At 45.5% G+C, this 72089-nt stretch overlaps 2 protein-coding genes across 2 annotated transcripts in view; one reads left to right on the top strand and one right to left on the bottom strand.

Annotated features, from left to right (window-relative positions):
• LOC109885306 (superoxide dismutase [Cu-Zn]-like) overlaps nucleotides 1-2310 on the bottom strand; it is an 8100-nt gene extending 5790 nt beyond the window's left edge. Inside the window, exon 1 of the mRNA XM_020477154.2 lies at nucleotides 2179-2310. Coding sequence (XP_020332743.1) covers nucleotides 2179-2250 — 72 coding nt within the window. The 5' untranslated portion in view covers nucleotides 2251-2310. The remainder of the gene's footprint in view (nucleotides 1-2178) is intronic.
• Nucleotides 2311-12290: 9980 nt separating this feature from the next.
• hunk (hormonally up-regulated Neu-associated kinase) lies at nucleotides 12291-61292 on the top strand. The gene is made up of 10 exons (XM_031807416.1): nucleotides 12291-13150; nucleotides 40307-40449; nucleotides 41831-41980; nucleotides 43282-43337; nucleotides 51732-51867; nucleotides 52614-52741; nucleotides 53257-53383; nucleotides 53538-53706; nucleotides 57950-58109; nucleotides 60102-61292. The coding sequence occupies exons 1-10, from the start codon at nucleotides 12833-12835 to the stop codon at nucleotides 60707-60709; spliced, it is 1995 nt and encodes a 664-aa protein (XP_031663276.1). The 5' UTR covers nucleotides 12291-12832; the 3' UTR covers nucleotides 60710-61292.
• Nucleotides 61293-72089: the final 10797 nt, after the last annotated feature.

Here is a 72089-nt window from a genome sequence, read left to right as displayed (position 1 = left end):
CTGGCATCAAAAGGCAACCAAATGCTTATATGGCTAGTTGTAGCTAGCAAGCGTTAGGTACTTCTAGCACGTAAAGCAAGCAGCAAGATACATTTTGCTTGACTGGCTACCCAAACTCCTTGCAGTGGCCAAACGCTATGCCACGCACAAGGATGTACATTTCTCCTCTACACTGAGTCTGTATAGGAGTAGCTACCTACCAACGATTTCTAGAATGGAAATCCATTCTAGATCATCTGATTGGTCCCAGAAACAGATGGGCCAGAGGCAGAACATGTGGATAAAGCAGCATTGGATACTTTGCACTCCTAAATCTAGCAATAAAAATAAAAAACGGTAAACGGTAAACGGTAAAGTCTACAAAAAAAGAGAGATTACTGTTCATAACGGATCCAAGTTTGAGGACCAGGACTGTCTTGAGATAAAACGTTACATCGTTGAGGCCATGTGCAGAATGTAATAACATATTGACACAGGTAATAAAGCATCCACTGACTGTTGTCTGTCTGTGGCCTTAACCATGTAATTATAGCTTGCACTAATAAATGCTCTGTTTCATAACCTCCCCTTGCCCTGTTCCCAGCAGATACTAACTGCACTGGCATCCCCCCCCCCCCCCCCCCCACACAGGTGGCTGGCTACGATAACACACACTGAAACTCTAACCACACACCAGCACAGAGAACAAAGAACTCTCAAAAACCAACGGGATACTGACACTAGGCTGGAGAGGACTGTCTATCACCTACAAGCAACCTACCAGAAGCCAGGACTGCCAGAATCTACCTACATCATTCTATGTATTAATTCTGATGCACGCTTTGTCTTCGGCGCGCGTTCCAGCTGTCTCTCTCTGAGTCAAGTGTGAACGAGCCCGTGCACGCCTGAGCAATACTTTTTCACTGAATAAACAGCCTACATATATTTTATTCCACCGTGTCCTGGTTCATGACCGAGTCCAGTTCCTCCAATCTTATCATCAACAAGAATATCGGCCAAAATCCATGTCCCCACTGGGCATCTGCCCACTACCACATTTGGTAGAGAGTGTAAACGCCAAGGTGATGCTTCACATTCATACACCCGGTGAAATATCCGTCTCATTGTTAACCCCTACACTATTTTAAAATTATACTTCAATGGAGGGAGCGCCCCAATGATCCCGGATTGCACGGACCTTTTTGACGTCTCACATACGTCAATGATGACAGTCTTATCATGTCCTATTCAAAACACATTTGCTAACGTACGCCAAAAATCGTGTAGTGTGCCAGATTAATTTCTGGGATGAAATCCTACGGGCTAGGATCAGTAAAAATAGGGACTCGTGTTGTTTGAGCGGGTCAAGGCCGCACTAAATGTTCCGTACCACAGACCCCTGTCGGATCTCGCGATAACTGTCTAACGTCACAAATGTTTGGTCTTGAATGTTGTGGGAGCAGAAGTACAACGCGATTGGACAAGGACTGCGCCAATGAATAATAGCCAATGAGCATTCAGCCTGTGAGACCAAAACAAGGATGGCTTAGAGACCAAGGCCACATGCACCGTGTGGACAAACGCCACTGCCTTGTCAATGGACGAGGCCGTTTTACATAGCCCGGTAGCCCAGTTAGGCAGAGTTTCATATTTTAGCCCACTTATTTCATTTAATTAAATAAGTCAGTTAGGAACCAATTCTTATTTACAATGACGGCCTAGGAACAGTGCTGTACAGAAACCCAGCCTAAAACCACAAACAGCAAGCAACGCAGATGTAGAAGCACGGTCTAGCAACATGGCAACCTTTCTGCACATAAGCAGCTCTCTGTTTGCGTGTCGGCATGTTTTCCCTTTGACAGAGAACCGCAGAACAGGATCAACTAGGGAAGCGTCCTGGGGTTGAGGATGACCAGCATTAAAGCTTTACGTCAAGGGAAAATGTGAACACGGCCAAGTTGTAACGGGAGTTAGGTCTTAACGCTAGCTAAAACAACGATACATAAATTCACTGGAAGGGTTTTGATATAAAAACAAGTTAGCCTTGCTAAGTGTTGTCATGTTAAACGGATTTGTAAATGAACGCTATCTAATTGATAAGGTCAGCCGCAGACAGTCAGAATTATGTGCCAAATGAATATGTTCTGCAAAAGTCGAAATACAGGCTTCTATTTTTCCCGGATTAAATACATACTTTACCTCCTGCTCAAAGAATACGGTCCCGGTAACATCACCGGTTCCTGTCAGCACGCAAACAGCCTTCAGCACCATCTCTGCAAGTTCACAAAGTCCGTGTGTCACAGAAAGACTTCAAGTGCGAATGTAGAGCTTTATTAATGAAAGAGAGTTCATTTGTTCCAATCAGCGGCCAGGGGATGGGTGAGCAGAGATCTGATTGGCAGGCAAGGACGACACTACCGGAACTGCGCAGTACGCAGATTCAACAGAGACAAACTTCTAATAATCAAACCGCACATAGAAATCAAAGAATGGTCTAGTGGCGTTTTTCAATATGAATGAATCAAGTCTATAAAAATGTGTTATTATGTGTCTCTCCATAGGTTAGAAATCACGTGGTTCAAAAATATTTATTATTATTTATTTTACATCCAATCTACAACTGACCTCCAGGTAAAATTGTTGCAGCTCAAAAAGTTGTCACTGGTCAAATGTATAATTTCAGAGGCTTTTAATCCCAAGGCTCTGCTATAGACTTAGCATCCTGTCCAGAGGAGCGTCCTGTCCAGAGAGCGTCCTGTCCAGAGGAGCATCCTGTCCAGGGGGTGTACTTGTACGTCAAGCTGCCTCACACTACAGAAACAGGAGATAGGCTCCTGCCCTTGCTCCTTTCCACCCCAGTATTTCTATATTGCACATTCATCTACTGCACATCTACCATTCCAGTGTTTAATTGCTATATTGTAATTACTTTGCCACTATGGCCCTATTTATTGCCTTACCTCCCTTATTTGCACACACTGTATATAGACGTGTTTTTCTACAGTATTATTGACTGTGTTTGTTTACTCCATGTGTAACTCTGTGTTGTTGTATGTGTCGAACTTCTTTGCTTTATCTTGGCCAGGTCGCAGTTGTAAATGAGAACATGTTCTCAACTTGCCTACCTGGTTAAATAAAGGTGAAATATTTTTTTCTTTTTAAATGAGCTGGTCTGGATCAGATGACGCTACTTAGTTGTATACAGTATGAACAGAGCGTACAGGTATCAAACCCACAACTCCAGTGTTGTAACACAGGATCAGGAATAAGCTATTTATAGGGTGTGGATTAGGAAATTCTTTGTCAATATATTCTGTCTGTATTGTTTGTCTATATTCTATTTTCTGTCTGTATTCTGTTGTTTATATTCTGTCTGTATTGTTTGTCTATATTCTATATTCTGTATGTATTCTGTTGTCTATTCTGTCTATTGTTTGTCTATATTCTGTTGTCTATATTTGTTACGGTTTTCTAGTGGTGATGAAGGAGAGTCGGACCAAACTGCAGCGTGTCGATTGCGATCCATATTTATTAAACAAACGTAAACACGACTAAACAATAAACACTACAAAACAAATAAACGTAATGAAAACCGAAAACAGCCTATCTAGTGCAAACTAACAGAGAGTATAAGTACACTAAGGACAATCACCCACGACAAACTCAAAGAATATGGCTGCCTAAATATGGTTCCCAATCAGAGACAACGATAAACACCTGCCTCTAATTGAGAACCACTCCAGACAGCCATAGACCTTGCTAGATAACCCTACTAGCAACAATCCCAATACCACCACCAAAACCCCAAGACAAACACACCACAATTACGAAAACCCCATGCCACACCCTGGCCTGACCAAATACATAAAGATAAACACAAAATACTTTGACCAGGGCGTGACAATATTCTATATTCTGTCTGTATTGTTTGTCTGTATTCTATTTTCTGTCTGTATTCTGTTGTTTATATTCTGTCTGTATTGTTTGTCTATATTCTGTCTGTATTGTTTGTCTATATTCTGTCTGTATTTGATGGATCTGCAACTGGATCCTGGACTTCCTGACGGGCCGCCCCCCCAGGTGGTAAGGGTAGGTAACGACACATCCACCACACTGATCCTCAACACAGGGGCCCCTCAGGGGTGCATGCTCAGTCCCCTCCCGTACTCCCTGTTCACTCATGAATGCACGGCCAGGCACGACTCCAACACCATCATTAAGTTTGCCCGACGACACAACAGTGGTAGACCTGATCACCAACAACGATGAGAGAGCCTATAAGGAGGAGGTCAGAGACCTGACCGTGTGGTGCCAGGACAACAACCTCTCCCTAAACATAATCAAGACAAAGGAGATGATTGTGGACTACAGGAAACGGAGGACCGAGCACGCCCCCATTCTCATTGACAGGGCTGTAGTGGAGCAGGTTGAGAGCTTCAAGTTCCTTGGCGTCCACATCAACAACAAACTAACATGGTCCAAACACACCAAGACAGTCGTGAAGAGGGACACTTCCCTGGCGTCCACATCACTGTAACAAAGTGAAAATGTAGAGTTTCCATCAACCTTGGGCGCAGAATGTCGATATCAAAGAACGCAGCAGTTCGCGGGTGAAGCCATTCAATCCAGGAAAAGGGGTGTTTTTAAATAAAGTTTCCTTTCATTATGCGCTGAATTAATAAAAATATATATTTGCTGCCATTGCAGGTAGTAAGGTAAGTAATATGAGAGGTCTTCCGACATTACTTGTATTATTTTCTTTGAAAGAACAACTAGTGGGTTTTGAGTTTTTCTCCCCTATTTGGGAAGTTGGTCTGCTCCTCAGTCTGAGAGAGATATTCTGAGAGCAGGTTCATGTGTATTTATTTATTTATTTTACCTTTATTTAACCAGGTAGGCAAGTTGAGAACAAGTTCTCATTTACAATTGCGACCTGGCCAAGATAAAGCAAAGCAGTTCGTCAGATAAAACGACACAGAGTTACACATGGAGTAAAAACAAACATACAGTCAATAATGCAGTATAAACAAGTCTATATACAATGTGAGCAAATGAGGTGAGAAGGGAGGTAAAGGCAAAAAAGGCCATGATGGCAAAGTAAATACAATATAGCAAGTAAAATACTGGAATGGTAGTTTTGCAATGGAAGAATGTGCAAAGTAGAAATAAAAAATAATGGGGTGCAAAGGAGCAAAATAAATAAATAAATAAAAATTAAATACAGTTGGGAAAGAGGTAGTTGTTTGGGCTAAATTATAGGTGGGCTATGTACAGGTGCAGTAATCTGTGAGCTGCTCTGACAGTTGGTGCTTAAAGCTAGTGAGGGAGATAAGTGTTTCCATTTTCAGAGATTTTTGTAGTTCGTTCCAGTCATTGGCAGCAGAGAACTGGAAGGAGAGGCGGCCAAAGAAAGAATTGGTTTTGGGGGTGACTAGAGAGATATACCTGCTGGAGCGTGTGCTACAGGTGGGAGATGCTATGGTGACCAGCGAGCTGAGATAAGGGGGGACTTTACCTAGCAGGGTCTTGTAGATGACATGGAGCCAGTGGGTTTGGCGACGAGTATGAAGCGAGGGCCAGCCAACGAGAGCGTACAGGTCGCAATGGTGGGTAGTATATGGGGCTTTGGTGATAAAACGGATTGCACTGTGATAGACTGCATCCAATTTGTTGAGTAGGGTATTGGAGGCTATTTTGTAAATGACATCGCCAAAGTCGAGGATTGGTAGGATGGTCAGTTTTACAAGGGTATGTTTGGCAGCATGAGTGAAGGATGCTTTGTTGCGAAATAGGAAGCCAATTCTAGATTTAACTTTGGATTGGAGATGTTTGATATGGGTCTGGAAGGAGAGTTTACAGTCTAACCAGACACCTAAGTATTTGTAGTTGTCCACGTATTCTAAGTCAGAGCCGTCCAGAGTAGTGATGTTGGACAGGCGGGTAGGTGCAGGTAGCGATCGGTTGAAGAGCATGCATTTAGTTTTACTTGTATTTAAGAGCAATTGGAGGCCACGGAAGGAGAGTTGTATGGCATTGAAGCTTGCCTGGAGGGTTGTTAACACAGTGTCCAAAGAAGGGCCGGAAGTATACAGAATGGTGTCGTCTGCGTAGAGGTGGATCAGGGACTCACCAGCAGCAAGAGCGACCTCATTGATGTATACAGAGAAGAGAGTCGGTCCAAGAATTGAACCCTGTGGCACCCCCATAGAGACTGCCAGAGGTCCGGACAGCAGACCCTCCGATTTGACACACTGAACTCTATCAGAGAAGTAGTTGGTGAACCAGGCGAGGCAATCATTTGAGAAACCAAGGCTGTCGAGTCTGCCGATGAGGATATGGTGATTGACAGAGTCGAAAGCCTTGGCCAGATCAATGAATACGGCTGCACAGTAATGTTTCTTATCGATGGCGGTTAAGATATCGTTTAGGACCTTGAGCGTGACTGAGGTGCACCCATGACCAGCTCTGAAACCGGATTGCATAGCAGAGAAGGTATGGTGAGATTCGAAATGGTCGGTAATCTGTTTGTTGACTTGGCTTTCGAAGACCTTAGAAAGGCACGGTAGGATAGATATAGGTCTGTAGCAGTTTGGGTCAAGAGTGTCCCCCCCTTTGAAGAGGGGGATGACCGCAGCTGCTTTCCAATCTTTGGGAATCTCAGACGACACGAAAGAGAGGTTGAACAGGCTAGTAATAGGGGTGGCAACAATTTCGGCAGATAATTTTAGAAAGAAAGGGTCCAGATTGTCTAGCCCGGCTGATTTGTAGGGGTCCAGATTTTGCAGCTCTTTCAGAACATCAGCTGAATGGATTTGGGAGAAGGAGAAATGGGGAAGGCTTGGGCGAGTTGCTGTTGGGGGTGCAGTGCTGTTGTCCGGGGTAGGAGTAGCCAGGTGGAAAGCATGGCCAGCCGTAGAAAAATGCTTATTGAAATTCTCAATTATGGTGGATTTATCAGTGGTGACAGTGTTTCCTATCTTCAGTGCAGTGGGCAGCTGGGAGGAGGTGTTCTTATTCTCCATGGACTTTACAGTGTCCCAGAACTTTTTTGAGTTAGTGTTGCAGGAAGCAAATTTCTGCTTGAAAAAGCTAGCTATGTCTCCTTCCTCTGTATATAAAAACGGGTTAAAACAGTATTACACAATAATGTTTTTGGAAAACTGGGTCATATATCCTAAAGTCAATAGCAAATGTAACTATGTATATATTTATTTTGCCGTTAATGTATCGAAGACATATTTCAGCAAGTGAACCACGTTTTTGCTGTCTTAGCTAGCCATGTTAATGACGAGCTAACTAGCACCGTTGGTCACTGCACGACAATGTCTCGCTAGCTATTGTCAGCAGGTGATTTATTGAAATATTAAGTGAATGTTTATTTTCTTACTACCTTAGAAGGTTTATATAAAAAGGGTTGTACTTGTGCTCTGTATTTATGGATGAATATCACTTCACATTGAGGGCATGTATCATTACTGTTGCTCCTATCTAAAAGATATCTTGTGTTCTACCTAACCAGTGAACGTGTGGCTGTGACCGTCCTGCCAATTCCTATCATCACTGTTTTATATATTCTACTGCAGATAAAAACAGAGTTAACCTGAAGTGTGGGTGTCAGTGTGCCTTTCTTCTGGGGGGGGGGGGCTATGTGAAGTTGGTCACATCACCAACAAACTAACATGGTCCAAGCACTCCCAAGACAGTCGTGAAGAGGGCATGACAAAGCCTATTCACCCTCAGGAGATGAAAAGATTTGGCATGGCTCATCAGATCCTAAAAATGTTCTACAGCTGCACCATCGAGAGCATCCCATTCTGACTGGTTGCATCACTGCCTGGTATGGCAACTGCTCGGCCTCCGACCGCAAGGCTCTACATAGGGTAGTGCGTACGGCCCAGTACATCACAGGGCTCTACATAGGGTACTGCGTACGGCCCAGTACATCACAGGGCTCTACATAGGGTACTGCGTACGGCCCAGTACATCACAGGGCTCTACATAGGGTAGTGCGTACGGCCCAGTATATCACAGGGCTCTACATAGGGTACTGCGTACGGCCCAGTACATCACAGGGCTCTACATAGGGTACTGCGTACGGCCCAGTACATCACAGGGCTCTACATAGGGTAGTGCGTACGGCCCAGTACATCACAGGGCTCTACATAGGGTAGTGCGTACGGCCCAGTACATCACAGGGCTCTACGCTAACTTTTTTCCCAAAGAGTACATGTGCTCCTAAATTAAAAAAATGTAGGAGCACACAAAGAAATTTAGGAGTGAAAAATGTAACACAGTTTATTAACCAACAATTTAAAACATACATATTTATACTGCATGTGTGAGTGTGTACTAAGGGGGACACATCTGTGGAACAGCACATACCACCAAAATCACACATTGACCCGACAAGACGCAAAGGATATCAGATGTCCAGTTGCTGTTTTATGTTGGCCGTCTGGCATGCTTAGAGGTCAGCCAACGGTCCACGGCAGGAGTGGGATCCACAACTCCTCGACAGAAGACCCCTCCAGGCTGATCCTCATCAGGTCTTCTGTGGTGGAGACCCCAGGGCAGCCATTTAACAGTCTAGGCAACTCATATCGCTGCATGTAGGCTATTATGGTATGGTCCAAAGTAACTTTGTAACTGCTAATAGAATATAATAGCCTAGTAATATCAGTCATATTGAAGATATATATGGCTGACATATATAGTGTAGCTGGCTGGCTCATTCATCACTACAATACAACTTCGAAATAATTGTTGAGATCGTAATATATAAGTCTACCAATAGATGGCGCCACATTCTTATTTTAGCTCCATATTTGGTCGTCCTGTCTGATTTCGTCAGTGTCTAGACAGCAAGGTCCAGGAGACAAAGCAAGGTGGTAGCCACTATGGCAATGTGCTGAGCTGACACTTTGCAGCAGACAGAAAAATTAAATAGTACATTTCCTAGGCTATAAATGACAAGAATAATTCAATGATTGCCAGGTCGCAATTGTAAATGAGAACTTGTTCTCAACTTGCCTACCTGGTTAAATAAAGGTAAAATAAAATAAATAAATAAATTGAGTTTTTTCCCAAAACATTTAACAAAATAAACTAGCAAAAGATGGTAAAAAAAACAAAAACATTTTTAACCCATATTGTTTTCTCTAACAACCTTCCGCCCCAAATATGGTAATTTTGTCGATTGATTGATCATGATTTGCACCATGGCAACGCCTCTTGTTGTCTTAAAATGCTTTTCCTGCAGACAGTGACCTCATAGGTGGAAAATTATTCATATTTTTCCTAATGAATAAAGATTATTTCTTTTTTTTGTGACAAAAAATACGGTGTTTCTATGCTAAACAGTTTTGCTTATCAAGTGTAATGTTGGGATGTAACCTCCAAATGGAATAGATTTCAACACTATATCTGACACCATACAGGTGTGTGAGGGAATATAGATATCAACACTATATCTGACACCATACAGGTGTGTGAGGGAATAGATATCAACACTATATCTGACACCATACAGGTGTGTGAGAGAATAGATATCAACACTATATCTGACACCATACAGGTGTGTGAGGGAATAGATATCAACACTATATCTGACACCATACAGGTGTGTGAGGGAATAGATTTCAACACTATATCTGACACCATACAGGTGTGTGAGGGAATAGATTTCAACACTATATCTGACACCATACAGGTGTGTGAGGGAATAGATATCAACACTATATCTGACACCATACAGGTGTGTGAGGGAATAGATATCAACACTATATCTGACACCATACAGGTGTGTGAGGGAATAGATATCAACACTATATCTGACACCATACAGGTGTGTGAGGGAATAGATTTCAACACTATATCTGACACCGTACAGGTGTGTGAGGGAATAGATTTCAACACTATATCTGACACCATACAGGTGTGTGAGGGAATAGATTTCAACACTATATCTGACACCATACAGGTGTGTGAGGGAATAGATTTCAACACTATATCTGACACCGTACAGGTGTGTGAGGGAATAGATTTCAACACTATATCTGACACCATACAGGTGTGTGAGGGAATAGATTTCAACACTATATCTGACACCATACAGGTGTGTGAGGGAATAGATATCAACACTATATCTGACACCATACAGGTGTGTGAGGGAATAGATATCAACACTATATCTGACACCATACAGGTGGGTGAGCTGTATACTTGTGTTTCAAGCACACTGAAACACACTGCAGTAAATGAAGTGTAAATCACAGTCCACAGACACTGGGACTCGATAGTCCTGCGTCTCATTGTGACATACAGTAGGTACTTGACTCTGAAACCACCATTTTGACAGAGAATAAACAGAGAGAATGTCCATCTCCCTACAATTCCCAACCAACACGTCTCCAGTACTAATCATCTATTCATTCGAATGTGTCAGTTTGGAGAAATGATTTGAGCCTGTTCTAAGAATCCCAAAAGTATGAAAGTCAATACACGTTTTGGACTATAATCAACCCTTTTATAGCGTAAATCAGATTCAATAGACACTGAGACGAGATAGTCCATAGTCCCATAACTACTCAGCTCTGAGACCACCATCCGCTGGGCGGGGGGGACAAAGCCCGAATGTCCACCTTCCCACAATTCCCAACCAATGTGACTCCAGTAGGTGTTTTCTATTCATTTGAATGTGTTGAAAGTGGGAGGAATTGCTTGAGCTTGAATTATGAAAGTATGAAAGCTCACCGTCCAATATTCTAGAACACCGCTGTGTGTATGTGTACACATTTAGACTATGATAATCCCTTTAAGGGTTGACAGACTGAGAATCCCTTTAAGGGTTGACAGACTGAGAATCCCTTTAAGGGTTGACAGACTGAGAATCCCTTTAAGGGTTGACAGACTGATAATCCCTTTAAGTGTTGACAGACTGATAATCCCTTTAAGTGTTGACAGACTGATAAACCCTTTAAGTGTTGACAGACTGATAAACCCTTTAAGTGTTGACAGACTGATAAACCCTTTAAGTGTTGACAGACTGATAAACCCTTTAAGTGTTGACAGACTGAGAATCCCTTTAAGGGTTGACAGACTGAGAATCCCTTTAAGTGTTGACAGACTGATAAACCCTTTCAGTGTCGACAGACTGATAATCCCTTTAAGTGTTGACAGACTGATAAACCCTTTAAGTGTTGACAGACTGATAAACCCTTTAAGTGTTGACAGACTGATAAACCCTTTATGTGTTGACAGACTGATAAATCCTTTAAATGTTGACAGACTGATAATCCCTTTAAGTGTTGACAGACTATGTGTGTGTGTGTGTGTTTATAGAGACTGACAGGAGAGAGACTGAGCTCATTCCTCTCAGATGAAGAGACCTTCAAAGGGACTCTGTTGCTCTTTGTTCACTTCAATTATCATTAATTCATGAATTAAAACAGCCTGCTTCTCCACGGTGATGAATAAACGGAGAAAAGGGAAACGTTTTAGTTTCCCCGCGTGCTACTTCTCTTGTATTGAAGACTAACTCATCTGATGCAATAGCTGTATCCTTTACGTTTGACTGCACTAACAACACAGTCATAGAAAGACAACACAAAGGTTATTGTCTTCAGAATGTAATTTAGAGCAGAACACTGTCATATTTGTCTTGAGACATCACTGTATTAGACAAGCATGTTGGTGTGTAGCTCATCTGGTTATTCGGTACGCAGAGTCTCTCTCCGTGTTATTTTGGTAACAGAGCTGATCGTGTGGAGTGGAGCGTCACAGCCCTTTTACGCAACGTTCAACATGATACATCAAAACATTTCTTTGTTCCTAAAAAAATAACATGCAACCCCCCCCCCCCTCCCACCCCATATTAGCTTAGACATAACACATAATTTACGTTTATAGACTATTAATGGTTAATAACATAGCCTAGTTTACACCACAAGGTTATCTATATTCAAGACACGACTCCTTTGGAGGAGGGGAGGAAGGGTGGCTCTCGCCAAACAGCGAGACAAATCAATAGACTCATTAATCATGATCCATATTCTCTAGCTACCAGGAGTCACCTTCCAATCAGGAAAGAGAGAGAGCCAGGTGATATCATCCCCATATCCAGTCTCCGGAAGAGTTAGACCAGCCTTTGTTTGAGCTGCAGGGGCGGCTACTGTATTTGGAGAGGAGAGAGCCCTTTGAATTGACTTGAGAGGTGTGAGGGGGTCTCACGTCTGCTCCCGCCGCCGCGTCTGATAGGACTACAGCCCAACCCGGTTACCGAGTCAGAAGCGTTCTCACAAACAAGTAACGCCCACCCACTGAACCGGGAAAGTCGCTTCAAACCCTACAGCGTTCTTCAGTCTCAAGTCCAATAACCACCCACCGGAAAGCAACGCTCAGCTCCAGAAAAGATTGATTGAGTGACCGAGAGAGAAGTTTAATGAACAACACAAGGATATTTACACTTCACATTTTGGCAACTTTTGGATATATTTAGATATTTATTTATCAGTCAAGAAGCCTATTTTGATTTCTATTTTCTTTATGAGACCGTTTAAGTGTTTGAACACGTTTGGACGCGTCAAGTTCGGGACAAGCTCTTGGAAAATACGCACACTGCATGTTGACGCGTTGGTTGAACAGGTGGCTTGGGTTCCGGTTAAATTGGCCTATATACAATCAACGGGGACAACGGACAGGACGGGCAGACGGGACTTTGTCGGACTTCAGATGCTCCTCACATACCGGACCTGCCAGGTTTAGAGCGCAGGGGACAACGAGGACGGACAGTTGGAAACTTCTCTAAAGGGTGAAAATAAACCGTGCTTTTGTAGTTGGACAGTTAGGAGTTTTTATGACAACCGCTGGCGTTGACATGGTTGTCGATAGTCCCCGGTTACACGGGGGTAAAGCCCCGGCCTCCACACCGGAGAACGTTGTCCCCGGGAGTAAAGCCCCGGCCTCTACACCGGAGAACGTTGTCCCCGGGAGTAAAGCCCCGGCCTCTACCCCTGAGAACGTTATCCCGGCTTCTCTAGGCAGTCCTGCTGCGGATATCCTCCGTAATTTTTACCACACTAAGCGGGTCGGAAACTACTTGATCGGGAGGAAACTTGGAGAGGGCTCCTTCGCTAAAGTCCGAGAGGGACTTCACGCCATGACTGGAGAGAAGGTAGGGCTAGTTGACAGTTTTTACTGATGCATGAATACTTTTCTTCAATTTTTCCATGCATGTGGAATGATTATTTTCAGCAAGGGACGAAAAAACACTGATTTTTTTGTCAGGTGACCCATCTTACCAGTCAACTTGATGTGAGGATTTATTCCTGAGTTTGACAACTTTGATAACTGGATTACAATACTATTAAAAACGTAGACACTTCACATATAAATAGGTCTACTATACAATGACTGATAGGTCTACTATACAATGACTGATAGGTCTACTATACAATGACTGATAGGTCTACTAGGTCTACTATACACTGACTGATAGGTCTACTATACACTGACTGATAGGTCTACTATACACTGACTGATAGGTCTACTATACAATGACTGATAGGTCTACTATACAATGACTGATAGGTCTACTATACAATGACTGATAGGTCTACTATACAATGACTGATAGGTCTACTATACAATGACTGATAGGTCTACTATACAATGACTGATAGGTCTACTATACAATGACTGATAGGTCTACTATACACTGACTGATAGGTCTACTATACAATGACTGATAGGTCTACTATACAATGACTGATAGGTCTACTATACACTGACTGATAGGTCTACTATACAATGACTGATAGGTCTACTATACAATGACTGATAGGTCTACTATACAATGACTGATAGGTCTACTATACAATGACTGGTAGGTCTACTATACAATGACTGATAGGTCTACTATATAATGACTGGTAGGTCTACTATACAATGACTGATAGGTCTACTATATAATGACTGGTAGGTCTACTATATAATGACTGGTAGGTCTACTATACAATGACTGATAGGTCTACTAGTGACCGATAGGTCTACTATACAATGACTGATAGGTCTACTATACAATGACTGATAGGTCTACTATACAATGACTGATAGGTCTACTATACAATGACTGATAGGTCTACTAGTGACTGATAGGTCTACTATACAATGACTGATAGGTCTACTATACAATGACTGATAGGTCTACTATACAATGACTGATAGGTCTACTATACAATGACTGATAGGTCTACTATACAATGACTGATAGGTCTACTATACAATGACTGATAGGTCTACTATACAATGACTGATAGGTCTACTATACAATGACTGATAGGTCTACTATACAATGACTGATAGGTCTACTATACACTGACTGATAGGTCTACTATACACTGACTGATAGGTCTACTATACAATGACTGATAGGTCTACTATACAATGACTGATAGGTCTACTATACAATGACTGATAGGTCTACTATACAATGACTGATAGGTCTACTATACAATGACTGATAGGTCTACTATACACTGACTGATAGGTCTACTATACAATGACTGATAGGTCTACTATACAATGACTGATAGGTCTACTATACAATGACTGATAGGTCTACTATACACTGACTGATAGGTCTACTAGGTCTACTATACAATGACTGATAGGTCTACTATACACTGACTGATAGGTCTACTAGGTCTACTATACAATGACTGATAGGTCTACTATACAATGACTGATAGGTCTACTAGGTCTACTATACAATGACTGATAGGTCTACTATACAATGACTGATAGGTCTACTATACAATGACTGATAGGTCTACTATACAATGACTGATAGGTCTACTATACACTGACTGATAGGTCTACTATACAATGACTGATAGGTCTACTATACAATGACTGATAGGTCTACTATACAATGACTGATAGGTCTACTATACACTGACTGATAGGTCTACTATACAATGACTGATAGGTCTACTATACAATGACTGATAGGTCTACTATACAATGACTGATAGGTCTACTATACACTGACTGATAGGTCTACTAGGTCTACTATACAATGACTGATAGGTCTACTATACACTGACTGATAGGTCTACTAGGTCTACTATACAATGACTGATAGGTCTACTATACAATGACTGATAGGTCTACTAGGTCTACTATACAATGACTGATAGGTCTACTATACAATGACTGATAGGTCTACTATACAATGACTGATAGGTCTACTATACAATGACTGATAGGTCTACTATACAATGACTGATAGGTCTACTATACAATGACTGATAGGTCTACTATACAATGACTGATAGGTCTACTATACAATGACTGATAGGTCTACTATACAATGACTGATAGGTCTAATATACAATGACTGATAGGTCTACTATACACTGACTGATAGGTCTACTATACAATGACTGATAGGTCTACTATACACTGACTGATAGGTCTACTATACACTGACTGATAGGTCTACTATACACTGACTGATAGGTCTACTATACAATGACTGATAGGTCTACTATACACTGACTGATAGGTCTACTATACACTGACTGATAGGTCTAATATACAATGACTGATAGGTCTACTAGGTCTACTATACAATGACTGATAGGTCTACTATACAATGACTGATAGGTCTACTATATAATGACTGATAGGTCTACTATACAATGACTGATAGGTCTACTATACAATGACTGATAGGTCTACTATACAATGACTGATAGGTCTACTATACACTGACTGATAGGTCTACTATACAATGACTGATAGGTCTACTATACAATGACTGATAGGTCTACTATACACTGACTGATAGGTCTACTATACAATGACTGATAGGTCACTATACAATGACTGATAGGTTACTATACAATGACTGATAGGTCTACTATACAATGACTGATAGTCTACTATACAATGACTGATAGGTCTACTATACAATGACTGATAGGTCTACTATACAATGACTGATAGGTCTACTATACAATGACTGATAGGTCTACTATACAATGACTGATAGGTCTACTATACACATGACTGATAAGTCTACTATACAATGACTGATAGGTCTACTATACAATGACTGATAGGTCTACTAGGTCTACTATACAATGACTGATAGGTCTACTATCACAATGACTGATAGGTCTACTATACAATGACTGATAGGTCTACTATACATGACTGATAAGTCTACTATACAATGACTGATAGGTCTACTATACAATGACTGATAGGTCTACTATACAATGACTGATAGGTCTACTATACAATGACTGATAGGTCTACTAGGTCTACTATACAATGACTGATAGGTCTACTATACAATGACTGATAGGTCTACTATACAATGACTGATAGGTCTACTATACAATGACTGATAGGTCTACTATACAATGACTGATAGGTCTACTAGTGACTGATAGGTCTACTATACAATGACTGATAGGTCTACTATGCACTGACTGATAGGTCTACTATGCACTGACTGATAGGTCTACTAGTGACTGATAGGTCTACTGGTGACTGATAGGTCTACTATACAATGACTGATAGGTCTACTATACAATGACGGATAGGTCTACTATACAATGACTGATAGGTCTACTATACAATGACTGATAGGTCTACTATACAATGACTGATAGGTCTACTATACAATGACTGATAGGTCTACTAGGTCTACTATACAATGACTGATAGGTCTACTATACAATGACTGATAGGTCTACTATACAATGACTGATAGGTCTACTATACAATGACTGATAGGTCTACTATACAATGACTGATAGGTCTACTAGTGACTGATAGGTCTACTATACAATGACTGATAGGTCTACTATGCACTGACTGATAGGTCTACTATGCACTGACTGATAGGTCTACTATACAATGACTGATAGGTCTACTAGTGACCGATAGGTATACTATACAATGACTGATAGGTCTACTATACAATGACTGATAGGTCTACTAGTGACTGATAGGTCTACTATACAATGACTGATAGGTCTACTAGTGACCAATAGGTCTACTATACAATGACTGGTAGGTCTACTATACAATGACTGGTAGGTCTACTATATAATGACTGGTAGGTCTACTATATAATGACTGGTAGGTCTACTATACAATGACTGATAGGTCTACTAGTGACCGATAGGTCTACTATACAATGACTGATAGGTCTACTATACAATGACTGATAGGTCTACTATACAATGACTGATAGGTCTACTATACAATGACTGATAGGTCTACTATACAATGACTGATAGGTCTACTAGTGACTGATAGGTCTACTATACAATGACTGATAGGTCTACTAGTGACCAATAGGTCTACTATACAATGACTGGTAGGTCTACTATACAATGACTGATAGGTCTACTAGTGACTGATAGGTCTACTAGTGACTGATAGGTCTACTAGTGACTGATAGGTCTACTAGTGACTGATAGGTCTACTATACAATGACTGATAGGTCGACTAGTGACCAATAGGTCTACTATACAATGACTGGTAGGTCTACTATACAATGACTGATAGGTCTACTAGTGACTGATAGGTCTACTAGTGACTGATAGGTCTACTAGTGACTGATAGGTCTACTAGTGACTGATAGGTCTACTATACAATGACTGATAGGTCGACTAGTGACCAATAGGTCTACTATACAATGACTGGTAGGTCTACTATACAATGACTGATAGGTCTACTAGTGACTGATAGGTCTACTAGTGACTGATAGGTCTACTAGTGACTGATATGTCTACTAGTGACTGATAGGTCTACTATACAATGACTGATAGGTCTACTATACACTGACTGATAGGTCTACTAGTGACTGATAGGTCTACTATACAATGACTGGTAGTCTACTATATAATGACTGATAGGTCTACTATACAATGACTGATAGGTCTACTAGTGACCGATAGGTATACTATACAATGACTGATAGGTCTACTATACAATGACTGATAGGTCTACTATACAATGACTGATAGGTCTACTAGTGACTGATAGGTCTACTAGTGACTGATAGGTCTACTAGTGACTGATAGGTCTACTATACAATGACTGATAGGTCTACTAGTGACCAATAGGTCTACTATACAATGACTGGTAGGTCTACTATACAATGACTGATAGGTTTACTAGTGACTGATAGGTCTACTATACAATGACTGATAGGTCTACTATACAATGACTGGTAGGTCTACTAGTGACCGATAGGTCTACTATACAATGACTGGTAGGTCTACTAGTGACTGATAGGTCTACTAGTGACTGATAGGTCTACTCGTGACTGATAGTTCTACTATATAATGACTGATAGGTCTAATATATAATAACTGATAGGTCTACTATACAATGACTGATAGGTCTACTATACAATGACTGATAGGTCTACTATACAATGACTGATAGGTCTACTATACAATGACTGATAGGTCTACTATACAATGACTGATAGGTCTACTATACAATGACTGATAGGTCTAATATACAATGACTGATAGGTCTACTATACACTGACTGATAGGTCTACTATACAATGACTGATAGGTCTACTATACAATGACTGATAGGTCTACTATACACTGACTGATAGGTCTACTATACAATGACTGATAGGTCTACTATACAATGACTGATAGGTCTACTATACAATGACTGATAGGTCTACTAGGACTGATAGGTCTACTATACAATGACTGATAGGTCTACTAGTGACTGATAGGTCTACTAGTGACTGATAGGTCTACTATACAATGACTGATAGGTCTACTATTCAATGACTGATAGGTCTACTATACAATGACTGATAGGTCTACTATACAATGACTGATAGGTCTACTAGTGACTGATAGGTCTACTAGTGACTGATAGGTCTACTATACAATGACTGATAGGTCTACTATACAATGACTGATAGGTCTACTATACAATGACTGATAGGTCTACTATACAATGACTGATAGGTCTACTATACAATGACTGATAGGTCTACTAAGGTCTACTATACAATGACTGATAGGTCACTATACAATGACTGATAGGTTCTCAATCATACAATGACTGATAGGTCTAACTATACACTGACTGATAGGTCTACTATACACTGATGATAGGTCTACTATACACTGACTGATAGGTCTACTATACAATGACTGATAGGTCTACTATAACAATGACTGATAGGTCTTACTATACAATGACTGATAGGTCTACTATACAATGACTGATAGGTCTACTATGTGACTGACTAGGTCTACTATACAATGACTGATAGGTCTACTAGTGACTGATATGTCTACTAGTGACTGATAAGGTCTACTATACAATGACTGATAGGTCTACTATACACTGACTGATAGGTCTACTATACAATGACTGATAGGTCTACTATACAATGACTGATAGGTCTACTAGTGACTGATAGGTCTACTAGTGACTGATAGGTCTACTATACAATGACTGATAGGTCTACTATACAATGACTGATAGGTCTACTATACAATGACTGATAGGTCTACTATACAATGACTGATAGGTCTACTATACAATGACTGATAGGTCTACTATACAATGACTGATAGGTCTACTATACAATGACTGATAGGTCTAATATACAATGACTGATAGGTCTACTATACACTGACTGATAGGTCTACTATACAATGACTGATAGGTCTACTATACAATGACTGATAGGTCTACTATACACTGACTGATAGGTCTACTATACAATGACTGATAGGTCTACTATACAATGACATATAGGTCTACTATACAATGACTGATAGGTCTACTAGTGACTGATAGGTCTACTATACAATGACTGATAGGTCTACTAGTGACTGATAGGTCTACTAGTGACTGATAGGTCTACTATACAATGACTGATAGGTCTACTATTCAATGACTGATAGGTCTACTATACAATGACTGATAGGTCTACTATACAATGACTGATAGGTCTACTAGTGACTGATAGGTCTACTAGTGACTGATAGGTCTACTATACAATGACTGATAGGTCTACTATACAATGACTGATAGGTCTACTATACAATGACTGATAGGTCTACTATACAATGACTGATAGGTCTACTATACAATGACTGATAGGTCTACTATACAATGACTGATAGGTCTACTATACAATGACTGATAGGTCTTACTATACAATGACTGATAGGTCTAATATACAATGACTGATAGGTCTACTATACACTGACTGATAGGTCTACTATACACTGACTGATAGGTCTACTATACACTGACTGATAGGTCTACTATACAATGACTGATAGGTCTACTATACAATGACTGATAGGTCTACTATACAATGACTGATAGGTCTACTATACAATGACTGATAGGTCTACTAGTGACTGATAGGTCTACTATACAATGACTGATAGGTCTACTAGTGACTGATATGTCTACTAGTGACTGATAGGTCTACTATACAATGACTGATAGGTCTACTATACACTGACTGATAGGTCTACTATACAATGACTGATAGGTCTACTATACAATGACTGATAGGTCTACTAGTGACTGATAGGTCTACTAGTGACTGATAGGTCTACTATACAATGACTGATAGGTCTACTATACAATGACTGATAGGTCTACTATACAATGACTGATAGGTCTACTATACAATGACTGATAGGTCTACTATACAATGACTGATAGATCTACTAGTGACTGATAGGTCTACTGGTGACTGATAGGTCTACTATACATGACTGATAGGTCTACTATACAATGACTGATAGGTCTACTATACAATGACTGATAGGTCTACTATACAATGACTGATAGGTCTACTATGCAATGACTGATAGGTCTACTAGTGACTGATAGGTCTACTATACAATGACTGATAGGTCTACTAGTGACTGATAGGTCTACTATACAATGACTGATAGGTCTACTAGTGACTGATAGGTCTACTAGTGACTGATAGGTCTAATATATAATAACACATGTACTGGTGGATAGCCTTAATGTTATCATCGCTGTTTAATCTGAGCTGTTAATAACACATCTTAATGTTATCATCGCTGTTTAATCTGAGCTGTTAATAACACATCTTAATGTTATCATCGCTGTTTAATCTGAGCTGTTAATAACACATCTTAATGTTATCATCGCTGTTTAATCTGAGCTGTTAATAACACATCTTAATGTTATCATCGCTGTTTAATCTGAGCTGTTAATAACACATCTTAATGTTATCATCGCTGTTTAATCTGAGCTGTTAATAACACATCTTAATGTTATCATCGCTGTTTAATCTGAGCTGTTAATAACACATTTTAATGTTATCATCGCTGTTTAATCTGAGCTGTTAATAACACATCTTAATGTTATCATCGCTGTTTAATCTGAGCTGTTAATAACACATTTTAATGTTATCATCGCTGTTTAATCTGATCTGTTAATAACACATCTTTAATGTTATCATCGCTGTTTAATCTGAGCTGTTAATAACACATCTTAATGTTATCATCGCTGTTTAATCTGAGCTGTTAATAACACATCTTAATGTTATCATCGCTGTTTAATCTGAGCTGTTAATAACACATCTTAATGTTATCATCGCTGTTTAATCTGAGCTGTTAATAACACATCTTAATGTTATCATCGCTGTTTAATCTGAGCTGTTAATAACACATCTTAATGTTATCATCGCTGTTTAATCTGAGCTGTTAATAACACATCTTAATGTTATCATCGCTGTTTAATCTGAGCTGTTAATAACACATCTTAATGTTATCATCGCTGTTTAATCGGAGCTGTTAATAACACATCTTAATGTTATCATCGCTGTTTAATGTTATCATTATGAATAGGCTCTTATAGTGCCAGGTGTAGATGGCCAACCAACACAGTGAGAAAGAGAGATACGCACGCACACACACACACAAACACACACACACACATACACACACACACACACACACACAAACACATACACACACTCCTTCCCAAAACCCATCTTGACTATTGTCAATATTTACTGCAGTGTGTGTTCTGTACCACGTGCAGGGTAGTGGCTGTGCTGTGAAGAGGTCTCTTCAGTGGCTTTGCTCAAACATACAGACTGTTCTGCTGTCTAGTAGTGACCTCACCCCAACTCCACTGTGTGTCTGTCTCTCTCTCTGTGTCTCTCTGTGTGTGTCAGGGTCTCTCTCTCTCTCTGTGTGTCAGTGTCTCTCTCTCTCTGTGTGTCTCTCTCTGTGAGGGTCTCTCTCTCTGTGTCTCTCTGTGTGTGTCAGTGTCTCTCTCTGTGTCTCTCTCTCTCTCTCTGTGTGTGTGTGTCTCTCTCTCTATGTGTGTCTCTCTCTGTCTGTCTCTCTCTGTGTTTCTCTCTCTGTGTGTCTCTCTCTCTCTCTGCGTCTCTCAATTTAAGGGGCTTTATTGGCATGGGAAACATGTGTTAACATTGCCAAAGCAAGTGAAGTAGATAATATAAAATAGTGAAATAAACAATAAAAATGAACAGTAAACATTACAGTATTAACATTACACATACAGAAATGTCAAAACAATAAAGACATTACAAGCATAAATATGTTTGTTCACCACAATGGTGTTTGTTCTACCACAATGGTGTTTGTTCACCACAATGGTGTTTGTTCACCACAATGGTGTTTGTTCTACCACAATGGTGTTTGTTCACCACAATGGTGTTTGTTCACCACAATGGTGTTTGTTCTACCACAATGGTGTTTGTTCACCACAATGGTGTTTGTTCACCACAATGGTGTTTGTTCTACCACAATGGTGTTTGTTCTACCACAATGGTGTTTGTTCTACCACAATGGTGTTTGTTCACCACAATGGTGTTTGTTCTACCACAATGGTGTTTGTTCACCACAATGGTGTTTGTTCTACCACAATGGTGTTTGTTCTACCACAATGGTGTTTGTTCACCACAATGGTGTTTGTTCACCACAATGGTGTTTGTTCACCACAATGGTGTTTGTTCTACCACAATGGTGTTTGTTCACCACAATGGTGTTTGTTCACCACAATGGTGTTTGTTCTACCACAATGGTGTTTGTTCACCACAATGGTGTTTGTTCTACCACAATGGTGTTTGTTCACCACAATGGTGTTTGTTCTACCACAATGGTGTTTGTTCTACCACAATGGTGTTTGTTCACCACAATGGTGTTTGTTCACCACAATGGTGTTTGTTCACCACAATGGTGTTTGTTCACCACAATGGTGTTTGTTCTACCACAATGGTGTTTGTTCACCACAATGGAGTTTGTTCACCACAATGGTGTTTGTTCACCACAATGGTGTTTGTTCTACCACAATGGTGTTTGTTCTACCACAATGGTGTTTGTTCTACCACAATGGTGTTTGTTCACCACAATGGTGTTTGTTCACCACAATGGTGTTTGTTCACCACAGTGGTGTTTGTTCTACCACAATGGTGTTTGTTCTACCACAATGGTGTTTGTTCACCACAATGGTGTTTGTTCTACCACAATGGTGTTTGTTCTACCACAATGGTGTTTGTTCACCACAATGGTGTTTGTTCACCACAATGGTGTTTGTTCTACCACAATGGTGTTTGTTCACCACAATGGTGTTTGTTCTACCACAATGGTGTTTGTTCACCACAATGGTGTTTGTTCTACCACAATGGTGTTTGTTCTACCACAATGGTGTTTGTTCTACCACAATGGTGTTTGTTCACCACAATGGTGTTTGTTCACCACAATGGTGTTTGTTCACCACAATGGTGTTTGTTCTACCACAATGGTGTTTGTTCACCACAATGGAGTTTGTTCACCACAATGGTGTTTGTTCACCACAATGGTGTTTGTTCTACCACAATGGTGTTTGTTCTACCACAATGGTGTTTGTTCTACCACAATGGTGTTTGTTCACCACAATGGTGTTTGTTCACCACAATGGTGTTTGTTCACCACAATGGTGTTTGTTCACCACAATGGTGTTTGTTCTACCACAATGGTGTTTGTTCACCACAATGGAGTTTGTTCACCACAATGGTGTTTGTTCACCACAATGGTGTTTGTTCTACCACAATGGTGTTTGTTCTACCACAATGGTGTTGTTCTACCACAATGGTGTTTGTTCTACCACAATGGTGTTTGTTCACCACAATGGTGTTTGTTCACCACAATGGTGTTTGTTCTACCACAATGGTGTTTGTTCTACCACAATGGTGTTTGTTCACCACAATGGTGTTTGTTCTACCACAATGGTGTTTGTTCTACCACAATGGTGTTTGTTCACCACAATGGTGTTTGTTCTACCACAATGGTGTTTGTTCACCACAATGGTGTTTGTTCACCACAATGGTGTTTGTTCTACCACAATGGTGTTTGTTCTACCACAATGGTGTTTGTTTTACCACAATGGTGTTTGTTCACCACAATGGTGTTTGTTCTACCACAATGGTGTTTGTTCACCACAATGGTGTTTGTTCTACCACAATGGTGTTTGTTCACCACAATGGTGTTTGTTCACCACAATGGTGTTTGTTCACCACAATGGTGTTTGTTCTACCACAATGGTGTTTGTTCACCACAATGGTGTTTGTTCACCACAATGGTGTTTGTTCTACCACAATGGTGTTTGTTCTACCACAATGGTGTTTGTTCAACCACAATGGTGTTTGTTCTACCACAATGGTGTTTGTTCACCACAATGGTGTTTGTTCACCACAATGGTGTTTGTTCACCACAATGGTGTTTGTTTTACCACAATGGTGTTTGTTCTACCACAATTGTGTTTGTTCACCACAATGGTGTTTGTTCACCACAATGGTGTTTGTTCTACCACAATGGTGTTTGTTCTACCACAATGGTGTTTGTTCACCACAATTGTGTTTGTTCACCACAATGGTGTTTGTTCACCACAATGGTGTTTGTTCTACCACAATGGTGTTTGTTCTACCACAATGGTGTTTGTTCACCACAATGGTGTTTGTTCTACCACAATGGTGTTTGTTTTACCACAATGGTGTTTGTTCACCACAATGGTGTTTGTTCTACCACAATGGTGTTTGTTCTACCACAATGGTGTTTGTTCTACCACAATGGTGTTTGTTCACCACAATGGTGTTTGTTCACCACAATGGTGTTTGTTTTACCACAATGGTGTTTGTTCTACCACAATGGTGTTTGTTCACCACAATGGTGTTTGTTCACCACAATGGTGTTTGTTCACCACAATGGTGTTTGTTCACCACAATGGTGTTTGTTCTACCACAATGGTGTTTGTTCTACCACAATGGTGTTTGTTCACCACAATTGTGTTTGTTCACCACAATGGTGTTTGTTCTACCACAATGGTGTTTGTTCTACCACAATGGTGTTTGTTCTACCACAATGGTGTTTGTTCACCACAATGGTGTTTGTTCTACCACAATGGTGTTTGTTTTACCACAATGGTGTTTGTTCTACCACAATGGTGTTTGTTCACCACAATGGTGTTTGTTCACCACAATGGTGTTTGTTCTACCACAATGGTGTTTGTTCTACCACAATGGTGTTTGTTCTACCACAATGGTGTTTGTTGACCACAATGGTGTTTGTTCTACCACAATGGTGTTTGTTCACCACAATGGTGTTTGTTCTACCACAATGGTGTTTGTTCACCACAATGGTGTTTGTTCTACCACAATGGTGTTTGTTCACCACAATGGTGTTTGTTCACCACAATGGTGTTTGTTCTACCACAATGGTGTTTGTTCTACCACAATGGTGTTTGTTTTACCACAATGGTGTTTGTTCCCACAATGGTGTTTGTTCTACCACAATGGTGTTTGTTCTACCACTATGGTGTTCGTTCTACCACGATGGTGTTCGTTTTACCACGATGGTGTTCGTTCTACCACAATGGTGTTCGTTCTACCACAATGGTGTTTGTTCTACCACAATGATGTTTGTTTTACCACAATGGTGTTTGTTCTACCACAATGGTGTTTGTTTTACCACAATGGTGTTTGTTCTACCACAATGGTGTTTGTTCTACCACAATGGTGTTTGTTCTACCACAATGGTGTTTGTTCACCACAATTGTGTTTGTTCACCACAATGGTGTTTGTTCTACCACAATGGTGTTTGTTCTACCACAATGGTGTTTGTTCTACCACAATGGTGTTTGTTCACCACAATGGTGTTTGTTCTACCACAATGGTGTTTGTTTTACCACAATGGTGTTTGTTCTACCACAATGGTGTTTGTTCACCACAATGGTGTTTGTTCTACCACAATGGTGTTTGTTCTACCACAATGGTGTTTGTTCACCACAATGGTGTTTGTTCACCACAATGGTGTTTGTTCACCACAATGGTGTTTGTTTTACCACAATGGTGTTTGTTCTACCACAATGGTGTTTGTTCACCACAATGGTGTTTGTTCACCACAATGGTGTTTGTTCACCACAATGGTGTTTGTTCTACCACAATGGTGTTTGTTCTACCACAATGGTGTTTGTTCACCACAATTGTGTTTGTTCACCACAATGGTGTTTGTTCTACCACAATGGTGTTTGTTCTACCACAATGGTGTTTGTTCTACCACAATGGTGTTTGTTCACCACAATGGTGTTTGTTCTACCACAATGGTGTTTGTTTTACCACAATGGTGTTTGTTCTACCACAATGGTGTTTGTTCACCACAATGGTGTTTGTTCACCACAATGGTGTTTGTTCTACCACAATGGTGTTTGTTCTACCACAATGGTGTTTGTTCTACCACAATGGTGTTTGTTGACCACAATGGTGTTTGTTCTACCACAATGGTGTTTGTTCACCACAATGGTGTTTGTTCACCACAATGGTGTTTGTTCTACCACAATGGTGTTTGTTCACCACAATGGTGTTTGTTCTACCACAATGGTGTTTGTTCACCACAATGGTGTTTGTTCTACCACAATGGTGTTTGTTCACCACAATGGTGTTTGTTCACCACAATGGTGTTTGTTCTACCACAATGGTGTTTGTTTTACCACAATGGTGTTTGTTCCCACAATGGTGTTTGTTCTACCACAATGGTGTTTGTTCTACCACTATGGTGTTCGTTCTACCACGATGGTGTTCGTTTTACCACAATGGTGTTCGTTCTACCACAATGGTGTTTGTTCTACCACAATGGTGTTTGTTCTACCACAATGGTGTTTGTTCTACCACAATGGTGTTTGTTTTACCACAATGGTGTTTGTTCTACCACAATGATGTTTGTTTTACCACAATGGTGTTTGTTCTACCACAATGGTGTTTGTTCTACCACAATGGTGTTTGTTCTACCACAATGGTGTTTGTTCTACCACAATGGTGTTCGTTCTACCACAATGGTGTTTGTTCTACCACAATGGTGTTTGTTCTACCACAATGGTGTTTGTTCTACCACAATGGTGTTTGTTCACCACAATGGTGTTTGTTCTACCACAATGGTGTTTGTTCTACCACAATGGTGTTCGTTCTACCACAATGGTGTTTGTTCTACCACAATGGTGGTTGCCCTTTTCTTTTCTTTTCAATTGCAACATTTTGTTAAAAATAAGTCCTAGGTTATTTATATATATATATATATATATATATATATATATATATATATATATATATATATATATGGTTATTTGCCCATGTCGTGCAGCCCTACGTGGCTGTGGGGAAATTATCTTTACTGAGCAGTAGTGTAAAGTACTTAAGTAAAAATAGTTTCAAGTACTACTTAATTTATTTTGTTGGTATCTGTACTTTAATTTACTATTGTTTATTTATTTTTATTTTTGACTACTTTTATTCACTACATTCCTAAAGAAAATACTGTACTTTCTACTCCATACATTCTCTCTGACAAACAGAGGTACTCGTTAGATTTTGACACACTTATCAAGAGAACATCCCTGGTCATTCCTACTGCCTCTGATCTGGTGGACTCACTAAACAGAGAACATCCCTGGTCATCACTACTGCCTCTGATCTGGAGGACTCACTAAACAGAGAACCTCCCTGGTCATCCCTACTGCCTCTGATCTGGAGGACTCACTAAACAGAGAACATCCCTGGTCATTCCTACTGCCTCTGATCTGGAGGACTCACTAAAGAGAGAACATCCCTGGTCATTCCTACTGTCTCTGATCTGGATGACTCACTAAACAGAGAACATCCCTGGTCATCCCTACTGCCTCTGATCTGGAGAACTCACTAAACAGAGAACATCCCTGGTCATCACTACTGCCTCTGATCTGGAGGACTCTCTAAACAGAGAACATCCCTGGTCCTCCCTACTGCCTCTGATCTGGAGGACTCTCTAAACAGAGAACATCCCTGGTCCTCCCTACTGCCTCTGATCTGGAGGACTCACTAAACACAAATGCTTTGTTTGTAAATGATGTCTAAATGTTGGAGTGTTCCCCTGGTTATCCGTAAATAAAGAAAAAATAAAATGGCGCCATCTGGTTTACTTAATATAAGGAATTTGAAATTATTCATAATTTTACTTTTGATACTTAAGTACATTTAAAACCAAATACCTTTTAGACTTTTACTCAAGTAGTATTTTACTGGGTGACTTTCACTTTTACTTGAGCCATTTTCTTTTCACGTGTCTTTACTTTTACTCAAGACAATTGGGTACTTTTTCCACCACTGGCCCTACTACAAACAGATCTGGGACCAGGCTAAGTTAAAGCCTGGTTGGGTACTTTTTCCACCACTGTCAACTGAGTGCAGGAAGTGATAACATATCTGAAATTAGTTTTGGTTGAAGTTGAACAGTATAAACCAATCAGAATGGAAAAAGACACTGAAGTCACTTAGAATGTTGCCACCCTAGGGTCACTCACTACTCATAAAGCACCCTGGGGTCACTACTCACTACTCATAGAGCACCCTGGGATCACTACTCACTACTCATAGAGCACCCTGGGATCACTACTCCTAAAGCACCCTGGGATCACTACTCACTACTCCTAAAGCACCCTGGGATCACTACTCACTACTCATAGAGCACCCTGGGATCACTACTCCTAAAGCACCCTGGGATCACTACTCACTACTCCTAAAGCACCCTGGGATCACTACTCACTACTCATAAAGCACCCTGGGATCACTCACTACTCATAGAGCACCCTGGGATCACTACTCACTACTCCTAAAGCACCCTGGGATCACTACTCACTACTCATAAAGCACCCTGGGATCACTCACTACTCATAGAGCACCCTGGGATCACTACTCACTACTCATAAAGCACCCTGGGATCACTCACTACTCATAGAGCACCCTGGGATCACTACTCACTACTCCTAAAGCACCCTGGGATCACTACTCCTAAAGCACCCTGGGATCACTACTCACTACTCCTAAAGCACCCTGGGATCACTACTCATAGAGCACCCTGGGATCACTCACTACTCATAAAGCACCCTGGGATCACTACTCACTACTCATAAAGCACCCTGGGATCACTACTCACTACTCCTAAAGCACCCTGGGATCACTACTCACTACTCCTAAAGCACCCTGGGATCACTCACTACTCATAGAGCACCCTGGGATCACTCACTACTCATAAAGCACCCTGGGATCACTACTCACTACTCCTAAAGCACCCTGGGATCACTACTCACTACTCATAAAGCACCCTGGGATCACTAATCATAAAGCACCCTGGGGTCACTCACTACTCATAAAGCACCCTGGTGTCACTCACTACTCATAAAGCACCCTGGGATCACTACTCATAAAGCACCCTGGGATCACTACTCATAAAGCACACTGGGATCACTACTCACTACTCATAGAGCACCCTGGGATCACTACTCACTACTCATAGAGCACCCTGGGATCACTACTCATAAAGCACCCTGGGGTCACTACTCACTACTCATAAAGCACCCTGGGATCACTACTCACTACTCCTAAAGCACCCTGGGATCACTACTCACTACTCCTAAAGCACCCTGGGATCACTACTCATAAAGCACCCTGGGATCACTACTCACTACTCATAAAGCACCCTAGGATCACTCACTACTCATAGAGCACCCTGGGATCACTCCTCACTACTCATAAAGCACCCTAGGATCACTCACTACTCATAAAGCACCCTGGGATCACTCACTACTCCTAAAGCACCCTGGGATCACTCACTACTCATAAAGCACCCTGGGATCACTCACTACTCATAAAGCACCCTGGGATCACTACTCATAAAGCACCCTGGGATCACTACTCACTACTCATAGAGCACCCTGGGATCACTACTCACTACTCATAAAGCACCCTGGGATCACTACTCACTACTCATAAAGCACCCTGGGATCACTACTCACTACTCATAAAGCACCCTGGGATCACTACTCACTACTCCTAAAGCACCCTGGGATCACTACTCACTAGTCATAAAGCACCCTGGGATCACTACTCCTAAAGCACCCTGGGATCACTACTCACTACTCATAGAGCACCCTGGGATCACTCACTACTCATAAAGCACCCTGGGATCACTACTCATAAAGCACCCTGGGATCACTACTCACTACTCCTAAAGCACCCTGGGATCACTACTCACTACTCATAGAGCACCCTGGGATCACTACTCACTACTCATAGAGCACCCTGGGATCACTACTCACTACTCATAAAGCACCCTGGGATCACTACTCACTACTCATAGAGCACCCTGGGATCACTACTCATAGAGCACCCTGGGATCACTACTCATAGAGCACCCTGGGATCACTACTCACTACTCATAGAGCACCCTGGGATCACTACTCACTACTCATAGAGCACCCTGGGATCACTACTCACTACTCATAGAGCACCCTGGGATCACTACTCACTACTCATAGAGCACCCTGGGATCACTACTCACTACTCATAGAGCACCCTGGGATCACTACTCACTACTCATAAAGCACCCTGGGATCACTACTCACTACTCATAGAGCACCCTGGGATCACTCACTACTCATTTTTTAAAATTATTTAAAAAAAATACTGTGATATAATATTTTGGCTATAATGCCCAGCACTAATTTATTGTTGCCTAATAGTTTTTTGGTAGATTTCCACGCTACTTTCCTTCCATCTATAGCATTTGTTAATATTTGTCAGTTCATTTGATTTTGATGCCTCATGATTGAGTATTGCTCTGTGATTTTGCTGTGATCTGATAGGGGTGTCAGTGGGCTGACTGTGAACGCTCTGAGAGACTCTGGGTTGAGGTCAGTGATAAAGTAGTCTACAGTACTACTGCCAAGAGATGAGCTATAGGTGTACCTACCATAGGAGTCCCCTTGAAGCCTACCATTGACTATGTACATACCCAGCATGCGACAGAGCTGCAGGAGTTGTGGCCCGTTTATGTTGGTTATGTTGTCATAGTTGTGCCTAGGGGGGATATGGGGGAGGGAATGCTATCACCTCCAGGCAGGTGTTTGTCCCCCTGTGTGCTGAGGGTGTCAGGTTCTGGCATTTAGGTCTCACTCTCTCTGTGTCTGTGTCTGTCTCTCTCTCTCTCTCTTTCTCTCTCTGTCTCATATACATTTTATATACACATTGCGTTACTTACATATTAAATTATGTCTTTGATAAAAGGTGTTTGTGTTTCATAGTGATTCCATCAGCTCGGGGCTGTGATGTGGTATACCTGTGTGTGTGTGTGACTTGAATTAGACCCCCCCCTTCCCTGTACCCCTTTTCACTCTGTTGCTGAGGAGAGCAGAGAGAGAGAAAGCTCCTCTCCTTTTTCCCCCCTCCTCCCCTCGTTCTCTTTGTGTGGATGATGCAAACATTTGGCAATAACAGTCAGAGAGGAGGGAGGGGAGGAGAGAGATGGGGTGGAGCGAGGTGGGAAGGGAGGAGAGAGGTGGGGTGGAGCGAGGTCGGAGGGGAGGAGAGAGGTGGGGTGGAGCGAGATGGGAGGGGAGGAGAGAGGTGGGGTGGAGCGAGGTGGGAGAGAGGTGGGGTGGAGCGAGGTGGGAGGGGAGGAGAGGTGGGAGGGGAGGAGAGAGGGGATGAGAGGTGGGAGGAGGGGGGAGGGGTGGGAGGCAGTGGAGGGAGGAGACAGTGGGAGGTAGTGGGATTGAGACAATGGGAGGTAGTGGAGGTACTGGGATTGAGACAGTGGGAGGTAGTGGAGGTAGTGGGATTGAGACAATGGGAGGTAGTGGGATTGAGACCGTGGGAGGTAGTGGGTTTGAGACAGTGGGAGGTGGTGGAGGTAGTGGGATTGAGACAGTGGGAGGTTGTGGAGGTAGTGGGATTGAGACAGTGGGAGGTAGTGGGTTTGAGACAGTGGGAGGTTGTGGAGGTAGTGGGATTGAGACAGTGGGAGGTAGTGGGTTTGAGACAGTGGGAGGTTGTGGAGGTAGTGGGATTGAGACAGTGGGAGGTAGTGGGATTGAGACAGTGGGAGGTAGTGGGATTGAGACAGTGGGAGGTAGTGGGATTGAGACAGTGGGAGGTAGTGGGATTGAGACAGTGGAGGTAGTGGAGGTAGTGAGATTGAGACAGTGGGGGGTAGTGGGGTTGAGACAGTGGGAGGTAGTGGGATTGAGACAGTGGGAGGTGGTGGGATTGAGACAGTGGGAGGTAGTGGAGGTAGTGAGATTGAGACAGTGGGGGGTAGTGGGATTGAGACAGTGGGAGGCAGTGGGATTGAGACAGTGGGAGGTAGTGGAGGTAGTGGGATTGAGACAGTGGGAGGTAGTGGGGTTGAGACAGTGGGAGGTAGTGGAGGTTGTGGGATTGAGACAGTGGGAGGTAGTGGAGGTTGTGGGATTGAGACAGTGGGAGGTAGTGGAGGTAGTAGGGTTGAGACAGTGGGAGGTAGTGGAGGTAGTGGGGTTGAGACAGTGGGAGGTAGTGGAGGTAGTGTGATTGAGACAGTGGGAGGTAGTGGAGGTAGTGGGAGGGGAGGAGAGAGGTGGGAGGGGAGGAGAGAGGTGGGGTGGAGCGAGGTGGGAAGGGAGGAGAGAGGTGGGGTGGAGCGAGGTGGGAGGAGAGAGGTGGGGTGGAGCGAGATGGGAGGGGAGGAGAGAGGTGGGGTGGAGCGAGGTGGGGGAGAGGTGGGGTGGAGCGAGGTGAGAGGGGAGGAGAGAGGTGGGGTGGAGGAGAGGTGGGAGGAGAAGTGGGAGGCGAGGTGGGAGGGGAGGAGAGGTGGGAGGCAAGGTGGGAGGGGAGGAGAGGTGGGAGGAGGGGGGAGGGGTGGGAGGCGAGGAGGGAGGAGACAGTGGGAGGTAGTGGGATTGAGACAATGGGAGGTAGTGGAGGTACTGGGATTGAGACAGTGGGAGGTAGTGGGGGTAGTGGGATTGAGACAGTGGGAGGTAGTGGGATTGAGACAGTGGGAGGTAGTGGGATTGAGACCGTGGGAGGTAGTGGAGGTAGTGGGATTGAGACAGTGGGAGGTTGTGGAGGTAGTGGGATTGAGACAGTGGGAGGTTGTGGAGGTAGTGTGATTGAGACAGTGGGAGGTAGTGGGTTTGAGACAGTGGGAGGTTGTGGAGGTAGTGGGATTGAGACAGTGGGAGGTAGTGGGATTGAGACAGTGGGAGGTAGTGGGATTGAGACAGTGGGAGGTAGTGGGATTGAGACAGTGGGAGGTAGTGGGATTGAGACAGTGGGAGGTAGTGGGATTGAGACAGTGGAAGTAGTGGAGGTAGTGAGATTGAGACAGTGGGGGGTAGTGGGGTTGAGACAGTGGGAGGTAGTGGGATTGAGACAGTGGGAGGTGGTGGGATTGAGACAGTGGGAGGTAGTGGAGGTAGTGAGATTGAGACAGTGGGGGGTAGTGGGATTGAGACAGTGGGAGGCAGTGGGATTGAGACAGTGGGAGGTAGTGGAGGTAGTGGGATTGAGACAGTGGGAGGTAGTGGGGTTGAGACAGTGGGAGGTAGTGGAGGTTGTGGGATTGAGACAGTGGGAGGTAGTGGAGGTTGTGGGATTGAGACAGTGGGAGGTAGTGGAGGTAGTAGGGTTGAGACAGTGGGAGGTAGTGGAGGTAGTGGGGTTGAGACAGTGGGAGGTAGTGGAGGTAGTGCGATTGAGACAGTGGGAGGTAGTGGAGGTAGTGGGATCGAGACAGTGGGAGGTAGTGGAGGTAGTGAGATCGAGACAGTGGGAGGTAGTGGAGGTAGTGGGATTGAGACAGTGGGAGGTAGTGGAGGGTAGTGGGATCGAGACAGTGGGAGGTAGTGGAGGTAGTGGGATTGAGACAGTGGGAGGTAGTGGAGGTAGTGGGTTTGAGACAGTGGGAGGTAGTGGGTTTGAGACAGTGGGAGGTAGTGGGATTGAGACAGTGGGAGGTAGTGGGATTGAGACAGTGGGAGGTAGTGGAGGTAGTGGGTTTGAGACAGTGGGAGGTAGTGGAGGGTAGTGGGGTTGAGACAGTGGGAGGTAGTGGAGGTAGTGCGATTGAGACAGTGGGAGGTAGTGGAGGTAGTGGGATCGAGACAGTGGGAGGTAGTGGAGGTAGTGAGATCGAGACAGTGGGAGGTAGTGGAGGTAGTGGGATTGAGACAGTGGGAGGTAGTGGAGGTAGTGGGATCGAGACAGTGGGAGGTAGTGGAGGTAGTGGGATTGAGACAGTGGGAGGTAGTGGAGGTAGTGGGTTTGAGACAGTGGGAGGTAGTGGGTTGAGACAGTGGGAGGTAGTGGGATTGAGACAGTGGGAGGTAGTGGGATTGAGACAGTGGGAGGTAGTGGAGGTAGTGGGTTTGAGACAGTGGGAGGTAGTGGGTTTCAGACAGTGGGAGGTAGTGGGATTGAGACAGTGGGAGGTAGTGGAGGTAGGGGGATTGAGACAGTGGGAGGTAGTGGGATTGAGACAGTGGGAGGTAGTGGAGGTAGGGGGATTGAGACAGTGGGAGGTAGTGGGATTGAGACAGTGGGATGTAGTGGGATTGAGACAGTGGGAGGTAGTGGAGGTAGGGGGATTGAGACAGTGGGAGGTAGTGGGATTGAGACAGTGGGAGGTAGTGGGATTGAGACAGTGGAGGTAGTGGAGGTAGTGAGATTGAGACAGTGGGGGGTAGTGGGGTTGAGACAGTGGGAGATAGTGGGATTGAGACAGTGGGAGGTGGTGGGATTGAGACAGTGGGAGGTAGTTGAGGTAGTGAGATTGAGACAGTGGGGGGTAGTGGGATTGAGACAGTGGGAGGCAGTGGGATTGAGACAGTGGGAGGTAGTGGAGGTAGTGGGATTGAGACAGTGGGAGGTAGTGGGGTTGAGACAGTGGGAGGTAGTGGAGGTTGTGGGATTGAGACAGTGGGAGGTAGTGGAGGTTGTGGGATTGAGACAGTGGGAGGTAGTGGAGGTAGTAGGGTTGAGACAGTGGGAGGTAGTGGAGGTAGTGGGGTTGAGACAGTGGGAGGTAGTGGAGGTAGTGAGATCGAGACAGTGGGAGGTAGTGGAGGTAGTGGGATTGAGACAGTGGGAGGTAGTGGAGGTAGTGGGATCGAGACAGTGGGAGGTAGTGGAGGTAGTGGGATCGAGACAGTGGGAGGTAGTGGAGGTAGTGGGATTGAGACAGTGGGAGGTAGTGGAGGTAGTGGGTTTGAGACAGTGGGAGGTAGTGGGTTTGAGACAGTGGGAGGTAGTGGGATTGAGACAGTGGGAGGTAGTGGGATTGAGACAGTGGGAGGTAGTGGAGGTAGTGGGTTTGAGACAGTGGGAGGTAGTGGGTTTCAGACAGTGGGAGGTAGTGGGATTGAGACAGTGGGAGGTAGTGGAGGTAGGGGGATTGAGACAGTGGGAGGTAGTGGGATTGAGACAGTGGGAGGTAGTGGAGGTAGGGGGATTGAGACAGTGGGAGGTAGTGGGATTGAGAAAGTGGGATGTAGTGGGATTTAGACAGTGGGAGGTAGTGGAGGTAGGGGGATTGAGACAGTGGGAGGTAGTGGGATTGAGACAGTGGGATGTAGTGGGATTGAGACAGTGGGAGGTAGTGGGATTGAGACAGTGGGAGGTAGTGGGATTGAGACAGTGGGAGGTAGTGGAGGTAGTGGGATCGAGACAGTGGGAGGTAGTGGAGGTAGTGAGATCGAGACAGTGGGAGGTAGTGGAGGTAGTGGGATTGAGACAGTGGGAGGGTAGTGGAGGTAGTGGGATCGAGACAGTGGGAGGTAGTGGAGGTAGTGGGATCGAGACAGTGGGAGGTAGTGGAGGTAGTGGGATTGAGACAGTGGGAGGTAGTGGAGGTAGTGGGTTTGAGACAGTGGGAGGTAGTGGGTTTGAGACAGTGGGAGGTAGTGGGATTGAGACAGTGGGAGGTAGTGGGATTGAGACAGTGGGAGGTAGTGGAGGTAGTGGGTTTGAGACAGTGGGAGGTAGTGGGTTTCAGACAGTGGGAGGTAGTGGGATTGAGACAGTGGGAGGTAGTGGAGGTAGGGGGATTGAGACAGTGGGAGGTAGTGGGATTGAGACAGTGGGAGGTAGTGGAGGTAGGGGGATTGAGACAGTGGGAGGTAGTGGGATTGAGAAAGTGGGATGTAGTGGGATTGAGACAGTGGGAGGTTGTGGAGGTAGTGGGATTGAGACAGTGGGAGGTTGTGGAGGTAGTGGGATTGAGACAGTGGGAGGTTGTGGAGGTAGTGGGATTGAGACAGTGGGAGGGTACTGGGATTGAGACAGTGGGAGGTTGTGGAGGTAGTGGGATTGAGACAGTGGGAGGTTGTGGAGGTAGTGGGATTGAGACAGTGGGAGGTAGTGGGATTGAGACAGTGGGAGGTAGTGGGATTGAGACAGTGGGAGGTTGTGGAGGTAGTGGGAATGAGACAGTGGGAGGTAGTGGATGTAGTGGGATTGAGCCAGTGGGAGGTAGTGGGGTTTTGACAGTGGGAGGTAGTGGGAATGAGACAGTGGGAGGTATTGGGAATCAGACAGTGGAAGGTTGTGGGAATGAGACAGTGGGAGGTTGTGGGAATGAGACAGTGGGAGGTAGTGGGAATGAGACAGTGGGAGGTAGTGGGATTGAGACAGTGGGAGGGAGTGGGATTGAGACAGTGGGAGGTAGTGGGATTGAGACAGTGGGAGGTAGTGGGATTGAGACAGTGGGAGGTAGTGGGATTGAGACAGTGGGAGGTAGTGGGATTGAGACAGTGGGAGGGAGTGGAGGTAGTGGGATTGAGACAGTGGGAGGTAGTGGGATATAAACAATGGAAGGTTGTGGAGGTAGTGGGAATGAGACAGTGGGAGGTAGTGGGAATGAGACAGTGGAAGGTAGTGGGAATGAGACAGTGGGAGGTAGTGGGAATGAGACAGTGGAAGGTAGTGGGAATGAGACCGTGGGAGGTAGTGGGAATGAGACAGTGGGAGGTAGTGGGAATGAGACAGTGGGAGGTAGTGGGAATGAGACAGTGGGAGGTAGTGGGGTTTTGACAGTGGGAGAAGTGGGAATGAGACAGTGGGAGGTAGTGGGAATGAGACAGTGGGAGGTCTCAATGTCTCATAATCTGCTGTTTGTTGTAATTAACTGAGATAAACCTCATTAGGCCTGTGGCATAGAGTCTACATTTGTGCAGGTCCCTGCTTGTGTGTGTGTCTGTGTGTGTGTGTGTGTGTGTGTGTGTGTGTGTGTGTGTGTGTGTGTGTGTATGTGTGTGTGTGTGTGTGTGTGTGTGTGTGTGTGAGCACGCGTTGCGTGGCCACTGGGCTGTTAAATGTGAGGAAGGGCAGCCAAATTGTTTGTTAATGTCTTCCATCTGCCACAAAGACATACCTCTCCTAATGAACACACACTGTGCTGCTATAGTAGGAGAAACCAGGACAGGTTACTATAGGGAGTTGAGGAAGGGAGTTGAGACAGACCAGGACAGGTTACTATATACAGGATGGTATGGAGACAGACCAGGACAGGTGACTATATACAGGGAGTGGAGACAGACCAGGACAGGTTACTATATACAGGAAGTGGAGACAGACCAGGACAGGTTACTATATACAGGATGGTATGGAGACAGACCAGGACAGGTTACTATATACAGGGAGTGGAGACAGACCAGGACAGGTTACTATATACAGGGAGTGGAGACAGACCAGGACAGGTTACTATATACAGGATGGTATGGAGACAGACCAGGACAGGTTACTATATACAGGATGGTATGGAGACAGACCAGGACAGGTTACTATATACAGGGAGTTGAGACAGACCAGGACAGGTTACTATATACAGGGAGTTGAGACAGACCAGGACAGGTTACTATATACAGGATGGTATGGAGACAGACCAGGACAGGTGACTATATACAGGGAGTGGAGACAGACCAGGACAGGTTACTATATACAGGAAGTGGAGACAGACCAGGACAGGTTACTATATACAGGAAGTGGAGACAGACCAGGACAGGTTACTATATACAGGGAGTTGAGACAGACCAGGACAGGTTACTATATACAGGATGGTATGGAGACAGACCAGGACAGGTTACTATATACAGGGAGTGGAGACAGACCAGGACAGGTTACTATATACAGGGAGTTGAGACAGACCAGGACAGGTTACTATATACAGGATGGTATGGAGACAGACCAGGACAGGTTACTATATACAGGGAGTGGAGACAGACCAGGACAGGTTACTATATACAGGGAGTTGAGACAGACCAGGACAGGTTACTATATACAGGATGGTATGGAGACAGACCAGGACAGGTTACTATATACAGGGAGTGGAGACAGACCAGGACAGGTTACTATATACAGGGAGTGGAGACAGATCAGGACAGGTTACTATATACAGGGAGTGGAGACAGACCAGGACAGGTTACTATATACAGGGAGTGGAGACAGATCAGGACAGGTTACTATATACTATATACAGGGAGTGGAGACAGACCAGGACAGGTTACTATATACAGGGAGTGGAGACAGACCAGGACAGGTTACTATATACAGGAAGTGGAGACAGACCAGGACAGGTTACTATATACAGGAAGTGGAGACAGACCAGGACAGGTTACTATATATAGGGAGTGGGGACAGATGAGGTCGGGCTGCCTCAGAGAGTGGCGAGGTCGGGCTGTCCAGAGAGTGGCGAGGTCGGGCTGTCTCAGAGAGTGGCGAGGTCAGGCTGTCTCAGAGAGTGGCGAGGTCGGGCTGCCTCAGAGAGTGGCGAGGTCGGGCTGTCTCAGAGAGTGGCGAGGTCGGGCTGTCCAGAGAGTGGCGAGGTCGGGCTGTCTCAGAGAGTGGCGAGGTCGGGCTGTCTCAGAGAGTGACGAGGTCGGGCTGCCTCAGAGAGTGGCGAGGTCGGGCTGTCCAGAGAGTGGCGATGTCGGGCTGCCTCAGAGAGTGGCGAGGTCGGGCTGCCTCAGAGAGTGGCGAGGTCAGGCTGTCTCAGAGAGTGGCGAGGTCGGGCTGTCTCAGAGAGTGGCGAGGTCGGGCTGCCTCAGAGAGTGGCGAGGTCAGGCTGTCTCAGAGAGTGGCGAGGTCGGGCTGTCCTTAAAAGACACACCCTTTCCCCTCAACCCTCAAATTAAGTGGATACTTCTGATGACGTATCATGACGTCTGACGAATTCACACTTGCAGGGCGAGAATTCATTTTAAATGGACCGCCCTTGGCCGGAAATGTTTCACTTATTCGTCCCGTGACGATTGTGTTTTCTGCCACTGGTAGCTTGTGGGTGCTTTTATATGATCTACAGCCAATTATAATTGCATGTCTACTTATAATATACTATATAATTATTAATAGATTAATAGATTAGTGTGATAGCTAGCAAATGAATTAGCTAACTAACGTTAGCCTGCCTAGCTGGGACTTCTGAAGAAGGAACATTTTTCATTTCTACAATTTTCAGAAGCCAACAAAAACAAAAAACAGACTTTAACATGATGTCCTTGTGCCTTCATGTGCATTCGGTGCACAATTTCTAACTTATTTACATTCATTTTTTACTTACACTTGTATGTTGACTTCTCCATATTGACGTTGAGGGTTCAAGTTTTGGCTGACTCTTCTTAGCGGAGGTACAATCATTGCGAATTGAATTATGGGGCGTTTCAGGCCCCGAAGCAAACATAATTGTACACTCGCAAACATAATTGTACACTCGCAAACATAATTGTACACTCGCAAAAAGCTGAGGGGCTCACGTTGCAAACTTCCCTAATCATTTGGACCGATGACAAATATGGCCGCGGGGTTTCCCCCAGGGGCAAGAGGCCAGGGTAGGAGAGAGTGTTTGAAACGCAGCCAGAATCTAGAATGATTTTTTTATTTTTTCTCACTCCCCCCACCTCCTCCCTGTCCCAGGTCGCGGTAAAGGTGATCGATAAGAGGAAGGCGAAGAAGGACTCTTACGTGACTAAGAACCTCCGTAGAGAAGGTCAAATCCAACAGATGATCAGACATCCCAACATCACCCAGCTGCTGGACATACTGGAGACTGAGAACAGGTACTATACTATACTATACTATACTATACTGGACATACTGGAGACTGAGAACAGGTACTATACTATACTATACTATACTATACTATACTATACTATACTATACTGGACATACTGGAGACTGAGAACAGGTACTATACTATACTATACTATACTATACTGGACATACTGGAGACTGAGAACAGGTACTATACTATACTATACTATACTGGACATACTGGAGACTGAGAACAGGTACTATACTATACTGGACATACTGGAGACTGAGAACAGGTACTATACTATACTACACTTGACGTACTGGAGACTGAGAACACGTACTATACTATAGACTACTTGGCGTACTGGAGACTGAGAACAGGTACTATACTATACTAGACACACTGGAGACTGAGAACAGGTACTATACTATACTATACTAGACAATAGACTACTGGGCATACTATCATCAGTTACGACCTGGTGATGGAGTTGTGTCCTGTCATCTGTTATCATCAGTTACTACCTGGTGATGGAGTTGTGTCCTGTCATCATCAGTTACTACCTGGTGATGGAGTTGTGTCCTGTCATCATCAGTTACTCCCTGGTGATGGAGTTGTGTCCTGTCATCTGTTATCATCAGTTACTACCTGGTGATGGAGTTGTGTCCTGTCATCATCAGTTACTACCTGGTGATGGAGTTGTGTCCTGTCATCATCAGTTACTACCTGGTGATGGAATTGTGTCCTGTCATCATCAGTTACTACCTGGTGATGGAGTTGTGTCCTGTCATCATCAGTTACTACCTGGTGATGGAGTTGTGTCCTGTCATCATCAGTTACTACCTGGTGATGGAGTTGTGTTCTGTTATCATCAGTTACTACCTGGTGATGGAGTTGTGTTCTGTTATCATCAGTTACTACCTGGTGATGGAGTTGTGTCCTGTCATCATCAGTTACTACCTGGTGATGGAGTTGTGTTCTGTTATCATCAGTTACTATCTGGTGATGGAGTTGTGTTCTGTTATAATCAGTTACTACCTGGTGATGGAGTTGTGTTCTGTTATCATCAGTTACTACCTGGTGATGGAGTTGTGTTCTGTTATCATCAGTTACTACCTGGTGATGGAGTTGTGTTCTGTTATAATCAGTTACTACCTGGTGACGGAGTTGTGTCCTGTCATCTGTCATCATCAGTTACTACCTGGTGATGGAGTTGTGTCCTGTCATCTGTCATCATCAGTTACTACCTGGTGATGGAGTTGTGTCCTGTCATCATCAGTTTCTACATGGTGATGGAGTTGTGTCCTGTTATCATCAGTTACTACCTGGTGATGGAGTTGTGTTCTGTTATCATCAGTTACTACCTGGTGATGGAGTTGTGTCCTGTCATCTGTTATCATCAGTTATTACCTGGTGATGGAGTTGTGTCCTGGAGGAAACCTCATGAACCGGATCTACGATAAGAAGAAGCTGGACGAGAGAGAGACTCAGAAATACGTACGGCAGCTGGTGATGGCTGTGGAACATCTGCACAGAGCTGGAGTGGTGCACAGGTACACACACACACACACACACACACACACACACACACACACAGGTACACACACACACACACACACACAGGTAGACACACACGCACACACACAGGTAGACACACACACACAGGTAGAGGGAGACACACACACACAGGTAGAGGGAGACACACACACAAAGGTAGAGGGAGACACACACACACACACATAGGTAGACACACACACACACAGGTAGAGGGAGACACACACACACACACACACACAGGTAGACACACACACACACACAGGTAGACACACACATACACACACAGGTAGACACACACACACAGGTAGAGGGAGACACACAGGTAGAGGGAGACACACACACAGGTAGAGGGAGACACACACACAAAGGTAGAGGGAGACACACACACACACACATAGGTAGACACACACACACACACACACAGGTAGACACACACATACACACACAGGTAGACACACACACACAGGTAGAGGGAGACACACACACACAGGTAGACACACACACACACACACACACACACACAGGGAGAGGGAGACACACACACACACACACACACACAGGTAGACACACACACACACACAGGTAGACACACACATACACACACAGGTAGAGGGAGACACACACACACAGGTAGACACACACACACACACACACACACACACACAGGGAGAGGGAGACACACACATACACAGGGAGACACACATACACACACAGGTAGACAGACACACACACACACACACACAGGTAGACACACACGCGCACACACACAGGTAGACACACACACACACACACACACACACAGGTAGACACACACACACACACAGGTAGAGGGAGACACACACATACACAGGGAGACACACATACACACACAGGTAGACAGACACACACACACACACAGGTAGAGGGAGACACACTCACACACAGGTAGACACACACACACACACACAGGTAGACACACACACACACACACAGGTAGACACACACACACACAGGTAGACACACACACACACAGGTAGACACACACACAGACATAGACACACACAGACATAGACACACACACACGTAGACACACACACACACAGGTAGACACACACACACAGGTAGACACACACACACACACAGGGAGACACACACAATGTAGGGAGGACAGTCTGAGTGATCAGACTATACTAATGTACTACTATATATTGACAGTCGGTCGCAGTGTGTGTGTGGTCACTGTGCTGATAAGGTTGACCTCTGTGTTCTGTGTTGACCTCTGTGTGTCTGTGTTGACCTCTGTGTGTCTGTCTCACAGGGACCTGAAAATTGAAAACCTGCTGTTGGATGAACAGGAACACATCAAGCTCATAGGTACAACTTTTTAATTAACCAACCCTGCTCTGTCTCTGTTAACCAACCCTGCTCTGTCTCTGTTAACCAACCCTGCTCTGTCTCTGTTAACCAACCCTGCTCTGTCTCTGTGTTAACCAACCCTGCTCTGTCTCTGTGTTAACCAACCCTGCTCTGTCTCTGTGTTAACCAACCCTGCTCTGTCTCTGTTAACCAACCCTGCTCTGTCTCTGTTAACCAACCCTGCTCTGTCTCTGTTAACCAGCCCTGCTCTGTCTCTGTGTTAACCAACCCTGCTCTGCCTCTGTGTTAACCAACCCTGCTATGTCTCTGTGTTAACCAACCCTGCTCTGTCTCTGTGTTAACCAACCCTGCTCTGTCTCTGTTAACCAACCCTGCTCTGTCTCTGTCTCTGTGTCTGTGTTAACCAACCCTGCTCCGTCTCTGTGTATGTTAACCAACCCTGCTTTGTCACTCTGTGTGTGTGTGTGTGTGTGTTAACCAACCCATGCTTTGTCACTCTGTGTGTGTGTGTGTGTGTGTGTGTGTGTGTTAACCAACCCATGCTTTGTCTCTCTGTGTGTGTGTGTGTGTGTGTGTGTGTGTGTGTGTGTGTGTGTTAACCAACCCATGCTTTGTCTCTCTGTGTGTGTGTGTGTGTGTGTGTTAACCAACCCATGCTTTGTCTCTCTGTGTGTGTGTGTGTGTGTGTGTGTGTGTGTGTGTTAACCAACCCATGCTTTGTCTCTCTGTGTGTGTGTGTGTGTTAACCAACCCATGCTTTGTCTCTCTGTGTGTGTGTGTGTGTGTGTGTGTGTGTGTTAACCAACCCATGCTTTGTCTCTGTGTGTGTGTGTGTGTTAACCAACCCATGCTTTGTCTCTCTGTGTGTGTGTGTGTTAACCAACCCATGCTTTGTCTCTCTGTGTGTGTGTGTGTGTGTTAACCAACCCATGCTTTGTCTCTCTGTGTGTGTGTGTGTGTGTGTGTTAACCAACCCATGCTTTGTCTCTCTGTGTGTGTGTGTGTGTGTTAACCAACCCATGCTTTGTCTCTCTGTGTGTGTGTGTGTGTGTTAACCAACCCATGCTTTGTCTCTCTGTGTGTGTGTGTGTGTTAACCAACCCATGCTTTGTCTCTGTGTGTGTGTGTGTGTGTGTGTGTTAACCAACCCATGCTTTGTCTCTCTCTGTGTGTGTGTGTGTGTGTGTGTTAACCAACCCATGCTTTGTCTATCTGTGTGTGTGTGTGTGTGTTAACCAACCCATGCTTTGTCTCTCTATGTGTGTGTGTGTGTGTTAACCAACCCATGCTTTGTCTCTGTGTGTGTGTGTGTGTGTGTTAACCAACCCATGCTTTGTCTCTCTGTGTGTGTGTGTGTGTGTGTGTGTTAACCAACCCATGCTTTGTCTCTGTGTGTGTGTGTGTGTGTGTTAACCAACCCATGCTTTGTCTCTCTGTGTGTGTGTGTGTGTTAACCAACCCATGCTTTGTCACTCTGTGTGTGTGTGTGTGTGTGTGTGTGTGTTAACCAACCCATGCTTTGTCTCTCTGTGTGTGTGTGTGTGTTAACCAACCCATGCTTTGTCTCTCTGTGTGTGTGTGTGTGTGTTAACCAACCCATGCTTTGTCTCTCTGTGTGTGTGTGTGTGTGTGTGTGTGTGTGTGTGTGTTAACCAACCCATGCTTTGTCTCTCTGTGTGTGTGTGTGTGTGTGTGTGTGTGTGTGTGTGTTAACCAACCCATGCGTTGTCTCTCTGTGTGTGTGTGTGTGTGTGTGTGTTAACCAACCCATGCTTTGTCTCTCTGTGTGTGTGTGTGTGTGTTAACCAACCCATGCTTTGTCTCTCTGTGTGTGTGTGTGTGTGTGTGTGTGTGTGTGTTAACCAACCCATGCTTTGTCTCTCTGTGTGTGTGTGTGTGTGTGTGTGTGTGTGTGTTAACCAACCCATGCTTTGTCTCTCTGTGTGTGTGTGTGTGTGTGTGTGTGTGTTAACCAACCCATGCTTTGTCACTCTGTGTGTGTGTGTGTGTGTGTGTGTGTGTGTGTGTGTGTGTTAACCAACCCATGCTTTGTCTCTCTGTGTGTGTGTGTGTGTGTTAACCAACCCATGGTTTGTCTCTCTGTGTGTGTGTGTGTGTTAACCAACCCATGCTTTGTCTCTCTGTGTGTGTGTGTGTGTGTGTGTTAACCAACCCATGCTTTGTCTCTCTGTGTGTGTGTGTGTGTGTGTGTGTGTGTGTGTGTGTGTGTGTGTGTGTGTGTGTGTGTTAACCAACCCATGCTTTGTCTCTCTCTGTGTGTGTGTGTGTGTGTGTGTTTTAACCAACCCATGCTTTGTCTCTCTGTGTGTGTGTGTGTGTGTGTGTGTGTGTGTGTGTGTGTGTGTGTGTGTTAACCAACCCATGCTTTGTCTCTCTGTGTGTGTGTGTGTGTGTGTGTGTGTGTGTGTGTGTGTTAACCAACCCATGCTTTGTCTCTCTGTGTGTGTGTGTGTGTGTGTGTGTGTGTGTTAACCAACCCATGCTTTGTCTCTCTGTGTGTGTGTGTGTGTGTGTGTGTGTGTGTGTGTGTGTTAACCAACCCATGCTTTGTCTCTCTGTGTGTGTGTGTGTGTGTGTGTGTGTTAACCAACCCATGCTTTGTCTCTCTGTGTGTGTGTGTGTGTGTGTGTGTGTGTTAACCAACCCATGCTTTGTCTCTCTGTGTGTGTGTGTGTGTGTGTGTGTGTGTGTGTTAACCAACCCATGCTTTGTCTCTCTGTGTGTGTATGTGTGTGTGTGTGTGTGTGTGTTAACCAACCCATGCTTTGTCTCTCTGTGTGTGTGTGTGTGTGTGTGTGTGTGTGTGTGTGTGTGTGTGTTAACCAACCCATGCTTTGTCTCTCTGTGTGTGTGTGTGTGTGTGTGTGTTAACCAACCCATGCTTTGTCTCTCTCTGTGTGTGTGTGTGTGTGTGTGTGTGTGTGTGTGTGTGTGTGTGTGTGTGTGTGTGTGTGTGTGTGTTAACCAACCCATGCTTTGTCTCTGTGTGTGTGTGTGTGTGTGTGTGTGTGTGTGTGTGTGTGTGTGTGTGTGTTAACCAACCCATGCTTTGTCTCTCTGTGTGTGTGTGTGTGTGTGTGTGTGTGTGTTAACCAACCCATGCTTTGTCTCTCTCTGTGTGTGTGTGTGTGTGTGTGTGTGTGTGTGTGTGTGTGTGTGTGTGTTAACCAACCCATGCTTTGTCTCTCTGTGTGTGTGTGTGTGTGTGTGTGTGTGTTAACCAACCCATGCTTTGTCTCTCTGTGTGTGTGTGTGTGTGTGTGTGTGTGTGTTAACCAACCCATGCTTTGTCTCTCTGTGTGTGTGTGTGTTAACCAACCCATGCTTTGTCTCTGTGTGTGTGTGTGTGTGTGTTAACCAACCCATGCTTTGTCTCTCTGTGTGTGTGTGTGTGTTAACCAACCCATGCTTTGTCTCTCTGTGTGTGTGTGTGTGTGTGTGTTAACCAACCCATGCTTTGTCTCTCTGTGTGTGTGTGTGTGTGTGTTAACCAACCCATGCTTTGTCTCTCTGTGTGTGTGTGTGTGTTAACCAACCCATGCTTTGTCTCTCTGTGTGTGTGTGTGTGTGTGTTTGTGTTAACCAACCCATGCTTTGTCTCTGTGTGTGTGTGTGTGTGTGTGTGTTAACCAACCCATGCTTTGTCTCTCTGTGTGTGTGTGTGTGTTAACCAACCCATGCTTTGTCACTCTGTGTGTGTGTGTGTGTGTTAACCAACCCATGCTTTGTCTCTCTGTGTGTGTGTGTGTTAACCAACCCATGCTTTGTCTCTCTGTGTGTGTGTGTGTGTGTTAACCAACCCATGCTTTGTCTCTCTGTGTGTGTGTGTGTGTGTGTTAACCAACCCATGCTTTGTCTCTCTGTGTGTGTGTGTGTGTGTGTGTGTTAACCAACCCATGCGTTGTCTCTGTGTGTGTGTGTGTGTGTGTGTGTGTTAACCAACCCATGCTTTGTCTCTCTGTGTGTGTGTGTGTGTGTGTGTGTTAACCAACCCATGCTATGTCTCTCTGTGTGTGTGTGTGTGTGTGTGTGTGTGTGTGTGTGTGTGTGTGTGTGTGTGTGTGTTAACCAACCCATGCTTTGTCTCTCTGTGTGTGTGTGTGTGTGTGTGTGTGTTAACCAACCCATGCTTTGTCTCTGTGTGTGTGTGTGTGTGTGTGTGTGTGTTAACCAACCCATGCTTTGTCACTCTGTGTGTGTGTGTGTGTGTGTGTGTGTGTTAACCAACCCATGCTTTGTCTCTCTGTGTGTGTGTGTGTGTTAACCAACCCATGGTTTGTCTCTCTGTGTGTGTGTGTGTGTTAACCAACCCATGCTTTGTCTCTCTGTGTGTGTGTGTGTGTTAACCAACCATGCTTTGTCTCTCTGTGTGTGTGTGTGTGTGTGTGTGTGTGTGTGTGTGTGTTAACCAACCCATGCTTTGTCTCTCTCTGTGTGTGTGTGTGTGTGTGTTTTAACCAACCCATGCTTTGTCTCTCTGTGTGTGTGTGTGTGTGTGTGTGTGTGTGTGTGTTAACCAACCCATGCTTTGTCTCTCTGTGTGTGTGTGTGTGTGTGTGTGTGTGTTAACCAACCCATGCTTTGTCTCTCTGTGTGTGTGTGTGTGTGTGTGTGTGTGTTAACCAACCCATGCTTTGTCTCTCTGTGTGTGTGTGTGTGTGTGTGTGTGTGTTAACCAACCCATGCTTTGTCTCTCTGTGTGTGTGTGTGTGTGTGTGTGTGTGTGTGTGTGTGTGTGTGTGTGTGTGTGTGTGTGTTAACCAACCCATGCTTTGTCTCTCTCTGTGTGTGTGTGTGTGTGTGTGTGTGTTAACCAACCCATGCTTTGTCTCTGTGTGTGTGTGTGTGTGTGTGTGTGTGTGTGTTAACCAACCCATGCTTTGTCTCTCTGTGTGTGTGTGTGTGTGTGTGTGTGTGTGTGTGTGTGTGTGTGTGTGTGTGTGTTAACCAACCCATGCTTTGTCTCTCTGTGTGTGTGTGTGTGTGTTAACCAACCCATGCTTTGTCTCTCTGTGTGTGTATGTGTGTGTGTGTGTGTGTGTTAACCAACCCATGCTTTGTCTCTCTGTGTGTGTGTGTTAACCAACCCATGCTTTGTCTCTCTGTGTGTGTGTGTGTGTGTGTGTGTGTGTTAACCAACCCATGCTTTGTCTCTCTCTGTGTGTGTGTGTGTGTGTGTGTGTGTGTGTGTGTGTGTGTGTGTGTTAACCAACCCATGCTTTGTCTCTCTGTGTGTGTGTGTGTGTGTGTGTGTGTGTGTGTGTGTGTTAACCAACCCATGCTTTGTCTCTCTGTGTGTGTGTGTGTGTGTGTGTGTTAACCAACCCATGCTTTGTCTCTCTGTGTGTGTGTGTGTGTGTGTGTTAACCAACCCATGCTTTGTCTCTCTGTGTGTGTGTGTGTGTGTGTGTGTGTGTGTGTGTGTGTGTTAACCAACCCATGCTTTGTCTCTGTGTGTGTGTGTGTGTGTGTGTGTGTGTGTGTGTGTTAACCAACCCATGCTTTGTCTCTCTGTGTGTGTGTGTGTGTTAACCAACCCATGCTTTGTCTCTGTGTGTGTGTGTGTGTGTGTTAACCAACCCATGCTTTGTCTCTCTGTGTGTGTGTGTGTGTGTGTGTGTGTTAACCAACCCATGCTTTGTCTCTCTGTGTGTGTGTGTGTGTGTGTGTGTTAACCAACCCATGCTTTGTCTCTCTGTGTGTGTGTGTGTGTGTGTGTGTTAACCAACCCATGCTTTGTCTCTCTGTGTGTGTGTGTGTGTGTTAACCAACCCATGCTTTGTCTCTCTGTGTGTGTGTGTGTGTGTGTGTGTGTGTTAACCAACCCATGCTTTGTCTCTCTGTGTGTGTGTGTGTGTGTGTGTTAACCAACCCATGCTTTGTCTCTGTGTGTGTGTGTGTGTGTGTGTTAACCAACCCATGCTTTGTCTCTCTGTGTGTGTGTGTGTGTTAACCAACCCATGCTTTGTCTCTCTGTGTGTGTGTGTGTGTGTTAACCAACCCATGCTTTGTCTCTCTGTGTGTGTGTGTGTGTTAACCAACCCATGCTTTGTCTCTCTGTGTGTGTGTGTGTGTGTGTGTTAACCAACCCATGCTTTGTCTCTCTGTGTGTGTGTGTGTGTGTGTGTGTTAACCAACCCATGCTTTGTCTCTCTGTGTGTGTGTGTGTGTGTGTGTGTTAACCAACCCATGCTTTGTCTCTCTGTGTGTGTGTGTGTGTGTGTGTGTGTGTTAACCAACCCATGCTTTGTCTCTCTGTGTGTGTGTGTGTGTGTGTTAACCAACCCATGCTTTGTCTCTGTGTGTGTGTGTGTGTGTGTGTGTGTGTGTGTGTTAACCAACCCATGCTTTGTCTCTGTGTGTGTGTGTGTGTGTGTGTGTGTTAACCAACCCATGCTTTGTCTCTCTGTGTGTGTGTGTGTGTGTGTGTTAACCAACCCATGCTTTGTCTCTCTGTGTCTCTCTGTGTGTGTGTGTTAACCAACCCATGCTTTGTCTCTCTGTGTCTCTCTGTGTGTGTGTGTTAACCAACCCATGCTTTGTCTCTCTGTGTCTCTCTGTGTGTGTGTGTTAACCAACCCATGCTTTGTCTCTCTGTGTCTCTCTGTGTGTGTGTGTTAACCAACCCATGCTTTGTCTCTCTGTGTCTCTCTGTGTGTGTGTGTTAACCAACCCATGCTTTGTCTCTCTGTGTCTCTCTGTGTGTGTGTGTTAACCAACCCATGCTTTGTCTCTCTGTGTCTCTCTGGGTCAGACAGAACCTCTGGTGCCTCCAGTAGCTGGGTCAGACAGAACCTCTGGTGTCCAGTAGCTGGGTCAGACAGAACCTCTGGTGTCCAGTAGCTGGGTCAGACAGAACCTCTGGTGTCCAGTAGCTGGGTCAGACAGAACCTCTGGTGCCTCCAGTAGCTGGGTCAGACAGAACCTCTGGTGTCCAGTAGCTGGGTCAGACAGAACCTCTGGTGTCCAGTAGCTGGGTCAGACAGAACCTCTGGTGCCTCCAGTAGCTGGGTCAGACAGAACCTCTGGTGTCCAGTAGCTGGGTCAGACAGAACCTCTGGTGTCCAGTAGCTGGGTCAGACAGAACCTCTGGTGCCTCCAGTAGCTGGGTCAGACAGAACCTCTGGTGTCCAGTAGCTGGGTCAGACAGAACCTCTGGTGTCCAGTAGCTGGGTCAGACAGAACCTCTGGTGCCTCCAGTAGCTGGGTCAGACAGAACCTGGTGCCTCCAGTAGCTGGGTCAGACAGAACCTCTGGTGTCTCCAGTAGCTGGGTCAGACAGAACCTGGTGCTTCCAGTGATAGAACTCATGTTTTAACCATCCATGTTTATTGGACATCATCTGAAACAACCAAAATAAACTACAAACGCATCCAACACGTTTGTAGAGTCACAAGCCTTCACTGCATGTTAGGAACAGGGGACCAAATCCTAAACTTTTGACTACTTTAATACAGTAGAGTTATGACACCTTTAAATGGGGCTCCTCATTCTTTCTTTCCTAAATGGTAAAACACAAATGGATTTCTGTATTTAATATATTTTAAAAAAGTAACCTTTATTCAACTAGGCAAGCCAGTTAAGAACAAATTCTAATTTACAATGACGACCCCCCCCCCCCCGGGCCAAATCCGGATGACGCTGGGCCAATTGTGCTCAGCCTTATGGGAATTCCAATCGTTGCCGGATGTGATTCGGCCTAGATTCGAACCAGGGACTGTAGTGACGCCTCTTGCACTGAGATGCCTAGCTAAATAAAGGTAAAAGAAAAACCAAATGTGTCTTTTAGACCTCTGCTCCACTCGGGAACCCACTGTATGGTGACGTTCACTACTGTCACGTCAAATGACACGTTTGATCAAATCTGAAAAGGCTGAAGAGCCTAATTAAACGTTTTAGCTCCACTGTCTAAATAAATACGTAGGGGAGTGTACATTATAACGCATATATTTAAGCGATGAAGGGGGTGTGGTATATGGCCAATATACCGCGGCTGAGGGCTGTTCTAATGCACAACACGGACTGTCTGGACACAGCCCTTCGCCGTGCCTTATTGCTGTTATAAACTGGTTACCAACATAATTACAGCAGCCGTGCCTTATTGCTGTTATAAACTGGTTACCAACATAACTACAGCAGTAAAAATGTATGTTTTGTCATAACCATGATATACGGTGTGATATACCATGGGCTGTCAGCCAATCAGAATTCAGGGCTCAAAACAGCCAGTTTATAACCGTTCAGAAGTTTGGGGTCATTTAGAAATGTCCTTGTTTTTCCACCTTTCTAACTAGTTCTGTCTTTATGTTGTTACTCTCCCTCTTTCAAGAACACCTAAATGACATTCAGAACCTGTCTCCTCCCCTGTAGATTTTGGTCTCAGTAACTGTGCAGGGATCCTGGGTTACTCCGACCCGTTCAGTACGCAGTGTGGGAGTCCAGCCTACGCTGCTCCAGAACTACTGTCCCGCAAGAAGTACGGCCCCAAGGTGGACGTCTGGTCCATGTGAGTATTCACTGCTCTGTTTTTTAATGTTATTTCTTCATTGTTAGATTACTGTTAGATATTACTGCACGGTCGGAACTAGAAGCACAAGCATTTAGCTACACTCGCATTAACATCTGCTAACCATGTGACTGTGACCAATAACATTTTATTTGAGTACATAAACTGACAGGTTTTATACACAACAGTTTACAACAAACGCGTCTCATGTCTACCATTTACAACAAACGAGTCTCATGTCTACCGTTTACAACAAATACGTCTCATGTCTACCGTTTACAACAAACAGATTTCATGTCTACCGTTTACAACAAATACGTCTCATGTCTACCGTTTACAACAAACGCGTCTCATGTCTACCGTTTACAACAAACGCGTCTCATGTCTACCATTTACAACAAACAGATTTCATGTCTACCGTTTACAACAAACAGATTTCATGTCTACCGTTTACAACAAATACGTCTCATGTCTACCGTTTACAACAAATACGTCTCATGTCTACCGTTTACAACAAACAGATTTCATGTCTACCGTTTACAACAAACGCGTCTCATGTCATTCACACACCCTATTTCTCTGTCAGAATAAATACTTCTAGACTGTAAACAGTAAAGACATCTATTCAAACTACGAGATCACTTCTCAACCAGTTCACTAGAACTCATTTATTATGACATTTATTAGTGGCTGGGTGAGTGTTGTACACGGGTGTGTAACGTTCCTGTGCATGTTGTCCCTTACAGAGGAGTGAACATGTACGCCATGCTGACTGGCAGCCTTCCCTTCACCGTGGAGCCCTTTAGTCTCAGGGCGTTGCACCAGAAGATGGTGGACAAGGATATGAACCCTCTACCGCCCTCTCTCTCTACAGGTACACACAGAGACGAGCACACAGAGACGAGAGCACACAGAGACAGACACAGAAAACAAATGTGCCAAAACAAGTGGCTGGCGGCTGTTTTCTTGTTTTTCAAATCCCAGATTGTAGCTTTAACAAATTCTCACCCCATTCCCTCTTCTCTCTCTCTGTCTCTCCATCTCTCTCTCCCCCTCTCCCCTCCTCTCTCTCTCTCTCTCTCTCTCCCCATCTCTCTCTCTCTCCCCATCTCTATCTCTCTCTCCATCTCTCTCTCTCTCTCTCTCCCTCCATCTCCCTCTCTCTCCATCTCTCTCTCTCTCTCTCCTTCCATCTCTCTCTCTTTCTCTCTCCTTCCATCTCTCTCTCCCCTCCTCTCTCTCTCTCGCTCTCTCTCTCTCCATCTCTCTCTTCCCTCCTCTCTGTCTCTCTCCCCCTCCTCTCCCCTCTCCTCCCCTCCTCTCCCTCCTCCTCTCCCCTCCCCCTCTCCCCTCCTCTCTCTCCCCCTCTCCCCTCCTATCTCTCCACAGCGGCCATCTGTCTAATGAAGAAGCTGTTAGAACCAGATCCAGCTAAGAGACCCAACATCCACCAGGTCATGTCTGACTCCTGGCTACAGCTGGCTAACGCTAACACTGGAGCACCCTACCTCAACAGGTACACACACAGGTCTGATGGCTAACGCTAACACTGAAGCACCCTACCTCAACAGGTACACACACAGGTCAACTGGCTAACGCTAACACTGGAGCACCCTACCTCAACAGGTACACACACAGGTCTGATGACTAACGTCTCTCTGTCTCTCTAGGATCCACATTGAGGAGATCAACCACATGGTATTACTGCATATGACAGAGAGGATGGGCTACAAACACAGCGAGGTGCTGAGTGCCGTGCTCACCAACAGAGCCTGTCACACCCTGGCTGTCTACTTCCTGCTCAACAACAAGATGAAGAGGCTCTCCAAAGAATACAGGGTAGGTAAACAACACCTGGAGTACAGGCTAGGGTAAACAACACCTGGAGTACAGGCTAGGGTAAACAACACATGGAGTACAGGCTAGGGTAAACAACACCTGGAGTACAGGCTAGGGTAAACAACACCTGGAGTACAGGCTAGGGTAAACAACACCTGGAGTACAGGCTAGGGTAAACAACACCTGGAGTACAGGCTAGGGTAAACAACACCTGGAGTACAGGCTAGGGTAAACAACACCTGGAGTATAGGCTAGGGTAAACAACACCTGGAGTACAGGCTAGGGTAAACAACACCTGGAGTACAGGCTAGGGTAAACAACACCTGGAGTACAGGCTAGGTTAGGGTAAACAACACCTGGAGTACAGGCTAGGTTAGGATAAACAACACCTGGAGTACAGGCTAGGGTAAACAACACCTGGAGTACAGGCTAGGGTAAACAACACCTGGAGTACAGGCTAGGGTAAACAACACCTGGAGTACAGGCTAGGGTAAACAACACCTGGAGTACAGGCTAGGTTAGGATAAACAACACCTGGAGTACAGGCTAGGGTAAACAACACCTGGAGTACAGGCTAGGGTAAACAACACCTGGAGTACAGGCTAGGGTAAACAACACCTGGAGTACAGGCTAGGTTAGGATAAACAACACCTGGAGTACAGGCTAGGGTAAACAACACCTGGAGTACAGGCTAGGGTAAACAACACCTGGAGTACAGGCTAGGGTAAACAACACCTGGAGTACAGGCTAGGGTAAACAACACCTGGAGTACAGGCTAGGGTAAACAACACCTGGAGTACAGGCTAGGGTAAACAACACCTGGAGTACAGGCTAGGGTAAACAACACCTGGAGTACAGGGTAGGGTAAACAACACCTGGAGTACAGGGTAGGGTAAACAACACCTGGAGTACAGGCTAGGGTAAACAACACCTGGAGTACAGGCTAGGGTAAACAACACCTGGAGTACAGGCTAGGGTAAACAACACCTGGAGTACAGGCTAGGGTAAACAACACCTGGAGTACAGGCTAGGTTAGGATAAACAACACCTGGAGTACAGGCTAGGGTAAACAACACCTGGAGTACAGGCTAGGGTAAACAACACCTGGAGTACAGGCTAGGGTAAACAACACCTGGAGTACAGGCTAGGGTAAACAACACCTGGAGTACAGGCTAGGGTAAACAACACCTGGAGTACAGGGTAGGGTAAACAACACCTGGAGTACAGGCTAGGTTAGGGTAAACAACACCTGGAGTACAGGCTAGGGTAAACAACACCTGGAGTACAGGGTAGGGTAAACAACACCTGGAGTACAGGCTAGGTTAGGGTAAACAACACCTGGAGTACAGGCTAGGTTAGGGTAAACAACACCTGGAGTACAGGCTAGGGTAAACAACACCTGGAGTACAGGCTAGGGTAAACAACACCTGGAGTACAGGCTAGGGTAAACAACACCTGGAGTACAGGCTAGGGTAAACAACACCTGGAGTACAGGGTAGGGTAAACAACACCTGGAGTACAGGGTAGGGTAAACAACACCTGGAGTACAGGCTAGGGTAAACAACACCTGGAGTACAGGCTAGGGTAAACAACACCTGGAGTACAGGCTAGGGTAAACAACACCTGGAGTACAGGCTAGGTTAGGATAAACAACACCTGGAGTACAGGCTAGGGTAAACAACACCTGGAGTACAGGCTAGGGTAAACAACACCTGGAGTACAGGCTAGGGTAAACAACACCTGGAGTACAGGCTAGGGTAAACAACACCTGGAGTACAGGCTAGGGTAAACAACACCTGGAGTACAGGCTAGGTTAGGGTAAACAACACCTGGAGTACAGGCTAGGTTAGGGTAAACAACACCTGGAGTACAGGCTAGGTTAGGGTAAACAACACCTGGAATACAGGCTAGGTTAGGGTAAACAACACCTGGAGTACAGGCTAGGTTAGGGTAAACAACACCTGGAGTACAGGCTAGGTTAGGGTAAACAACACCTGGAATACAGGCTAGGTTAGGGTAAACAACACCTGGAATACAGGCTAGGTTAGGGTAAACAACACCTGGAGTACAGGCTGGGTTAGGGTAAACAACACCTGGAATACAGGCTAGGTTAGGGTAAACAACACCTGGAATACAGGCTAGGTTAGGGTAAACAACACCTGGAGTACAGGCTAGGTTAGGGTAAACAGCACCTGGAGTACAGGCTAGGTTAGGGTAAACAACACCTGGAGTACAGGCTAGGTTAGGGTAAACAACACCATGGCAGTACAGGCTAGGTTAGGGTAAACAACACCTGGAGTACAGGCTAGGGTAAACAACACCTGTACTACAGGCTAAGTTAGGGTAAACAACACCTGAAGTACAGGCTAGGTTAGGGTAAACAACACCTGGAGTACAGCCGATCCTTTGTTGTCCATCCTAATACTTTAAGAAGATATGACAAAGAGCTGCTAATTCAATCTGGACAAGCTAATAACAGGACTGGTCCTTCACTAACAGGGCTGGTACTTCACTAACAGGACTGGTCCTTCACTAGAAACACATCTGGACAAGATAATAACAGGACTGGTTCTTCACCAGAAACACATCTGGACAAGATAATAACAGGACTGGTCCTTCACTAACAGGACTGGTCCTTCACTAACAGGACTGGTTCTTCACTAACCGGACTGGTCCTTCACTAGCAGGACTGGTCCTTCACTAACAGGACTGGTCCTTCACTAACAGGACTGGTCCTTCACTAGCAGGACTGGTCCTTCATTAACTGGACTGGACCTTCACTAGCAGGACTGGTCCTTCACTAACAGGACTGGTCCTTCACTAACAGGACTGGTCCTTCACTAGCAGGACTGGTCCTTCATTAACAGGACTGGGCCTTCACTAACAGGACTGGGCCTTCACTAACAGGACTGGGCCTTCACTAACAGGACTGGGCCTTCACTAACAGGACTGGGCCTTCACTAACAGGACTGGGCCTTCACTAGCAACATGCATAACAACAAGACGAAAGCACAACAAAACAGAACAGCAGAATTAACACCAAATAGATCAGAACGCTTGAGACTGTAAATATCTGTAGAACACTGTTTTCCCTTTAAGGAAACCACCTGTTAATAACAGGAACTTACTGTAATTATATTCTCTGTTAAACCACCTGTTAATAGCAGGAACTTACTGTAATTATATTCTCTGTTAAACCACCTGTTAATAGCAGGAACTTACTGTAATTATATTCTCTGTTAAACCACCTGTTAATAGCAGGAACTTACTGTAATTATATTCTCTGTTAAACCACCTGTTAATAACAGGAACTTACTGTAATGTAAGGAAACCACCTGTTAATGACAGGAACTTACTGTAATGTAAGGAAACCACCTGTTAATAACAGGAACTTACTCGAATGATATTCTCTGTTAAACCACCTGTTAATAACAGGAACTTACTGTAATGTAAGGAAACCACCTGTTAATGACAGGAACTTACTGTAATGTAAGGAAACCACCTGTTAATAACAGGAACTTACTGTAATGTAAGGAAACCACCTGTTAATGACAGGAACTTACTGTAATGTAAGGAAACCACCTGTTAATAACAGGAACTTACTGTAATGTAAGGAAACCACCTGTTAATGACAGGAACTTACTGTAATGTAAGGAAACCACCTGTTAATAACAGGAACTTACTGTAATGTAAGGAAACCACCTGTTAATGACAGGAACTTACTGTAATGTAAGGAAACCACCTGTTAATAACAGGAACTTACTGTAATGATATTCTCTGTTAAACCACCTGTTAATAACAGGAACTTACTGTGATTATATTCTCTGTTAAACCACCTGTTAATGACAGGAGCTTACTGTGATTATATTCTCTGCACGAAAAGCAGTAGGCGTAACTCTAGAATAATGCTTGAATGACATTGTAATAATATTTATTATAATGTTTAAATAACAATGTAAAGTAAGTCTTGTCAGAGCCCGAACGGCTCATATGGCAGGAGCCGATCTCCAGTTTCTGTTGAGTCAGGAAGCTTGATGTTCTCCAGGAGAAGGTGTACCAGGTTGAATAAATGTTGAAATAACATCTCAGTCCTCCAGGAGAAGGTGTACCAGGTTGAATAAACATTGAAATAACGTCTCAGTCCTCTAGGAGAAGGTGTACCAGGTTGAATAAATGTTGTAATAACGTCTCTGTCCTCCAGGACACGTTGAATAAACATTGAAATAATGTCTCTGTCCTCCAGGAGAAGGTGTACCAGGAGAAGGAGAAGAAGACAGAGAAGAATGAGTACTTCCAGACCCAGTGGAGGAAACACGTAGAGAAGGTCACCATCCCTCCTAAACAGACTCCTGTCTACCTGGCCGTCAGCAAGGGCCCGAGCAAGGAGAAGAAGCACAGGAATGGTGAGACCAGAGAGAGAGAGAAACACACGCAGACAGACACAGACAGACAGACAGTGACTGCTCTCAACAACAATGGACCTCCACCCCTCCCCTCCTCCATCCCTCCTCTCCACTCCATCCCTCCTCTCCACTCCATCCCTCCCCTCCATCCCTCCCCTCCACTCCATCCCTCCTCTCCACTCCACCCCTCTACTCCACCCCTCCACTCCATCCCTCCCCTCCATCCCTCCACTCCACTCCATCCCTCCCCTCCATCCCTCCACTCCATCCCTCAACTCCACTCCATCCCTCCCCTCCATCCCTCCACTCCATCCCTCCCCTCCACGCCATCCCTCCTCTCCACTCCATCCCTCCACTCCATCCCTCCACTCCATCCCTCCCCTCCACTCCATCCCTCCTCTCCACTCCACCTCTCCACTCCATCCCTCCCCTCCATCCCTCCCCTCCACTCCATCCCTCCCCTCCATCCCCCCACTCCATCCCTCCCCTCCACTCCATCCCTCACCTACATCCCTCCACTCCACTCCCCTTCATCCCTCCCCTCCACTCCATCCCTCCCCTCCACTCCATCCCTCCTCTCCACTCCACCCCTCTACTCCATCCCTCCTCTCCACTCCATCCCTCCCCTCCACTCCATCCCTCCCCTCCATCCCTCCCCTCCACTCCATCCCCCCACTCCATCCCTCCCCTCCACTCCATCCCTCAACTCCATCCCTCCATCCCACTCCATACCACCCCTCCACTCCATCCTTCAACTCCATCCCACCCCTCCATCCCATCCCTCCCCTCCATCCTTCAACTCCATCCCACCCCTCCCCTCCCCTCCACCCCTCTACTCCATCCCTCCTCTCCACTCCATCCCTCCCCTCCATCCCTCCCCTCCACTCCACTCCATCCCTCAACTCCACTCCATCCCTCAACTCCATCCCTCCCTCCCTCCCATCCATCCCTCAACTCCATCCTTCCCCTCCACTCCATCCCTCCCCTCCATCCCTCCACTCCATCCCTCCACTCCCTCCACTCCACTCCCCTTCATCCCTCCACTCCACCCCTCAACTCCATCCCTCCCCTCCATCCCACTACATCCCTCCCCTCCATCCCACCCCTCCCCTCCCCTCCATCCCTCCACTCCATCCTTCAACTCCATCCCACCCCTCCCCTCCATCCCTCCCCTTCACTCCATCCCTCCTCTCCACTCCATCCCTCCCCTCCCTCCATCCCTCCCTCCCTTCCACTCCATCCCTCAACTCCATCCCTCCCCTCCATCCCTCCACTCAACTCCATCCCTCCCCTCCATCCCACTCCCCTTCATCCCTCCACTCCACCCCTCAACTCCATCCCTCCCCTCCACTCCATCCCTCAACTCCACTCCATCCCTCAACTCCATCCCTCCCCTCCATCACTCCCTCCCTCCACTCCATCCCTCAACTCCATCCTTCCCCTCCACTCCACCCCTCAACTCCATCCCTCCCCTCTATCCCTCCACTCCACTCCTCAACTCCATCCCTCCCCTCCACTCCCCTCCCCTCCATCCCACTCCATCCCTCAACTCCATCCCACCCCTCCCCTCCACCCCATCCCTCAACTCCATCCCACCCCTCCCCTCCATCCCTCCCCTCCACTCCATCCCTCTCCATCATCCCTCCCCTCCCCTCAATCCCTCAACTCCATCCCACCCCTCCCCTCCATCCCTCCATTCCTCCACTTCCCAAAAGGGAAGTCTGGGTAAAAAGTTAGAGGAAAACCCACCTCAGTCTTCTGAAAATCTAACTCTAAGATAGTTTGATCATTCAGTGAGACATTTACACACATTTTCATGCCAGAGACACACCAGAATGGCTTTCCAAGAGGTGTTGAGTGTTCCTGAGTGGTCCAGTCTCATGGACTGATTGGTTTTATTTTAGGGTAAAAAGACCACCGTTGTGTGGATACACGTCAGCCCAGAAGGTAACACTCTTCCTCTCTCTTTCTCCTCTTCCTCATCTCTCTCAGGTCTGCTGCGAGCAGTAACGGGTAACTTCCACCGTGCCTCTCCTCTCGCCCCGTCCGGCACCGTTGCCTCATCCTCCATGGAATACCTAGAGATCCACCCCCTCTTCCCCCGCACGTCACAGCCAACCAGGCACCTAGAAACCCTCCAGGCAGCCAATACCAGCCCTGACCACATCCCCGCCCCCCCGGCTCCTTCTCCAATCGGCATGCACTCCTACGACTCCCTCGCCAAAGCTGAGACAATCGACGACGTCGTGGTCCCCGCCTCGGCCACACCCTGGTACAAACTGACCAATGGGACCTTCTCTCCTCCGCGACACGTCTCAGCCTTCCACCCTGATTCGTCCTACCTAAAAAAGGCGACTATCCCCAGCCCCCCCGTCCTCATCGTCAACCCCCAGCCAAAAACTCCTCCTCTAACTCGGGTGACAACCCCCCTAGTATCTTCGGCAGCCCCCCGGGAGGTTCTGCCTTCTCCCCGCCCAAATCAGCCTTCAGTCCCCTCAACCCGTCATCTGCGTTCAGTCCTCCGTCCGCCGGGGGCAGCGTTGAGCCAGACAGCCCCCAGCACAGTAAGTTCCCCTCTATGGGCATCGGTCAGATCCTGAAGAAGAAGGTTCCCTTCCAGCCGTTCAGTTTTAGGGCGGAGCAAGCGGTGGAGGAGGATCTGGTGTCTCCGCCCCCTTACCACATGCAGACGCTGCTCTGCGCCTCCGGGGCGCTCAAGACCCTCTGCTGAAGCATTGTGGGTAGCGGTACAAAGATGATGACGTGGCTCTGGTCCAAAGTAGTGCACTATGAAACGAGGGGATAGGGTGGGGTCGTTTTTGAGACAGTTCACTCCTGAGCAGCCTTGGATTTCGTCCTCTGCAGAGGCAGTCGCCATGACAACACTATGACTCTAGAGACCCTCTTGGTGTAATAATAGTAATTAATGAATTAAACATTAAAGACATAGAGAAAGACTAAGGTGGATAAAATGCCACTTTGTCAACGAGTGTTTCGGCTGACTAAGGGCCTTGTTGTGACATCGGTGACTGGAACACGTGACCGACCCCACAGTGTTACCTGTCATTGTTGTATATTGTGCTGTGAGAGAGAGCTGAGTGACACACACACACACACAGAGAGAGCTGAGTGACACACACACAGAGAGAGAGCTGAGTGACACACAGAGAGAGCTGAGTGACACACACACACAGAGAGAGAGAGAGCTGAGTGACACACACACAGAGAGAGAGATCTGAGTGACACAGAGAGAGAGAGAGAGAGAGAGAGAGCTGAGTGACACACAGAGAGAGCTGAGTGACACACACACACAGAGAGAGAGAGAGAGAGAGAGCTGAGTGACACAGAGAGAGAGATCTGAGTGACACAGAGAGAGAGAGAGAGCTGAGTGACACAGAGAGAGAGAGCTGAGTGACACACACACAGAGAGAGAGAGCTGAGTGACACACACACACACACAGAGCTGAGTGACACACACACACACACACACAGAGAGAGAGAACTGAGTGACACACACACACACAGAGCTGAGTGACACACACACACAGAGAGAGAGAGAACTGAGTGACACACACACACACACAGAGCTGAGTGACACACACACACAGAGAGAGAGAGCTGAGTGACACACACACACACACAGAGCTGAGTGACACACACACACACAGAGAGAGAGAGCTGAGTGACACACAGAGAGCTGAATGATTCATGTCACCTTAAGTAATTCTGACTGTAGTCTGTGCTATAATAGTATGTGTGTTCTGCCTGCCGGTATTGCCAAGGTGTTCTGGACAAATGGAACCGGTGGTAGTGAACAACGTTACCTGTGAATACTACATGTTCTAATTATGGACTCTAGTGTAACATTCACCAAGATTTTACATTCATATATTCACCGTATTGGACTAACTAATGCTTCCATTTACTGTAAACAAGGCTTCTCTCTGTTGAGATGGGTCTTTCATACACCAGGCTTCTCGCTGTTGAGATGGGTCTTTCATACACCAGGCTTCTCGCTGTTGAGATGGGTCTTTCATACACCAGGCTTCTCGCTGTTGAGATGGGTCTTTCATACACCAGGCTTCTCTCTGTTGAGATGGGTCTTTCATACACAAGGCTTCTCGCTGTTGAGATGGGTCTTTCATACACCAGGCTTCTCTCTGTTGAGATGGGTCTTTCATACACCAGGCTTCTCGCTGTTGAGATGGGTCTTTCATACACCAGGCTTCTCGCTGTTGAGATGGGTCTTTCATACACCGGGCTTCTCTCTGTTGAGATGGGTCTTTCATACACAAGGCTTCTCGCTGTTGAGATGGGTCTTTCATACACAAGGTCAGGTCGCAATTGTAAATGAGAACTTGTTCTCAACTTGCCTACCTGGTTAAATAAAGGTAAAATAAATCAAATAAAGGCTTCTCTCTGTTGAGATGGGTCTTTCATACCTGGCTTCTCTCTGTTGAGATGGGTCTTTCATACCAGGCTTCTCTCTGTTGAGATGGGTCTTTCATACCAGGCTTCTCTCTGTTGAGATGGGTCTTTCATACCAGGCTTCTCTCTGTTGAGATGGGTCTTTCATACCTGGCTTCTCTCTGTTGAGATGGGTCTTTCATACCTGGCTTCTCTCTGTTGAGATGGGTCTTTCATACACCGGGCTTCTCTCTGTTGAGATGGGTCTTTCATACCTGGCTTCTGTTGAGATGGGTCTTTCATACACCAGGCTTCTCTCTGTTGAGATGGGTCTTTCATACACCAGGCTTCTCTCTGTTGAGATGGGTCTTTCATACCTGGCTTCTGTTGAGATGGGTCTTTCATACCAGGCTTCTCTCTGTTGAGATGGGTCTTTCATACCTGGCTTCTCTCTGTTGAGATGGGTCTTTCATACCTGGCTTCTCTCTGTTGAGATGGGTCTTTCATACCAGGCTTCTGTTGAGATGGGTCTTTCATACCAGGCTTCTGTTGAGATGGGTCTTTCATACCTGGCTTCTCTCTGTTGAGATGGGTCTTTCATACCTGGCTTCTCTCTGTTGAGATGGGTCTTTCATACCTGGCTTCTCTCTGTTGAGATGGGTCTTTCATACCTGGCTTCTCTCTGTTGAGATGGGTCTTTCATACCTGGCTTCTCTCTGTTGAGATGGGTCTTTCATACCTGGCTTCTGTTGAGATGGGTCTTTCATACCAGGCTTCTCTCTGTTGAGATGGGTCTTTCATACCTGGCTTCTCTCTGTTGAGATGGGTCTTTCATACCTGGCTTCTCTCTGTTGAGATGGGTCTTTCATACCAGGCTTCTCTCTGTTGAGATGGGTCTTTCATACCTGGCTTCTCTCTGTTGAGATGGGTCTTTCATACCAGGCTTCTCTCTGTTGAGATGGGTCTTTCATACCTGGCTTCTCTCTGTTGAGATGGGTCTTTCATACCTGGCTTCTCTCTGTTGAGATGGGTCTTTCATACCAGGCTTCTCTCTGTTGAGATGGGTCTTTCATACCAGGCTTCTCTCTGTTGAGATGGGTCTTTCATACCTGGCTTCTCTCTGTTGAGATGGGTCTTTCATACCTGGCTTCTCTCTGTTGAGATGGGTCTTTCATACCAGGCTTCTCTCTGTTGAGATGGGTCTTTCATACCTGGCTTCTCTCTGTTGAGATGGGTCTTTCATACCAGGCTTCTCTCTGTTGAGATGGGTCTTTCATACCTGGCCAAATCTGCATGCAAAACCGTTTTAATATGTAAATGTGAAAAAACGTTGAATTTTTTTAAAAACAAGAAATGTCTTTGTAAATATTTTTTGTTGTTGTCAATATTCATATTGATTTGGATTTGAGTCTCGTTCTTTAGTAAGCTTTTGTAATGTGTATTTTTTATTTTGTGTGTTGAGAGATTTTTTATGATGCCTTATGAAATATTTTAAATATTTATACTAAATCCATGATGTCTCTGTCTGCTCCTTCTACGCCACATGCTCCTTGTCTGGGGGCTTGTCAGTAGACACTGTGTGTGTGTGTGTGTGTGTGTGTGTGCGCTCAACCTTTTAATGAACATTCCTGAAATGCTATTCATACTATACATTCGCCAATATAATCCAGTTTTATAAATAGAAACCAAATAATCCAATGTTTATGTCACTAAAAAACAAAACATTGATCAAATCAAATGTGAAGTTTAATTTGTATGAACTCCTAGAAACTCCCCGTGTCTCACCCCTGGACAGGCAGACTTGGTAAAGAAGAATGTGGAACACCTCCCAGTAGGGTGATGAGGAAACAGACACGGCCTTCTGTGGCTTCTCCTTACACATGCTGTATCCATTTCCCACAAGACATCTGTGGTGGTCATGAAACCAACACCACAGCTGAACGACCCCACTGACCAAACCCCCCCCATGTTAATCCACTCAAGTATGGCGCCGCGGTCCATAAACCGTTCTCTGTCACGACCAGACAAAGAAAGAGTTCTGTGAGACATGCACGCAGCAAAAAACAGGACTCCCTGGTTAAATCGGTGTGGCTGAGCCGCTGAGAGCCATGGGGGGGGGGGGGGTGAGTGTGTATTAGGGTCTAAGCTCTTTGTTTACCAAAGGGGACAGTGAGAGCCAAATCACCCCCGTAGCACCAGAAACAGACGATGACACATACCCCTATAGCTTAGACACAGAATGGACAAAAAAGGGTGACAACACACTACACACCAGGACGAGCCTGAAAACACTCTGGGTTAACTACAGTCTACGAGCCTGAAAACACTCTGGGTTAACTACAGTCTACGAGCCTGAAAACACTCTGGGTTAACTACAGTCTACGAGCCTGAAAACACTCTGGGTTAACTACAGTCTACGAGCCTGAAAACACTCTGGGTTAACTACAGTCTACGAGCCTGAAAACACTCTGGGTTAACTACAGTTTACGAGCCTGAAAACACTCTGGGTTAACTACAGTCTACGAGCCTGAAAACACTCTGGGTTAACTACAGTCTACGTACCTGAAAACACACTGGGTTAACTACAGTCTACGAGCCTGAAAACACTCTGGGTTAACTACAGTCTACGAGCCTGAAAACACACTGGGTTAACTACAGTCTACGAGCCTGAAAACACTCTGGGTTAACTACAGTCTACGAGCCTGAAAACACTCTGGGTTAACTACAGTCTACGAGCCTGAAAACACTCTGGGTTAACTACAGTCTACGAGCCTGAAAACACTCTGGGTTAACTACAGTCTACGAGCCTGAAAACACACTGGGTTAACTACAGTCTACGAGCCTGAAAACACTCTGGGTTAACTACAGTCTACGAGCCTGAAAACACTCTGGGTTAACTACAGTCTACGAGCCTGAAAACACTCTGGGTTAACTACAGTCTACGAGCCTGAAAACACTCTGGGTTAACTACAGTCTACGAGCCTGAAAACACTCTGGGTTAACTACAGTCTACGAGCCTGAAAACACTCTGGGTTAACTACAGTCTACGAACCTGAAAACACACTGGGTTAACTACAGTCTACGAGCCTGAAAACACTCTGGGTTAACTACAGTCTACGAGCCTGAAAACACACTGGGTTAACTACAGTCTACGAGCCTGAAAACACTCTGGGTTAACTACAGTCTACGAGCCTGAAAACACTCTGGGTTAACTACAGTCTACGAGCCTGAAAACACTCTGGGTTAACTACAGTCTACGAACCTGAAAACACACTGGGTTAACTACAGTCTACGAGCCTGAAAACACTCTGGGTTAACTACAGTCTACGAGCCTGAAAACACTCTGGGTTAACTACAGTCTACGAGCCTGAAAACACTCTGGGTTAACTACAGTCTACGAGCCTGAAAACACTCTGGGTTAACTACAGTCTACGAGCCTGAAAACACTCTGGGTTAACTACAGTCTACGAGCCTGAAAACACTCTGGGTTAACTACAGTTTACGAGCCTGAAAACACTCTGGGTTAACTACAGTCTACGAGCCTGAAAACACTCTGGGTTAACTACAGTCTACGTACCTGAAAACACACTGGGTTAACTACAGTCTACGAGCCTGAAAACACTCTGGGTTAACTACAGTCTACGAGCCTGAAAACACACTGGGTTAACTACAGTCTACGAGCCTGAAAACACTCTGGGTTAACTACAGTCTACGAGCCTGAAAACACTCTGGGTTAACTACAGTCTACGAGCCTGAAAACACTCTGGGTTAACTACAGTCTACGAGCCTGAAAACACTCTGGGTTAACTACAGTCTACGAGCCTGAAAACACACTGGGTTAACTACAGTCTACGAGCCTGAAAACACTCTGGGTTAACTACAGTCTACGAGCCTGAAAACACTCTGGGTTAACTACAGTCTACGAGCCTGAAAACACTCTGGGTTAACTACAGTCTACGAGCCTGAAAACACTCTGGGTTAACTACAGTCTACGAGCCTGAAAACACTCTGGGTTAACTACAGTCTACGAACCTGAAAACACACTGGGTTAACTACAGTCTACGAGCCTGAAAACACTCTGGGTTAACTACAGTCTACGAGCCTGAAAACACACTGGGTTAACTACAGTCTACGAGCCTGAAAACACTCTGGGTTAACTACAGTCTACGAGCCTGAAAACACTCTGGGTTAACTACAGTCTACGAGCCTGAAAACACTCTGGGTTAACTACAGTCTACGAACCTGAAAACACACTGGGTTAACTACAGTCTACGAGCCTGAAAACACTCTGGGTTAACTACAGTCTACGAGCCTGAAAACACACTGGGTTAACTACAGTCTACGAGCCTGAAAACACTCTGGGTTAACTACAGTCTACGAGCCTGAAAACACTCTGGGTTAACTACAGTCTACGAGCCTGAAAACACTCTGGGTTAACTACAGTCTACGAGCCTGAAAACACTCTGGGTTAACTACAGTCTACGAGCCTGAAAACACTCTGGGTTAACTACAGTCTACGAGCCTGAAAACACTCTGGGTTAACTACAGTCTACGAACCTGAAAACACACTGGGTTAACTACAGTCTACGAGCCTGAAAACACTCTGGGTTAACTACAGTATACGAGCCTGAAAACACTCTGGGTTAACTACAGTCTACGAGCCTGAAAACACTCTGGGTTAACTACAGTCTACGAGCCTGAAAACACTCTGGGTTAACTACAGTCTACGAGCCTGAAAACACTCTGGGTTAACTACAGTCTACGAGCCTGAAAACACTCTGGGTTAACTACAGTCTACGAGCCTGAAAACACTCTGGGTTAACTACAGTCTACGAGCCTGAAAACACTCTGGGTTAACTACAGTCTACGAGCCTGAAAACACTCTGGGTTAACTACAGTCTACGAGCCTGAAAACACTCTGGGTTAACTACAGTCTACGAGCCTGAAAACACTCTGGGTTAACTACAGTCTACGAGCCTGAAAACACTCTGGGTTAACTACAGTCTACGAGCCTGAAAACACTCTGGGTTAACTACAGTCTACGAGCCTGAAAACACTCTGGGTTAACTACAGTCTACGAGCCTGAAAACACTCTGGGTTAACTACAGTCTACGAGCCTGAAAACACACTGGGTTAACTACAGTCTACGAGCCTGAAAACACTCTGGGTTAACTACAGTCTACGAGCCTGAAACACTCTGGGTTAACTACAGTCTACGAGCCTGAAAACACTCTGGGTTAACTACAGTCTACGAGCCTGAAAACACTCTGGGTTAACTACAGTCTACGAGCCTGAAAACACTCTGGGTTAACTACAGTCTACGAGCCTGAAAACACTCTGGGTTAACTACAGTCTACGAGCCTGAAAACACTCTGGGTTAACTACAGTCTACGAGCCTGAAAACACTCTGGGTTAACTACAGTCTACGAGCCTGAAAACACTCTGGGTTAACTACAGTCTACGAGCCTGAAAACACTCTGGGTTAACTACAGTCTACGAGCCTGAAAACACTCTGGGTTAACTACAGTCTACGAGCCTGAAAACACACTGGGTTAACTACAGTCTACGAGCCTGAAAACACTCTGGGTTAACTACAGTCTACGAGCCTGAAAACACAAAAAAAAAATCCAGAAAAGAGCCGTTAAATTCTACAACCTAAAAGGAAGCGATTCCCAAACCTTCCATAACAAAGCCATCACCTACAGAGAGATGAACCCGGAGAAGAGTCGCCTAAGCAAGCTGGTCCTGGGGCTCTGTTCACAAACACACCCCACAGAGCCCCAGGACTGCAACACAATTAGACCCAACCAAATCATGAGAAAACAAAAAGATTATTACTTGACACATTGAAAAGAATTAACAAAAAAACAGAGCAAACTAGAATGTTATTTGGTCCTAAACTGAGAGTACACAGCGGCAGAATACCTGACCACTGTGACTGACCCAAAATTAAGGAAAGCTTTGACTATGTACAGACTCAGTGAGCATAGCCTTGCTATTGAGAAAGGCCGCCGTAGGCAGACATGGCTCTCAAGAGAAGACAGGCTATGAGCACACTGCCCACAAAATGAGGTGGAAACTGAGCTGCACTTCCTAACCTCCTTCCCAATGTATGACCATATTAGAGAGACATATTTCCCTCAGATTACACAGATCCGCAAAGAATTCAAAAATAAATCCAATTTTGATAAACTCCCATATCTACTGGATGAAATACCAGTGTGCAGCAGCAAGATGTGTGACCTGTTGCCACGTGAAAAGGGGAACCAGTGAAGAACAAACACCATTGTAAATCAGGGGTTGGAACTGGTTCATGGAACAGAACCAAAAACCGGAAAAGAACAGAATTTTTCAAGGAACAGACAGGAAAGTGATCCATAATGTTCCGGAACAGAACCTCTATTTTAAAAGCATGGGAAATGGTTAATAACGATACTTCACAATACAGGCCTTTTTTCCAGTCTCACAAAAAAGTGACTATGCTGTCACTCCCTGTCACTCAGAAACGTACTCCAGTGTCTGCCTGCCCCTCCCCCTGAGGAGGCTACTGTACTGACGTTACCATAGGCTACTGTACTGACGTTACCATAGGATACTGAACTGACGTTACCATAGGCTACTGTACTGACATTACCATAGGCTACTGACCTGACGTTACCATAGGCTACTGACCTGACGTTACCATAGGCTACTGTACTGACGTTACCATAGGCTACTGAACTGACATTACCATAGGCTACTGACCTGACGTTACCATAGGCTACTGACCTGACGTTACCATAGGCTACTGTACTGACGTTACCATAGGCTACTGAACTGACATTACCATAGGCTACTGTACTGATGTTACCATAGTCTACTGTACTGACGTTACCATAGGCTACTGTACTGACGTTACCATAGTCTACTGTACTGACGTTACCATAGGCTACTGTACTGACGTTACCATAGGCTACTGACCTGACGTTACCATAGGCTACTGACCTGACGTTACCATAGGCTACTGACCTGACGTTACCATAGGCTACTGAACTGACGTTACCATAGGCTACTGACCTGACGTTACCATAGACTACTGACCTGACGTTACCATAGGCTACTGTACTGACGTTACCATAGGCTACTGTACTGACGTTACCATAGGCTACTGAACTGACGTTACCATAGGCTACTGACCTGACGTTACCATAGGCTACTGACCTGACGTTACCATAGGCTATTGTAGTGATGTTACCATAGGCTACTGTACTGACGTTACCATAGGCTACTGTAGTGACGTTACCATAGGATACTGTACTGACGTTACCATAGGCTACTGTACTGACGTTACCATAGGCTACTGACCTGACGTTACCAAAGGCTACTGACCTGACGTTACCATAGGCTACTGAACTGACGTTACCATAGGCTACTGACCTGACGTTACCATAGGCTACTGACCTGACGTTACCATAGGCTACTGTACTGACGTTACCATAGGCTACTGTACTGACGTTACCATAGGCTACTGAACTGACGTTACCATAGGCTACTGACCTGACGTTACCATAGGCTATTGTAGTGATGTTACCATAGGCTACTGTACTGACGTTACCATAGGCTACTGTAGTGACGTTACCATAGGATACTGTACTGACGTTACCATAGGTTACTGTACTGACCTTACATTACGATAGGCTACTGTACTGACGTTACCATAGGCTACTGACCTGACGTTACCATAGGCTACTGACCTGACGTTACCATAGGCTACTGTACTGACCTGACGTTACCATAGGCTACTGTACTGACGTTACCATAGGCTACTGACCTGACATTACCATAGGCTACTGTGCTGACGTTACATATGTGATTCAGAAGAGTGAGAGATTTTTAATTAGAGAAGAATGGATGAACTTGTTGAATGCTAGTTAAGGATACTACAGGCCTAGATATCACGATTCAAGTTAGATTTACTAACTGCAAAAAGGTAAGACGTGTTTTTAAACCTGGTATCGCTCTGCACACACAAGCTTGTTAGCTAGCTGTAGCTTGTTAGCTAGCTAGCTCAAAGGACATTCAAGGTTCCTCCATAGGAGCCGCTCCTCCGTTGGTCCAATTCAGATAATGATGTCATAACAAGGTGCCCAGCACTTCAAGCCTCCTCCTAAGGACAGAGAATTTCCTTCGGTCATCATTAGTGTTAAACACTGGTCACTAACCATGTACTGTGTACTTCAAACGTACTGTGTACCAGACCGGACCCGGCTTCTCATCTGTCAACATGTTCAGCCTTAAAACCCAACCACACTAATCCTGTTTTCAGTCATCTGTCCCATCTCTCCTTATCTATGTCTGTCTGTCTCACCCTCATCTCTCTCTTGGTCTATTTCTGTCACTCTCTCCGTCTCTCCCTTTGTGGGTCTCTCTTTCTCTCGCTCTTGCTCTCTGCCTTTCTTTCTCCCTCAACCCCTCCCTGGCTGTCTCCTTCTTCCTCTACCCCCTGTCTCTTTTTCCCTCTACACCTCCCTGGCTGTCTCCTTCACCCTCTACCCCTCCCTGGCTGTCTCCTTCTCCCCCTCCCTGGCTGTCTCTTTTTCCCTCTACACCTCCCTGGCTGTCTCCTCCTTCAACCCCTCCCTGGCTGTCTCCTTCACCCTCTACCCCTCCCTGGCTGTCTCCTTCTCCCTCTACCCCTCCCTGGCTGTCTCCTTCTCCCTCTACCCCTCCCTGGCTGTCTTCTTCTCCATCTACCCCTCCCTGGCTGGCTCCTTCACCCTCTACCCCTCCCTGGCTGTCTCCTTCTCCCTCTACCCCTCCCTGGCTGTCTCCTTCTCCCTCTACCCCATGTCTCCTCCTCCCTCTACCCCTCCCTGGCTGTCTCCTTCTCCCTTTACCCCATGTCTCCTCCTCCATCTACCCCTCCCTGGCTGTCTCCTTCTCCCTCTACCCCTCCCTGGCTGTCTCCTTCTCCCTTTACCCCTCCCTGGCTGTCTCTTCCTCCCTCAACCCCTCCCTGGTGGTCTCCTTCTCCCTTTACCCCATGTCTCCTCCTCCCTCTACCCCTCCCTGGCTGTCTCCTTCTCCCTCTACCCCTCCCTGGCTGTCTCCTTCTCCCTCAACCCCTCCCTGGCTGTCTCTTCCTCCCTCAACCCCTCCCTGGCGGTCTCCTTCTCCCTCTACCCCTCCCTGGCTGTCTCCTCCTCCCTCTACCCCTCCCTGGCTGTCTCCTTCTCCCTTTACCCCATGTCTCCTCCTCCCTCTACCCCTCCCTGGCTGTCTCCTTCTCCCTCTACCCCTCCCTGGCTGTCTCCTTCTCCCTCTACCCCTCCCTGGCTGTCTCCTTCTCCCTCAACCCCTCCCTGGCTGTCTCCTTCTCCCTCAACCCCTCCCTGGTTGTCTCCTTCTCCCTCTACCCCTCCCTGGCTGTCTCTTTCTCCTTCTACCCCTCCCTGGCTGTCTCCTTCTCCCTCTACCCCTCCCTGGCTGTCTCCTTCTCCCTCTACCCCTCCCTGGCTGTCTCTTTCTCCCTCTACCCCTCCCTGGCTGTCTCCTTCTCCCTCTACCCCTCCCTGGCTGTCTCCTTCTCCCTCA

This window comes from Oncorhynchus kisutch, linkage group LG28 (genome assembly GCF_002021735.2).
Source record: "Oncorhynchus kisutch isolate 150728-3 linkage group LG28, Okis_V2, whole genome shotgun sequence".
NCBI classification, from domain to species: Eukaryota; Metazoa; Chordata; class Actinopteri; order Salmoniformes; family Salmonidae; genus Oncorhynchus; species Oncorhynchus kisutch.
The sequence above is the reverse complement of the archived record's forward strand: the minus strand, read 5'-3'. Positions and strand labels throughout refer to the sequence as shown.

Excerpts from the sequence above, each read along its gene's own strand:
- hunk (XM_031807416.1), top strand. The coding sequence starts at position 12,833 with ATGACAACCGCTGGCGTTGACATGGTTGTCGATAGTCCCCGGTTACAC. Across the intron at positions 43,338-51,731 it reads GGAACACATCAAGCTCATAG|ATTTTGGTCTCAGTAACTGT; the intron begins GTACAACTTTTT and ends CCTCCCCTGTAG. Across the intron at positions 58,110-60,101 it reads GGAGAAGAAGCACAGGAATG|GTCTGCTGCGAGCAGTAACG; the intron begins GTGAGACCAGAG and ends CATCTCTCTCAG.